Source organism: Abrus precatorius, unplaced genomic scaffold, assembly GCF_003935025.1.
Source record: "Abrus precatorius isolate BTA unplaced genomic scaffold, Abrus_2018 Scaffold9, whole genome shotgun sequence".
In the NCBI taxonomy this organism is placed as follows: Eukaryota; Viridiplantae; Streptophyta; class Magnoliopsida; order Fabales; family Fabaceae; genus Abrus; species Abrus precatorius.
Window position 1 is genome coordinate 26463897 of NW_020874439.1, and position 53065 is coordinate 26516961.

Consider the following 53065-nt stretch of genomic DNA (forward strand, 5'->3'; position numbering starts at 1 on the left):
TGATTTTTTTAATTTTTAATTATTTTTAAGCTTTTTTTTATACTCTAATGCCATAAAATTTTTTAGCTTGTATATTTAATCTTAGAGTGAAAGATAGTAATTGAATTTAAAGTTAAATAATATACTTGTTTGAAATATTTTAAGCAATTTAAATATTTAAAAGTAATATATTTTTTTATAAATATTTATTATATTATAATTATTAAAATATAATAAATATTTCTATTAAAAATATTATAATTATATTTATTTATTTATTATTTTTTATTCAATCTAATTTGATCTTATTTAAGTCGTGTATCTAGATGTAATAAATAAATTTATTACTGAAAATTTTTTATATACATAAAAATTTAAATCTAAAATCTTATTTAAATAATATTGAATTACTTATCATTTGGATCAATTTTTTTAATCTATGATTATATTTTTATAACTTAACAAAAAATCATGATGTATAATTCTGTATTATATATTTTTAAATACACGTAAATTTTAAAATGTTTACTTATAAAACTAAACAAAGTACGCACGAAATTAAACGCAAAGAAGTATGACAAAAGGTGACGACAGCAGGTTTATGGAAAATGACGCAACCGCATATTATTAGAATAATTTAAAGACATAGAAAGTGCCAATACCCATCTCTTTCATGAAAAAATAGATATAATATAAAAATAAAATTAATAATAAGTGAATGTTTTATCATCATAAATTTTATAATAAGGTTAAAGCTAAATTTTATTGTTATATTAATTATTAAAAATTTGAAAAAATTACAATGTAAAATAGTAATTGAACGATGTAATATTATAAAAAATTGAAATAAAAATATAGATATTTATTGAATATATAAATGGTGGGAGTTGAATATGAATATTTTAATAAATAGACACAGCACGCTGAGTGGTCCCCTGAGGAGGCAGCAATATATTTGATGGCTGGATGGTTACTATACGTTGGCATGTGTGATGTCAGAATCCAACACAAACCTTAGTACTTTGACATAATTGGCATTTCCAGACTGCCCAGACATGTCACAACCACTCCTCATTTCCTCGCACACACCACCACACATTATTCTCTACCAACGCTTTCTATGTTTATTCTAATATTATTTACAATTTTTTTAATATTTTATGTTATTAAATCATTAAATTCAGTAATATTATATATTTTTATAAAAAATATAATAATATAATTTTGTTTGTATATTTTTGTACAAATATTAAAAAACTGCATTATTTACTTATTTATTTAATATTTTTAATATAAAATTTATGCTATAAATTTAAGGCTTAATTATATTTTAATTTCTATAAATATAAGTTATTTTATAATAAATTTTTATAAAATTTTTTGTTGAGATTGAGTTCTAGGAGGAGAGGATGCTCGAAGGAAGTGTAGGAAAAGAGTGAGATTAGAGGAAAAGGAAGGAAGGGAGGAGGAGGAGAGTGGGGTGAAAGTTGTGGGATAGGGAGTAAGTGAGGGTAAGGGTGATGGTGGAGGTTAAAAGTTGGGAGAGGTGGAGCTACCAGATGGTTGATGGAGGAATAAAAAGACTTTATTTTAAATAATAAAATATTATAAAATAAATAATATGACATAACATACAATAATGTTAAGATGATTTTTTATTTGTCAAATCAGCACTTAAAATATGAGAGTTGACGATAGAAATTAAATTTAAAATTTTTAATGTTTCAAGGATTTAATTTTAACAAAATTTTATTTTATAAAAACTTATTACTTTATAAGTTATTTTGTGAGACTTAATCCTAACAAAAAAAAAATTTATAGAGACTTATCATAAAACAACTTAAGTCTAAATTTAATTATAAACTTTATTTATGTGAATGAATATTATTTTAATAAAATATATATAAAATATTTGTATAATTTTTTAAGTATAAATCATTTTATAAGTTATTAGTAAAATTTTTTAAATTTCTTACAATATTTAAACTTAAGTGAAGTTTATTTGAATTTATAAATTAACTTATGATGTTTACGATTTTTAAAAATTATTTTAATAGTTTTGTGTAATTTATTGAAATAGGACCCTTTAAGTTTATTTTACTAAATTTTATATTTAAATTTATGATATAAGTAGCACTTAAAATAATTTATAGAAATTTTATCAAAATAGGTTATGAATATTATAAATTTTTTAATTTTTGTAATATGTAGTGAAATATTTATTTTTAAATTATTTTAATAAAATTTATAATAAAATTTATTATTTAAGTCTTTGTGTCATAACAATTTAATGAATAAGTGTTAGTTAAATTATTTACTCGAATACACTAATAAAATCTTATGTAATAAAAGTGTTTTTTAATCAACCTTAATTAAGTTACAAAAATATTAATTTTAATCATTAGAGTTTAGAGATAAAACCAAGAAACTGTTAACGGTAAGAATTTTATTAAAATTAAATATTTTGAGTAATTTTTTTCCATTGCGTCAAATAACCAACGAGCACATAAATTAAGGAGTTTTTAATTCATGATTTCAAGATCAAATTCTAATAAATATAATTGTATTAAGTATTTGAAATTTTGATGTTGCTAATAATTTTAACCAGCTCTCAAATAAGATTACAGAAACTTGAAGATTAGAAGAAAAAAAACACATAATAAACATCTATATATAGTAAATTTTATTAAAAATCACTGAATTTTACATATAAATAAAATTAAATATATAACTTTTAATAAAAATTTACTATTTACTTTGACACACATTTAAAAACTTATTTCTTAATAAAAGTTTACTACGTCTGATTATTTAAAATCGACGATATATATGTTCGGTTTAATAAAAGTAATTAAATTATTTGATTTTGTTAACGTTAATTTTAAATTTAAATTTAAATTTAAGCCTTTAAAAGTTGTAAATTTTTTATTTTTTAAAAATAATTATTAAAAGTAATATTATCAATTTTATAATATAATTATAAATATATAAATAAAATTTTACATAAATTAAATATTATAGATATATAATCTAATATTAAAAAATTTAAACTATTTGAATTGAGAGTGAGTCGAAAGTTTTATTGTTAATGTTGAATATTAAAAATGATGTTTCATCCTCGTTTAATATTTAATATATACTTCATCACCTTCAACTGTTTAGGAATGAATGATATACCGTTTAAAATATAACTCTATTGGCTTACATATATACTAATGTATAAATTATATATAAAGTTATTCACGAGATCATGACAATATTATAGTAACCGATTGTTGTATTGATAAAATTCATTTTCTAACGACAATTTATTAGAGTTTTTATTATGCTATTTTTTTATAAATATTAAATTTTGTCAATTTAACTGTTAAATTAAATTATTTTCTAAATTAAATAGATTAAATTTATAAAATAATTATAAAAATTAAAATTTAATTGAATGTTTATCAAACAACTTTGTTTTAATTTTTAATATACTTTTTAAAAATAAGTAAATGTTGATGATATATCCACTAATGCATAATTTATTTAAAAATTGATATACATAATTAATATCAACATTATTATAATTTTACAATACCATATTTGACCTAACAAAGCTAAGTTTTTTTTTTTTTAATGGAACATGGAATCAAACAAAATTTTGATCATTCATGGTATTACTTAGTGTATGTCTTTGGAACTCCTCAAACAAAATTTACACATTTTTCAATATAAGTTGTCTGAAAATGAGATATTTTTTAATTACGTTGAAATAGAGGTTTGAGAGCTAACATAACACACTTTGTTGAATATTCTCTTCAACATTTCTTTTGTCATTTGTTAATTGTTTTAAAAATGTAAAATAATTTTTTAAAAATATGAATTTATGAGGTAAATACTTAAAAAATAAACAAATCTTATAAATTATATGTCGAAGACTATATTTAAAAAGTGTTTAATTAGAGATTTGATATTTTTTTAATCGGATTATATATATAAACCGTTGGTTAGATATTTGTTTGTGAATGTTTAAATCAATGTATAGTAGAGCAAACAACTAGCAAGTGTTTTTAAACGCAGGTAAAATATTAAGAAATAAATTAAATTAGACTTAAATATGATTTTAATTTTTTTATTTTTGTAAAATTTTGATTTTAGTCTTCAACTTTTCTAAATTGAATACTTTCAGTTTTTTTACTGGTGTAACACAAGAACAAAAAAATGTAACAAATTTTTAGTTAATTACATTAACGTTAAAGATTAAGTGTTAATTTTTTAAAATACATAAATTAAGTACTAAAAACCAAAATATCACAAAATATATTTAAGAAATTAAATTATTTAAAAATAAATAATAATTTTTTTTTTAAAGTAATGATGAAAACATAAAACCAAAATTGAATTGACTCTATTTTTTAGTTTTTCTTCTAAAAAACCTAACTAAAGGGTAATTTGGTGACAATGTTGATCAATCATAACTGTATGATTATATCTAGTCATTAATAATTAATAGTTCATTATATCTTTGCTACGTAGTCAAATTAATCGATAATTTTAAGTTTAAATATTTAATATGTAATTATACTAAATATTCAGAGAAAAATTACTATCTAAATTAAGTAGTCCAAGCTACCTTATTAGAGTAGGATTATATTATAACCTTTTTATTGGTTGTTTCCTTATGCTTTGTAACCCTTCTGTCAAAAATGTTATTCTTAGCTTCACAATCTAACACATGTATTTAATTTTTTCTTATTTTTTTTAATATATTTTGTTAACCTCAGCTTTTTGAGTTGACTTTAAATATTCATAAATAATTTTAAAAAATGTATTACTATATTAAAATTATAAAAGTATAAGAAATATTTTTTAATAAAAATTTATTATTATTTATTGTTTGTATTAATAAAATCCTGTGGGTTAGGACTAGCTCTTCAATAAAATTACTTTCCACAACAATATATATTTTTTCATTGAAAGCACTCATTAATGAACTCATTAAAGTACATTAAAGAAGATGAAAAGCACCAACATTGTAATAAAAAGAAACATAAAACCGTCTCTAAAATTATAGTGTGCGGACAACTGTGATAAGCGTCGTTTAATGTTTTGATTCTATTGTCGTTTTCAGGACCTTCTTCAACGATATGCATCTTTCTCATTCCTTCTTTCTGATCATGGTATTGGATTAAAGTAGTTTTTATTTATTTAAGCTGCATATAAATTTTTTGAAGAAATAGAAGTGTTAGACTATGTTAATTGTGTGTTATTCTGCTTAACATTTCTATCATAGTTGATGGTATATCTACGTGGTAATTTCACAATAATGACTTTTTGGTTAGAGGTGAGAAGAAACAACAAAGAAGTAATTAAAGAAAAATCAATTCTTTTACAAGTTGAAGAAAAAAAAGTGTTAGTTAATTTGGGTGTACTGGAACTTCAATAGTTCCTTTGAAGGTACTTGAAATGTGTATTTGAGATTTGGATAATTATGTATAGGACGAGAGTTTATAATTTTATTTAAAAAAGTTGTATGTAAGAAAATTTATAAATTTATAATTTTATTTAATAAATAATTACAAAATAATAAAATTACTTTAAGAATTTGTAAATGTTAAAAATAAGTGTAAAATTATTATATATATATATAATTTTGATTTTTTCCTTTTAATAAAAATATTTTGAAAAATAGAAAATGCAAAATACTCTCCCTTTTCCCTAATGCATGATTGTAAAATCTTAATCCTCCTTCTCTCATCACCTTAATTATATTTATATTTAGAAACATGGCTTCAAATTTCGATGCAAAATTGATTTTAAGCATAGTAAAGCATAATTTTTGGTATTCTTTTTTAAAACTAGACTGAAAATTAGAAAGTAAACTTTCTCTTATTAATGATATTGAGTGTAGATTATTTATTGTGCAAAAATATAAGGAAATGGAAAAAGAAATAGGGAAATAGGGTGTTTAAAGAAAGAAAGTGTACGAAAAAGAAAGGGTGCGTGAATGCACATAATGGTAATGATGACTTTTTGGGGCAAAGTGGCTGAGTTTTCGAGTTCTAATTGGTAAGTTAATGTACGGACGAAGTTGACGTGTTTCTAACATTTGTACCGTTTTCCTCTTTTTTATAAACAAATAACTGCTAATATATTGTATTACATATTTCAAAGTGTTTCAAACTGTGTAAAAATTTATTAAAAATGTTTATCTCAACCGTTATCTCTTGGTTTAAGAAAAAAATATAGTAATATTTTAGTTTTAAAAAATGTTTATCATACATTTATAATTTTAGTACAATTTTTATGTTTATTTTTTTTAGGGTTTTAAAAACTAAAATTAACAAAAATTTGATATTTATATACACATTTTTCACAATAATATTACACTAATCAATGGTTAGATTAATAAAATTTATTTTTGATGTGAAAGTTATTGAATGTATCATTCTATTAAGTTTAATATTTGATGTCATTTGATCTTTTCTCTTATTTAACATGTATTATATTAAAATATAATTTATTTATAATTTTTTTAATTTATTAAAACAATAAAAATATTTATGAAAATTAAATTTATTTTCATTAGACCAAATAATTTATTTTAAATGTTATGTATTTGTTACTTTTTTTTTATCTATCTACTTTAAAATATAACAGACAGATTTAGAAAAACCTAATTAATATATTTACTTACGTTAAAATTATTCCACATCCTAATATGATTTAAAATATTTTTTTAATTAGATAAAATTAATATTTGCATCTTTTAATTTTGGGTAAGTTTTAATTTTTCCTACAACTTTATTTTTATCTTTTAACTTTTGAAAATGCTTTAAATAAGTCTTTTTTTAAAACGTTAACTCTTGAAAATTTTATCTTTTTTTTTACAGCTATTTATTATCTTATTTATATCTATAATTTTTAACTTTTTCTTTCATCTTATCCTTTTTCATCTTCTTTTTATTCTTTTCTTTTTCTTCTTTTAAACTTCACATATTGGGAGGATAATGTCATCACTACTTAAAGAGAGAGACCAGGTCTTCTTATCCTTGTTGATGGCAATGGAAGTGTGAGATCTCTAATACGTACGTGGGTGAGTTCAATAGGTAATGCTTGGAGAGTTGGAATGGTTGGATGATGAGTTAGGAATGAAATTTGGAGACTTCTCAAAGGAGATGCCGCAAAGCGATGATAATGATTTTGTAGATAGTTAAGAGGAGTTTAAAATCAGAGAGATTGGTGATGAGTTGACAGGAAATGTTGTTGTCTCTTTCTGTGAATGACAACAGCATCATCTTTTTGTTGCGTGAGATTTTGAAGAGGAAGAAGAAAAAAATATAAAGAAAAAAAAAAGGAATAAGAAGTAGAATATACAAGAAAGAAAAAATGGTAGGAGAAAAAATTGAAATTGAAAATTTGAAATGGTAAAGAAAGATAATGTTTTAATAACATTAATATTTAAAAAATTATTTAAAGTGTTTTTAAAAGTTTGAAGATTAAAATGAATGAATAAAAAAAATGTGAAAAGATAAAACTAAAACTTATAAGTTGGATGATAAAAATATTAATTATATCTTTTAATTATGACGAATGTGTTAAATATTTAAAATGAAAAATAAATCAATATTCTAAGAGTGTTAATTCAAAAATTGTAGTTAAAACATTTTTATTAAAACAATATTAATGTATTTTTATGATAACTTCTACTGAAATCTTAACCTTTTATTTTTATTTTTATTAATTCTTTAACCGATATCTTCACATTCTTAACAATACTTAAAAAAAAAAACTAAAATTAAAGTACAATTAAAACATTAAGTATTGATATTATTTTAAAATTCTAATTAGATAACCAAATAAATAAGTTTCTTTAAAAAGTAGATAAATAATAATAAAAATCAAAGTTAATAAAAACGAAAAGGACCTAAAAAGAATGAAAAAGACCAACAAAGCAATTCAAACCTTGCAATGGGGAGAGATGATTTGGCAAAGATAATATAATTTTATATAATCAAAGTTCCTACTTCAATTGAGACTTCCCTGTCGTCCTTTTAATAAATATTATTTTCACATGTACTTTTATAGAAAAAAATTGCAGCATCATTTTCATAATTTTCATTGCCTGCTGTAGAAATTTCTTTTTTGGGGCAATAGGCATCTTGTTTTACCAAAACAAGCAAGGGATGAGGTTTCAATTTTCTAATATAATAATAATTCTTTTGTTTCTTAATATGGTGTGGGGCATAGAGAGAATTCGTGAGGATAACAAGGTGGATGAATAAGGAAAGCTGGGTCTGTGTCTGTGCTTCCTCTCTTAGCTAAAGATAGGTCAAATCCAACACTTTCTTCAACATTACCTCAATTATATAGCAACCCTTTCTTTTTCTTGCTATTTCTCTGCAGTGTGTGTGTTCTCTCTCTTTTGGGGTGCTTCCTCCTTTCTTTCTCTTTATTCCTCACCTTTCTCATTCTCTCTCTTTCTTCTTTTCCTTTTCTATGCGCAAGCCTTTATTATTCCTCCCTTGGTTTATTAGAATTTCCCTTGTTTTTTCCAATTCGGTGTAAATCTTCTTCTTTTGGTAAATTGGCCTTTCTCCTTTGCTTACTAAGGGAACTACTTGAAATTGAAGTTGCTTTTGTTGCTGGTAATTTTCGATCAATCAGATACCAAAAAAAAAAAAAAAATTTCTTTTCGGGGGTTTTAGTTTAGATCCTTTGTTGGGTAGCAACTTGACCATGCTTTCAACAATTAGGTCTCTTTCTTCCCACTGAGATCACTTTCAGTATATATATAGGGACTCTGGATTTTGTTTTCTTATGCCTGTTCACTAACTTCCCGTTTGTTTGTAACCTTCATATATTTCACACGTTTAACTTTTCTCTTTGGGGGGGTTTCAATGGGTGGGTCCTTTGATTTGTAGTGTTTCTAATCTGTTGCATTTTTGTATTTGCTGTATATGAAGCCTTCTGTGTCTTCAAGTATTGCTTGGAAGGTCAGATTTGCTGCAAATCTCTTCACTTCCCTATCATCAGCAGGTTTAATTTCTGGGTTTAGCTTTTAGCTACTTGGTGAGGATTCTCTTCTGATAAAAAAATCATGCTTCTAAGTTCCTTTATAATATGCTTCTAAGTTCCTTGCTCTTTTGGGGTGCTGATGATTGATTCAGCAGAGAGAAGAAAAGATGGTGAGAGGAAAGACACAGATGAAGCGTATAGAGAACGCCACAAGCCGGCAAGTAACATTCTCAAAGCGCCGTAATGGGTTGCTGAAGAAGGCCTTTGAGCTATCAGTTCTGTGTGATGCTGAGGTTGCTCTTATTATCTTCTCTCCAAGAGGGAAGCTTTATGAATTTGCTAGCTCCAGGTGCGGGTTCTATATATCTCACCATTCTCTTCCTTTAATTTTCCATTTTTCTTGTTCATAAATTGTATGATTGCATTAGCTTCCCCTAATTTTAGTATTAATACACCAAGAGTTTCTTGAAATTATAGCTCGTAAATTTCATGCAGACTTGTATGTAATATACATGTCGTTACTTTTACACCATACATATATATAGTCAAGTAGTTTTCATAAACACTAAAACACAATTCTAATTTTATTTTATCAACTTTTTTTTTGAATATTTTTTTTGGGTGCACTAGGAACTAAGCAGTTGAGTACTCTTTTGAGTGCTGGTGATTTGATGGAACTTGAATATTTCATGACATCGATAGGAATAATTGATTATTTCAACAATGTTTTAAATCTGCAGTGAACCTAATCAATCTTTTCTATCCTTGTCTAGGACTAAACAAATTCTTACATTAATGGGAGGGATATAATTAAGAGTCTGTAATTTCATGGCTTCTAATAGGCTGCAGGCTTTTTACAAGTTAGAATCGAATCAAAGATTAGATTACACATATCTTAGTGAATAATTTATACATAATTAATTAAACAATAGCCATTTCTTTAACCAAACATTAAGAAAGGGTGAGATGATTAAAGGTACCTTGTTCCCTCAGTAACGGGTATAATAAAGAGCTTGTACATGTAGGTTAGTGATGTATCATATGTACTAAACACTGACATATACAATGTTCATGAGATGGAAAGAGAGATAAAGAGCACAAGTATTCTTATAACACCACATTACGATGATTTGATTCCTCCTGTAATATCTCCTGATCAATAAAATATTTTATTAAGTAGGGTCGGACTCTATACTTTCTTTAACATCGAATAATTTGAGTAAAACTTTAACAGAGTGATATGGTGTTTCTAAATAAATATGGAAAATGTAACTATCTGCGAGGAGCTTGTGATGTTCCATGAAATAATGTGCATTGTGATCACCATAGCTTTTAGTATAACAAGAGGTCACACACTAACCTCATTCCAAGGTTGTTTATATTTTTATTGTCACTATGATTATTAAGGTTATGTTAAATTAAAGAATTAATATATAAAAATATTATTCAAAATAACGATAAGATTACATCATAAAAATAAATAATATTATTTATAAAACTTATTACTTTTATTTTTAAAATCTGAAAACACAGGTTAACATTCTCCTTATTATTGTTATTGGATCTTATGCTTCTCTATATATAGTCATAACAGCAAATGTTCAAGATAAGGTGTAAACTATTTAAGAATCAAGTTCTGTCGATAGTAGCTGAGAGTCAAATGTGAGAGTGGTATAGCTTTTCATTATGTACAAAAACCTTGAAGTGACAGTGTTTTGAGCATATAATAACTCTTAATTGATATCGAATTTTACTAGTTTTCCTTTAGCATTGAAAGACAAAGTAGATTTTCTAGCTGTAAATTGTAATTCGAACTTGGAGCTTCTCCTTGTAGAAGAAGCACTTGAAACCACCGTTTGTGCTTTTTGTTTTCGACTAATATGATTTCCGGTATAGTTCAAAATTTTTCTTAATAAGCTTAAGCGTGTATGATGAAAAGCGTAATGAAATATTGCATAAAATAATTTATAAGCAAACTGACTTTGAAGAAAGTGTCAAAAAAGCGAAAGGAAAGAACTTAAATATGAATATTAACATTTTGTTATGCTTGACCATATGTATTGTGTAGTCATGCAGCCTTGTGGGGTGTGGTGATTTTCTCCCTTAACCCGTTTTCAAACCTTAACAAATTTAAACAAAATAATGTCCTTCTGTTCCTTTATACAGGAATGAGAAATCTTAATCGAAATTGGCAATTTTTGCCTTAAAAATGTATACGTGTTCATATCATTTATAATGTTATTATTGAACACAATTTTTCCCTTGTAGTTGCAAGTCATCAGTCATGATTCATAAACCTTTTAATTATCATGGTGATGGTAACTATTCTAAATAAAAGCTTCTATTAACATTTTGTAATGCATTTTTTGTGCAAATGAAAGCCAAAAAATTATATAATGAGTTTCATGATCATACAGTATTACAGCTGTTTTCTTTAACAGATATATACTATTAAACTGTATAAGGGGTATCCAAATCCATAAAAAAAAAAAAGCATTCAAGTCTAATCTCTGCTTTAAGCAGACAAGGGACAAGGGTTTACAACATAACTGGTTGATGAGTTTTTATCTCCACAATTTTGGAGAATTTTAGTTTTTGTTAGAAAGATGTTAATCTTCGTCTGTTACATATACAGTTATCACTCTTAATTTCTCTAATGTAAAAAACTAATTAATGAGCATAATTTAAACTCTATTTAGGTGACATGTTCTGGTCTGCTAAACTTTGTTTAATTTGATGGAATAATTTTACTCTTTGCCGAGTAAAAAACTCAACCAGATTCATTTGGGACTAAAACAGAATAATTCTTTTACAAGTTAATATCATTAGAAAAGTCTAACTGAAATGGTAAAGAATTGTGTGTCTGAAGGATGATCTCAGTCATATGATTGGACGCATCACGATATTATTTTGCTTTATGTTGCAATGCTTTCAGGTAACCATTTGCTTGCTTAAAGCTTATTTTCATGAAGGAAAAAACTGTTTTGCATGTAATTCCTGTTCCGACTTGAAATCCTTTATTTTTCTGTCTAATAATGTTAACATTTTAAAATTTTTCATCTGTTTCTGTCGTCTTTTCTACATTACAAAACGTGTTTTTTTTTTTTCCAAAATTTCGACAGTAAAATGTGGCAAAATGTCCTGATAAGTTGCTGTTGTGTGTGCCAGTCTCGCTTTCTCTCTTTTTCTAATATTCAGTTTGTTCTTGTTGACTCATACTACTGGTAAATCAACTTCCTTTTGTACTCAAGTTATAATGAGCATAATGATAATTATTATTAAATAAATAAAACTAAAACATAAGGTCTCTCTTGAATATTATATGAAGACTACGGTTTCTATTAACTCATAAGAATATAAGGGGTTCAATACATTTTCATTTCTTATTTTATTTTGATTAATGGGTTTAATGAATATTTAACCAATAGAATAACATTTTTCGCTGAAGAAAAGATAAAATTTTCAATGTACGAAGATTTTAACACTATTTAATAGGTTTTATATTTTGATTGGAGCAGTCTGCTGTTAGAAATAAATAATTAAAAAATATAATAGGTTGTATATTTGCTAGTCATTATTATGGAATTATGAGCCGCTTCTCTGATTTTGTTAATGGTCATGAATTTTTCTTTTGATTTTCTTAAAGTAAAGCACTTAGCATTGAGTATTACAGTGGAGCAATTATGTTCGATAGACTGAAAGTCATCGTAACTTCAATTTATAAATAGCGATCATATTCTTGAACTAATTAGCGATCAAAAGTAATGAAAATTCTCTTCTTCTATAAGTCCAATAATGGTACTAATTAAGAGCCATTGATATGATTAGTGAGCAAAAGTAATAGTTGATTGGCTTGAATGAGTATTAGAATACAATAGAATAATTAAGGATGAGTTTATGTGAGAATTTTTGTGTAAAAAATCTTTTCTAACGATGAGCTGGAGGAGGGGGACACACGATATGAAAGGGTTGAATAAAAGGAAAGTTTTCATTTGAGAGAGAGCATAAGAGATGGATGGTCTCACCCGTAGGAGAAATTGTTTCAATGACAGGTACATGGAATAAATTTTACTGAGAATAGATAAGTTGAGCAATATATAAATGATCAAGACAAATTGTACCTCCTAATGCCTTCAAATACCTTGAAATAGCGGTGTCTAGTTTATTTGTATTTGATTTTCTCTTGATACATAGTGGATGATGTTCTTGATATTTCAACTCTTTTTAACCCAACACCTGCTAAATTTAAGAATTTGGTTTCAACAAATGGCCATAAAAATGTTACCTTACATTTGCTATTTTATGTACAAAATCTTTGAAGAAAGAATAAGACAACTGTGAGGAAATATAGTAGTAAGCGAAAAATTTTCATCACCTGATGGAGGCCAACACCTTAACGAGGTATGCAAGGTAGAAAGGGGCGTCACTGTTATGGTTATGGTTGAAACAAAAGAGAAAGGTTTTAGTTATCCTTTCTGCTACTGGTTTAATAATCATGCATATTTGAGGTTCATTTGACTTTAGTAAGGTAGGTGTATTAAACCTGAAAATTTTATGTCTCTATTAAATTTGGGGCTCAATCATACTTGATTTAGTTCATTAAGTCTAATTTAAACCTAAAATAAAACATAACCTAATTAATTTATACTTCACCATATATATGGCTATGTATGCGAGTATTTAGTTACATTGGAAGAAATATAAACAAAATTGAGTTCTAATACAAAAATAGCAGCTGATAGCTGCACATTTCTTGGCTGCTTCTGTTGCAAAGTGCAGCACATTCCAGGAAATTACAAGAATTATAAAGGCAATAATACTAGAAGCTTCAACTGAATGAAGTAGAATATTATAAAAAAATATTCTTTTAAAAGTCAAGTAACTTGGTCATTAATAAATAGCCATGTTCTGTAACTTTTATATTAGCAAAATAATTTTTAAATAATATGTAAAGCTTGAAACTATGAAGTTGATTTTAATTGATCCAGATTATGACACGTGATCTCTTTGAAGACATATTATGAACTATGATTTGAAGGGGTTTAGCTTTACATATATTCGAAGACATGTTATGAACCATGTTTTAAAGGGGTTTAGTATTGCATATTAACCTTGGATAGGATTTTGGTTTATGATACGACCCTAGAATGACTTCTATGAAGTACTTCAACCATCCTTGATCGGACTAGGGTTTTTGGTTGTAATGAAGATTAGTAACAAACAGAATTCAATGTGTCATTATAATTGTGTTCTTAACCTTTACCACTTACTTTTTCTCTTTTTATATTCTAGTAATTTGCACCTAAGGATCAGAATTTTTTTTTTTTAATTTTCTAGTTCGAAGTTGGATTTTACTCACGTTGAACATATTAGCCAAACTTTGTTTCATGCTTCAATTTGGATTCAACTCAATGTCGTCGGAATCTATGTATTTGTGTTTGGTTTCAATATAAACTTGAATTATGACACAGTTTAACAAATGTGTAAGTAAATATATAATAGTTATTAGTCTGAATCAAGTGTATAAATGTTTGTTTCTAATAATAATACATCACTCTTAATGAGATAACTCAGTCAAAATTAGCTGAATTGTACTTCATTGAATCAAGTGAATCTTAACAGATAACTTGATTTTAATGCGACTCCACCTCTACCAATAACATACTAGCGCATCTACCCTAGGTCTGTTTTTCAGATTATTGTATTCCTACTGGAACCAAAGTACATTAATTAAGTTCCTGTGGATCCAGTATTGAATATTAAAACAATAGAATATACAAACAAATTAAATCAAACGTCAATTCAGGGGCAAGAAATATCCTAAACTTTAAACTTGACTGTCATTAAACTGACAAGTGACCTGCAAGAAAGTTGATGTCCATTGGAATCCTCTCTTTTCTTTTTTATTATTATCTACAAATTTTTAAAGATAACATAATTGTTAGTAAACATGTATACTATGTTTATACTCAAAGTTTAGTTACTTTGCCAAGTAAATCAAGCTTTGTCTTGGTTAATTTAAATAACAATTGTTTGTAATAATAATAATTCTTTATCTAGGATTTGGCTTGTTTGATTCATTAAATGAATTAGCTTTAAAAATGGTAAAAGTTATGGAAGCTCATTAATGTCGAATCCTTTTGTCTCCCTCGCATACAAGCACAAATTTACAACCAAACAAAACAAATAAAAGAAGCTAAGGAAATGGCAGATTAATGTATCTTAGGATCTCAATTATGTACTACATTGTTATGATTGCACCATCTTAATTGTGATGGTAGTTTCAACCGCATCATAAAGTAATTACATATTTCATTAGTCCAATTACTGAACCATAATGGCTGCAATATTCCCATTTATCTATCTATTATATAACATATTCAACTTTTGATGTGAAATATGATAAAATCTAGTTTATGATTATTCTTTTTTCTTCTCATAGTTCATATTCATATTCGAATTATGTTACTCTATTAAAATTAAAACATCATCATCAATAATTTTATCTCATATAATAATAAGCACTATTATCTTTTCACGTTTTTAAATATTTATAACTGCTCTTTCTTGATTCCTTGCTTTCGTTGATTCTTTCCATTTTTAGTCCCACATGTAAACTGTCCATCCTTTTTTAGTAGCAAAAGAAAATATATAATATAAAATAAAGCAAGAGGGCGCCCCTACCCTTCTACATCAAGATGAAATTTGACACCTAAAAATTGCCAATGATTCAAACATAACAAATGATTTTTTTTATCCAATCTGAAACAAAACATAGGACCATCATATTTTGCCCTAATCCATGACCAGTAGCTAATCCAAATGAACTCCATAAGCTTATTTGCATAAATGAATTGTTATCTGAATATAATTTCAATTCTTTGAATCCGTCTTTCTATTTATGAGATCTACAATAATGATTTTACTTTTAGTTCTAAGTTTGTTTAATGTAAAAGCTCTTTTTGAGAATATAACTATGGTTACTCCTTTGTTTTCTCTTCCCTTACTCATTTTCACTTTTTTCATACAAAATTATTTTCAAATAGTATTTTTCTAATTTTTAAATTCATTAACCATAAAATTCCTTACTTCTCTTATTCTTATTATTTTTTTGCACAATTATTCTTAATAATCAAATTCAAAATTTTGTTAGGGTTTTGAAGCTGAGGTTAATGCTATTCTGCATGCTAGCTCTAATGTTCTGTTCAGAATATACTTTCTCAAATGTTATCATTGAAAGTAATTCTTTTATAGCTATGCGGGGTGGGTCAATAATGAATGTTTTAGGCCTCGGAATTTAAATATTTCAATAGAATTATATGTTGTGGATAATTGTTAATGGAATAGCTATGACTCAAGTTGTTATAGAACAAAATTACTTTTATTAATTTTTGGCCAAGTTTCGGTGTTTTTGCATTGAACAATTTATGGTGCATTTGTTGATATGGATCTTGTATTTTACCCTACTTTATAGCCCACTTGAGAGGGATGTTCTCAAGTTTATTACTTAATAATAAAATATAATTTTTCTTAACAAAAACTAATTAAGTCATGATAAAATTTAGGTATAGTATTTTAATATATTTTTGGTTCTGTTTTTTAATTAAAATTGAAGATTTATTTTGATAATTTTCATAATAACAAAGATCAATATTAAAAGTCAATATGAGTTGAGGTAAAACTTTAATTTTAACTTTACAATATTACTTAAATACCTATAACATTATACTTAAGTTTTGTAATTTAAGATAAATCAATTACGAACGAACATTAATAATACTAAATCAATTATTGACACCTTGTGAAGCAATAAATAAATAAATTTCTCATAATAAAGCCACTCTAGATATGTTTTTAACAGGCACACATACATTTATTTTTACTATTATAATACGATTATCTTCATGTGTGCTTAATAAAACATTAAAAAAAATTAGATATAAATTTTTAATGAAGATTACATGATTTAATTCATTAATAATACTAAATATACTTTTTAATAAAATTTACGATATATTAATACTTTTTGTGTGTCTTTAAACATAAATTAGAAAAATTGATTATAATAAATAAGTTTTTTTAATGTGTTTTTATGAGAATATATGATGTTGAAATATTGTAAAGTACTGAAAAGAAGTGTTAAATGACTTTGTCTTATCAATATAGTAATTTTTTTTTAGTTTTTGTCATTTTATCATGTTTCATATATACGCATTAAAAGATCTCAATGAATTTTATTTACATAAAAAGATTACACTGTCATTCAATTTTAATTGTCATGTCAGTAAAAGTTATTGACTTTAATAATATTAATTTAAAAGTTATATTCATAGTATATTTTAATTCATTAACGATGTAAAATTTTTACATTAATAATATGTCAAAATTAACTCTAATAACTTGATGACCTAAAATTTTAATTTTAAACACTTTTATTCTTTCATCCATGTGATAAGATTGTAATAGTGTGTGGAGTATAGTTGGTGGACGGTTGGGGATTTAAACTTTGAGATACTGTAAGGGATTTATTAAATAAGATTATGAAAATTTAGATCTTATTTAAGATTAAAAAAATTGGTTAAAAGAAGATTCTAACTCAGCATTCTTCCATTCCACCATCAATAAGTGAATATCCAGAAGGTAAGTGAGTTGAACATCTATGTTTCTTTTAAGCAGCAAAAAATAATTAGCACAAGGGTACCAAAATCATATACAAAGTTCAAATCAATTACAAATTTTAAGGCACATAAATGGTTCTTTAAACCATTTCAAACAAAAGAAAAAAAAATCCCTAGAAGTTGAATTTAAGCTTGTCCATTATATAACACTGAATTAGAAAGAAGATGTGAGAGCGGTTTTGTTTTAAATTAGAAAGTGTGTAGAACTGTTCTAAAATTTCACACTATTCAATGTGTTGCATCTAAACAACCGCTCTCAAGTATAAACCATAAATTTAATGTAAAATTAGAGAGTAGTTCTACCTAGAACTTGTTCTTATAAAGTGGATGTCACTTGGAAAGCGATTCATTCTCTAAAGTATAAACCATAAATTTAAAATTTGAAATTTATTTTTTTGAGTTTTCTATTACAAACTAAAATTAATTTATTGTTATGTTTAAATTTTAATTTTTAAGCTTGATATTTGAAATTTCTTTATTTTTATTACAAATCAAAATTAAATCTTAATTTTATGTGTTAACTAAATAGTCCATATCTACATGAACTAAACACAAGTAAGTAGAAGAAAAAAAATAAATTAGTAGAATGATTCACCGTTAATAAAGAGAAAAAAAAGAAAAAAAAAACGAATGATTCACCGTTAATAAAAAAGAATAAGAAAGAAAAAGATAATAAAAAAACCTGTGAAAAAATTAATTTGTTAGTGCATAGAAGATGAAGAGAACCTACAGACGTGAAAGAAACTAAAGACACCAACTTTGTTAATGCAGATGAGACAAAGAGAACTAAAAGAGGTAAAAAAGACTAACTTTGTTAGTAAGACGAATAGATTTATGAGTTGAGTGTATTTTATTTATTAAAGTTAAAGACTTTAGTGAACAGTTCTCTGTTAACCGTTCTCCAAGAGTGACTATAGAGAACGATTTTTTATTAAACGCTCTCCAATATGTGACTTTAGAGAACTGTTCTTGATTAACTGCTTTTCAATGTGTAACTTTAGAGAGTGATCAATAGAGAACTGCTCTCCAAGAGTGACTTTAGAGAGCATTTCTTGATTAACCGCTCTCCAATGTGACTTTAGAGAAAAGTTCTTGATTAACTGCTATCTAATATCTGACTTTAGAAAACAATCAATACAGAACCACTCTTAGATATATACTTCTGAGAGCGGTTCAACATTAATTGGTCTCTAAATGTATTGGTATAAAGCGGTTCAATACTTTAGAAAGTAGTTAGCATTGAATCGCTCTCAGAAGTATAGATCTAAAAACGGTTTAACATTAACTGGTCTTTAAATGTATTGTTACAAAGCGGTTTAATGCTAACAGTTCTCTAAATGTATTGTTCCAAAGTAGTTTCTAATAACTGCTGTCTAAGTTAGCGCTCTAAAAATTCATTTTTAGCGTAGTATAATTTAACTAACTCTATGACAAACATTTCTATGATTTCACAAAGACCATACAATGACAAACCACACATAGTAGTCCACTATGTTATATGAAGTTCATCTTGTGTTTTTAGTAAAGGACTACTTTGGAAACCCAACCACTTGAAACATTCCATCCAAATATAATAGAAAAACTTACAAGCAAAAAGAGGAGCACCTCTATTTCTTCCTCACAGCCACATAAAACATTTAATGTTGCTGTTTTGGATTACAATTCCTCTTATTTTCAAATTTTATTTTGTTGAACAAGTTTAGACTCTTACTTTCACTTTTGGTCGCGTGCAATTTAAACTTTGACTTTTGAAAGTGTAAGACGAAGTCCCATACTTACCAACATGTGCAAAGAAGCACTTTCATTCTGAGATGTCCAAACTCTCTATTCTTTGGACAAAAATACCCCAAAATTCTTAATCTCTCATCTCTTTGCAGCATCATGAGATTCTTGGTCAACACCAACATAAGCGGCGTCCTTATCATTGCCACCATCACACAATTAATTGGGAATATTTCTTTACATGAGGTAAAAAATGAGCTTCTGCAAAAAGTAGAGGAAGTACACTCTCCACGTAGCTTAATATATTATCAAAATAGTAGACATAGGTCGGAGATGCTAAAAATTTGGATGAGTGCAAATAATGTGGAACAAATTGTGCAAATAATATCTTTTAGCTCTAAGCTTTTTTTAACAAAATTGGGCATTACACTTTGAAACTCGACTCGTAACTCAAAGTATTGTTAAAATAGTAAATATAGATCGGAGACGCTTAAAATTCAAGTAGATGCAGCCGTTTTGGAACAAATTGCACAACCAATATCTTTTAGCTCTGAGTCCCGTTTCAGTAAGATTAGACATATAACTGATTAGGACTTTTCTAGAGTTGGCTTTAGTATTTATTTTAATTAATGGAAGCCTAACTAAGAAATTTAAACTAAGCAAGGGACTAAGAGATGGTGATCTAATTGCACCTTTTCTCTTCTTATTGGTGGCTAAAGGACTAGGAAGATTGATGAGAAAGGTATTGAAATGAAACAATAGGCACATGCACTTTTTGCCTTGAGGTTTTGGGTTGTATTGTGGTGTCCAACTTGTTGAGGCTCCCCTTTTCTTACTCTCCTCCCCAACATACATATGTTAAAGTGAGAATGAATTATGATGCCTATTAGGAGATGCTAAGAATAACAATATTAAGGTCATTGAAATTATCCTAAGATGCTTTGAACTATGTTATGGACTGCAGATGAATTTTCACTAAAGCATCGTAATGAGAATTTATGTTATAGATTTTATTGATAACTGCTTCGTTGATATCCTGAATTGTAAAGTGGGATGCATTCCCTCTTCTTGAGAATTTTGGTTGAAGCTAATCTAAAAAACTAATCTAGTTGTAAAACAATTTATTATTGACAAGATACTTGATAAATATCCTTGTGGATGAGAAAACATCTCTACTTCGAAGGTCAAGTGTGCCTCATTAATTTTGTTTTCTCTTCCCTTCTACTTTTTTCCCTTTTCAAAATACCTACTTTTGTCATCAAATCCATTGTCAAAATTCAAAGATACAACTTAGAAGAAGGGTGTGAGGTTAAGGGTGCAAATTGGTGGGGTTAGATGAGAAATGTTTGGAGACCTAGAGAGGAAGTGGGTTTAGAAATTAAAAATGTTGAGGCTTTTAACATTGCTTTGTTGGAAATATGAAGGTTAGGTTGTCAATAAAAAAAGACAGATGTGGTGCAGGGGGGTAGAGAGACAATTTAAGAATAAGATCTTATTAATGGAGGAATTTAGGGAAAATAAGTGAACTACAAAGATGGAGTGGTTGGTGTGTGTTGAGATCTCAATCAATTATAGATATGATAAAAGTAAAACTTACAAAAGTTTAGATAATTCTCATTTCACGAGCTAAGCTGGCTTTAAAGTTGAGTCAGGCCTAAATCGAATTCAATATAGTATTAGAACCTGTTAAAGATTCAATATTAGGTTATTTTCAATTATCCAAAAATAAACTTGGTATCATAAATTTTCCAGTACAATTAACGGAATCTCATGGATTTCTTGGTGCAATCTTGCTATCCTCGTGGCTTTTACAATGTACCTGATCTTGCGACTTTCTAGATGCAATAAGATTCAAATGTTCAATCTTGAGCAAGAGATGATGCGTTGAGATAATAAAGTTGATATACGCTTGGACTATCTTCACCTCACTAACTAACTTTTAGGATTAAGTTAAAGACAACTCAAATTGAAGAAGAGTTTAAAGGGGCATTAGAAGATGTCTTAGGGAAGGCGCTAAAGCAAGGTTTTCGGATGATATTTGGATAGTAGACTAGAAATCGAATCAAATTTTCAATAGGATTAAAAAATGACACGTTATATGATATGAGGGTATGGTATTTGGGATTAGAGATTATGTTGGAGGAGTTAATTTATGGAGATGGAGGAGTGATCCCACAGAAAATTATTCAGTCCAAAATGCTTACTATTTGTTACAACAATGGAGTGAAGAATTTCAATTTGTGCTTGGAGAGCTCTAGTTGACAGGCTACCAACAAAAGCTAATCTAGTTCAAAGAGGAATTCTGCTGAATGAAATTGAAAGCCACTTCACTCTTTGCAATACGGTTTTTGAAATAAGCCTTCATTTGTTCTTTAGGTGGTGTATCTTATGATATTTGGAGGAGTTATGCTTAGATGGGACTGCAAATGGCTTTACTAAGTGATGGTAAATCACATTTTCTAAAACGCACCATCATGAAAACAAAGCATAAGCCAAAAAATACTTTATTATCAATATGCATTGTTGTTCTATGGTCTGTATGGGTCCAAAAGAATGCCATCATTTTCCAACAAGAGGCTTTCAATGATGACAAGGTGATGGATTTCATCATGGTTAAGTATTGGACATGTATTAAAGCTTCTTTTTTGGAAACCCTTTAAGCTCGTCTCGTTTGATAAACTTGTCATTTTCAAAATATCACTCTTTTTGTAGAAGGGTTGTGGTTTCACTTGCTTTCTTTTTTTAAAATAAACTATGTTTATTTTGCATGTAAAATAAAACACACAGGTAGACACATAAAATGTGTACTTGTAACTAATATTGTAGGATCTTACATAAAATACAAAATATTACACACACATAAATATATATTTTAAACTTTCATTTAAAGTATCCAAATCGAGTTATTCTAATTGTCCAAATCTAAATTTTCAATGTTAAATGAATTTTCATTATTACTCAGTTCAATGGTTATATAAAAAAAATGTTATATTTTAATATATTTTCTAGCTTTCTTCTAAGCAAATCTTTTGGCCATCACACTGGCTATCACCAGTATATGATTTATTATTTTTTTAGAGTATTTTCTACTGTATATGTAGACTTTGAAAAAAAAAATCAAAAGCCATTAACATATAGCATATAATAGGCATTATAAAAATGCAAATGAAGTTGATATTTTGATATCTTTCACCAATATGATATTCCATTTAATCATATAACTAAAGACTAAAAAAATATTTAATTTTTAAATAAAGAATAAAAAATTTAATTTAAGTAACGTTAATAATTTTTCTTCTTTTAACACATTAGACACTTTGTTTTGCTTCCTTTAGCTTGGTCTAGATCCTTATAAATGAAGCACTTTGTTTGAATTTGGACCATAAGTGCCCTCTATGATAGTTAATCCTGATTGAGCTAAGAATATTGTTTGTATGGTAGAGATTGACTCTCTCAAGAAAGCTCTTTTCATACACAAGACTTGAGTTTTAAACCTTATTTTTTAAGAAAATCAAACGTGTATCACTTCATCCAATCGCTTGTTGGTTTGAAATGAAGCACTTTGATTAGAGGATAAGTATTCTTTAGCAAAGTACAATATTTTCCAGATTCGCTGTCTACAAGCACACTGAAAAAAATATTTTTTAACATATTTTTAATAATTAATTAAAATTTATTAAAAATTATAAAAATATAAGTAAAAAATTTTAAATTAAGAGTGCAACACAATTAATTCTTGTATTTTGTATGAATTTTTTAACTTTGTAAATCTTTTGTATCGTCTGACATATGTCCATTCAACAGGCAACACAGAGAGTTAAAAAGGGATGTGATCTATTTGACTTGTAAATATTTACATAAAGCAATAAAAGAACTAATTCACAAAATAATAGAATTAGATTTTTGCTACATATAAGAACTTCAAAAGAAAAGTCTTATATGTTTGAACAACATTTTGCTCTCCAGTCTTCTTTACCAAAGATTCTAGGAACTCAAATTGTTTTTCTTCAAATTTCACAAATTGAGAAGCATTCACGCTCATGAGAAACATAGTTTCATGTGGATAATTTACCAAGAAGTTGATATTTTATTCTTTTTAGAAAATAGTACACTTTACCTATTTAGGTTTAGTTATATGCAATTTAGATCTTAACTTTCAAAAAAAAAATTTGTTATTAAGATGTCTAATTTTTTTGTTTCTTGAACTAAAATACTCTTAAATTTTTAATCTTTCCTCTTTTTGCAGCGATAGACAACATTATTTTTTTGTCCAAGAAAATGAAATTTGATATTTTAGTAATAGAGGGACTTCTTCACACATATTGATAAATATAAAATATTGTGTTACGCACTTTCAAAAGTTAGAGTCTAAATTACACATAATCAAACATGTTGGAAAGTAAAGCAGACTTTTTCCTCCTTTTTATTGCAATGTAGGGGTTAATATTTAAATCCATAAATAATCTAGGGTTTTCCCTTTTCGCCAGGTCCAATTATAATTCTACTTCTGTTATGGTAAACCTTGAAATTAGACTTGAATTTGTTAGAGACAGGATTTTGTTTTTCTGAAGCCTAGCTGTCTTTTTTATTAATTCATTTCAATGAGTTTACAAGAGTGTTTATACCTCTTAATAACAAGTTTTTATTAATGACATTACCAATTATAATGCTGTTGTTTTCTCTTACAAGCAATTCTTGTACCCTTACTCAACTCCAGTCGTTTAATGGTATTTGAGAAGATTTTATAACTTGCAAATGTTATTCTTATGGCTTTGATCCTTCTTCATAAATTGTTCCATTCTGTTTTCTCTCATTGCCTCGTCAAATTTTAGTGGTTGACTATCCATAAATGGTAGTAACAGATCATTTGCAACATTTTCATAACTCTTTGATGGGAACCATTTTCAAGTGGGTTTGGAAAGATCTATTGATGGATTGGAGACAGTTATCAATAGGAGTATATGTGATAGAAAACAATTGATCTTGTATTAATATTTCTGTATTAAAAACTGCATGATGCCAACTATTCATAAAAAATAACTAATGGCAATTATGAATTAGTATTATATCTGATACTAGGTGTGTAGTTAGGCAAGTGTGTTGTAATTTGCAGCTTATGGACTTAATATTTTGTAGGGGACTGTCTTTGCGACAAGTGTATTACTGTATTGTTTGCAATTTGTGCTCAGTATTATAATTTATTAGCTTATCAATTGGTGTTTTATCATGTTTTGGTCCAATTTGCTGGATAATAAGAAGAAAAGGAGATTTGTTGAGGCCAACAAGTTGATCATTTAACAATGGCTAGGGTTTTTGATCATGTAGATTCATTGGAGGACAAGTGGTAGGACTGTGAAATGATGTTTGTACAGGTGGATGAGAGGGTAGAACACATGGTAGAGAGAAGTTTATCTAGAGAGGTAGAGGCTGTTTGGGAAGAAAGCAATGGAAGAAAATGATAATTCCAATCATAAGGAAAGGACTTGTGCCAATCAAGGCCAGATTCACATTTTCAAGGTTTGGAGAAGTTAAGTGGAACTGCTAGGATTTAATGGAGAACACATCCTACGGGATGGATCACTAGGGTAGAAACATGCTTTGAAGGGCAAAATATTTCAAAAAATTAAGTGAAGATAACATTGTGGAGGGAAATTGAAAATAATCTCATTTAGCAGAAATTAGAAAGGGCTATGATTGCAAAGTCTAGAAGGAAAAAGTTTGAAAATTCATATAAAGAATTAACAAACTTAAAGCAGTTGGATTCCACAGAGTATATTGAGAAATTTGAAATCCTATTTTCATAAGCATATAGGTTGTTTGAAGCGCAACATTAGAGGTATTTTATGAGAGGACTTCAACTGAATATCATGTGTACCAACTATACTTTTAACTTAAGTCCTGTCTTCAGGCCATGCAATTAGTTAGAAATATTGAAACAAAAATGATTGAAATTCATCCTAAGTTTGGCAGTTACACTTGGTAGTCTAAGAATTGGCAACAAAATAGCATTGCACAACCTTCACTGTTTGAAGTAGGAATGCAAAATTTGGAGCAAATTTCTAAATATTGCAACCAAGTAGCATAGCAATTGGAATGGGAGAAACGACATGAATTCTGGTTTAGTGGCTTCAATTTTTTCACAATATTGAAACCTCACTTCTTCGATATCAACAGGGAGAAGGAGGAAGAATGAAGGGGATAAAAGGCAATTTGTGAAAACAAAAAGTAAAAGGTTATAACATTTAACTTATAGGAACATATAGAGAGAAAAAGATTTATGTTTTCAGTGTGGAGAGAAAATTCCACCTTTACACCAATGCAAGGAGAACTAGTTCAGGTTAGTGCTTTGGGGAAATAATGTACCCAAATGAAAGACAAAAAATTTCTACTGAAATGGATGAAGAGAATGAGAAAAAAAAAATTTCTTACTTTAACAGCCTTTGGGATATTAAGTTTCTTCAAAAATAACTTTGACAAGAGTTATTCTCTTTAATAACTATTTCTAAACATTAAATTTTGTCAATTGATAAATTAGTTCTTAAATAGATCACGTTTAAAAAAATTAATTAATAATTCATTAAATAAATTTATTTGAATATCTAATATACATTTTTAAAATACAAATAAATATTAATTATAAAATTACATATATATAAATTTCTAATTTATTTGATATTTGATATACATAATCAATGTATGATCTTATCAAGTAGAATAACTCGTCTCAGAGATACTTACAATAACTTGATCTCCGCTTTATATATATAATATCCTAATTATTTTCTAGGAATAATTCTGATTATGCCATTTCTAATGCATAGCCAATATAAAAATATTGATAGCAGATAAAGATTTACTAAAAAGAGTACAAGGAGTACCTCAACCTCAATACAAAATTGAAACAAATTAAGAACTCAGCTAGCACTTGCACTAATACATTCACAAGGATTATTCAACCATTGAGTGAATAAAATAGAGTTATCTGACTTGTAAGACAGCCAAGACCATGATATGATTCTAATCAACTCCATCACTTTAGAAGCACTTATTGTCCCTTGAAAAGCACCTCGTTCCAATGGAGCCAAATAAACCATACTACTACCGACCAAGTTAGCTACCAAACCTGTCAGTTTTCTTCTTTCACTGTATCTACATGTTTTGCAAAATGAGAGAATCAGTAACAATTTAAAAATTGGATCTGAAACTGAAGAAACAAGTGATTCAACATTGGAACTCTTAAGTTTAGACTAGGCCAAAGTTAGCTTGTGAAGTCAGGATTGCATTAACTTTTATAAAGTTTATTTTGTTCATATTTGTAGTCAATGTGAAATTTCAACACACCACACACTCAAGATTAGGCATTTGAAGCGTGAAAATTATAAAATCAAATTCTTTTTTTTATAATTGTAGTTGGAAAGTTATGATATCACGTAGACTGCACTGGGAAAGCTGCAAGCCAAGTTAAAATACACTGAAAAATTTACGGGGCTAGATTGATTACGACAATAATAACAAGTTTTATGTTACTATGTGAAATTAGTTACATGAATCATACACGCTATTGAGTTTGGTCAGAAACTGAATTTTTCAGAAATATGATTAATAAAAAAAGTCTTTCAATAATTTTATCTGTTTTTTTGTCTCCCTCGATCCTTTTTTTACTAGACCCCTCTTCTGTCGTATTTCTAGCTCTGAATATCCTTTTCATTGTATCTAAAACTAACAGAATTTAGTAAGAACTCTATATCTGATGCTAGCTCCTGATCTCACTCAACAGGAGACCGATGCCATCTCAAATTCAAATTCCAGTTGCTATTAGTCCTTATTTGCAAATCAGCAACCAAGGCTTCTTTATTTTCACAAACTGAAAGAAGCATATTATATATGTGATAATTTTTCAGCAAGTAATAATGATGGGAACCGAGATTCAAGTGAGTTAGGAAGGATCCAATAAGGGATTAGAGGCAATTATTATTAGGAGCATATGTGATATAAAATAACTTATACTGTATCAACGTTTCTACATTAGTCCAGTAGTTTAGAAGGCACGATGACAATTATTCCTAGAGCATAATTAGGATTATATCTGATAATAGGATGTGAAACTAGGCAAGTATGTTCTTATTTGCAGTTGGTAGATAGAAAATACTATTTATGGGAGACTTTTGTCTTTGAGACAAGTGTATTGCTATATTGTGTGTGATATGTGTGTGACAATTCGTGAATGAGTTACTAGTTAATTAATACATTTCTAGAAAATTCTAAATTAACTATTAACAGTATTTATGCATTCCATGTGGAATTGTACAGATAATTAGTAATTGTATGGTAGATAATATCACTTATATTCTAATTATCATATGAGTTCTTATGCTAATTGCATTGCTTCCTCGTTGTCATATAACTTGTCTGATAAGAGTTATAGAAAAAAAGTTGTTGAGGGAGACATGAAGATTAGAGCTATATATTGTTGGGAAAGCCAAAGACGTGGGAGGAATGAAAGTGACAGATTAACCTTGAAATCACTGTTATAATCTTTCCAAAAATTATTAAAAGAATTAGAGCATTCATTATTTGAATTCTTTCTAAATTATAGAAAATTCCATTGACTGAAGTCCTATATCAATGAAAGGCAATGGACGAATTTGTGACTTTTCTATTTTCTCTTCATTTCATTTCTCCTATTTATATTACATTTAAATTAAAACTAAAATAAAATTTATTTTTTCCTTCCCATTTTCAATTTCTCAATTTGTTGTCAAGACATAAATAACTCTTGGAAGACATTGATCATGTCCTTGTGTATTTTATTATTTTCTAAGCCGGTGCTTGTTTGCTTAGTATTCTGGCCATGGATCAGTTGACCTGAGTTTTGTAATATTGGCTTTAATGATACAGCATGCAGGGGTCAATTGAGCGATACCGCAGGCACACCAAGGATAACAATCCAGCTACACTTAGATCAATAGAACAAAATATGCAGGTTAGTTTTAGTTTGTGATATGGTTACTCTCATGCTGATGAAAATGCATGTGCTTTTTCCTTTCCTCATTGTTTTCCTTTTTCTTTTTCTTTTTTTTTTGGGGGGGGGGGGTTGGGGTGGGAGTAGGTTGCCTAAAACAAAAATGTGTGGGACAAAAACATAGATATAGTATTTTAAGTGTATTGAGTACTATTCTGCAATCAAAATTGTAGTTTTACTCTAAAAATCAATGCCGACCTTTATTAAGCTGGTTGCTGAGGTAAATTTTTAATTTTGATTGGAGAGTAGTATTAGAAACACCTAAATACTGCATCTAAGTATTGTTACCAAAATAAATAATTGTTTTTCCTCTTGCTTGCCTGATTTCTTTTGACTCTGACATTGGTTTACAAATAATATTCAGCTTCCCAATTAGTGAAAAATGGGTCGTTGACAAAATAAATACCTCTTTCTTCAACTATACATAATGCACGTAGTATGCAGATCTAGTTTGCAACACTTTTGTTTTTGGCATTGTTAGGCAGCTACTTTTGATGACAAGTAGTTTTGGTTAGATGGTGCAAATTGGGCGTCTTTTACCAAAATGACATTTCTAACGTTTAGCTAGGATAAAAAAAGCAAAAGATTTGTGGCAGTTGAAGCTGAGTGAGCTCATTTTCAAGGGTGTTTCTTTGCCCTTACAAACGATACAGAAATGTGTGTGGTGTTTATTGTTTGTATTTGTTGGAATTTCGGCCTATCAACATGGTTAGGAGGACTTAATGCCAGATGCCAAGATCTACATGTGAATAATAACTGTGAAGCATATGTCATGATAACCAATTAGCACATTAATTAGTAAAGAGGTTTTTGCAGAAATACTTATAAATTATAGTGCTTGAAACGCCTTGCCCTCGCGCTTGAAACATTATTTTTGGTTTGCTATGGTTTGGGTCAATACAGTTGCATAGGAACTGCATTATATTTAAAGATGAAGAGTTTAATTTGAATTTGTGGGGGAAATGATACAGATAAGGTCCTGGTTTTGGCTTAAAGGAAAGGTGAAGGGATTTGGTTTTTTTCTTCTATGAATATATAAAGGAGTCTTTGATATGTATGAATCTTCTGTAAGCATTTTTGTTTTGTAAACGATGTATATAGGTTTGGATACCCCCTGCACTCCTTTAATTTATATGTTTTATTAGCTGATAAAGAAAACCAGTGCTTTATTATTAGAATACGGTGGGCAGAAAAATTTGAGGAAACCTTTTACCTAAATTATATTCTAGTCTGTCTTAATATATCAAGATCCATACAGCACCTATCATTTTATAGTGGAATTGGATATAGTGAATTACAAAGACTAGAAAGTTACGATTCACAAGAATTAATTTAATTACAAAATTCTAGCCTCTAAATTCATGCCTCCATTTCTAAATTAATTTTGCATATAATATTTTTGCAAGTATTAACAAACTTTAAGCTGATCTTCAATATTCCATTATTGTCTCTCTAAAAATAATTTAGACCTTTTGTCATCAATAAGTTTTGAGTTTTAACAATTTCATCTTCATCTTTCCTTGTAAATATAAACATTTTAGAAGTTATTAAAAGAGGGAATTGGTTAATTGGATTTCAGTTAATTTCTGCTTATTTACTGTATTAGCTTATCATAGACACTTGTTCAACTTAGAGTCCTATAGTGTGAATAAACTGATTAATACGTGGGCAGTATTTGAAGCAAGAAGCAGCAAACATGATGAAGAAGATTGACCTTCTTGAAGCTTCAAAAAGGTAAAAAAAAAAATTGAATTTCCATTCATATTGACAAATTATTTACTTTCTAAGTTTAATTTCACCAACAAGCGGTGAATGAAAACGGTGCATTTGTAATTCCATTCCCTCAGAAAACTCATGGGAGAAGGTTTGGGATCTTGCTCTATTGATGAACTGCAGCGGATGGAACAACAATTGGAGAGGAGTTTAAGCAATGTTAGAGCAAGAAAGGTTAGAATGATTTATCAAGCACATATCATTTTACTTTTAAAATTTCGAAGTGTATAGATATTTGAATCTCAACTTCTATTGTTTTCAGACTCAGTTTTTCAGGGAACAAGTTGAGCAACTAAAAGAAAAGGTAAAATATTTGCATGAATCTGATATTGTATTTTATTTTGTGTAGTCCAACTTACACATAGGTCATATCCTAAGTGGGTTCCACTTCATGGTTGGTTTGTATTTCATCAAAATTGTTATAACCATTTTGGTCAAATTCAGACACCTAATACAGTTGTGACCAATTGTTAACCTTGTGTTGTTGGTTGTTACTATCATTTCATTCTTTGGCTAAGAGTTTGTAATTGGTTTGAAACACATCGAAGGAGATGAAAAAGGAGGAGGAATTATAGGAGGGTTAATAAGAGATCCCTCAAACTAAGAATTTAAAAACATGAGCTTAAGAGGGTTTTGGGAGGTTTGTAAAACCTCCCTCTTTCATCTAGGAGTTTGTGATTGGTCAATTCTTTGCATGATACTTGCCAAACCAAAAAATATACTTCAAGGTTCATTTCCTTGCCCATCAGTTCTCTAACATTTCCCAGCAAGCATTTCATTAAAAAAAAAAAAAAAAAACCTGACTAATGTGTTTCTAATGCAATTCAGGAAAAAGCCCTAGTTGATGAAAATGCCAGGCTCTCTGAGAAGGTGAAGTTACTGTTGTTTGAAGTTTATATTGTGACCTATAGCTCTTTTAAAGAATATTTTAAAGCCTAATTGATTTAAGAATATGTTTTGATTTTTCATAAATAATCACAAAAATGTCATTATTTTCATTTTATTTTCAATTTTCTTAGACTAGTACATGAAAAAATGAAAAACAAATCCTTGAAAATAAAAGGTAAGGAATGCTTTTGTCATCACTAGTGAAATATTTTGTCAAGCTAAATAGAATATTAGTCATCCTAATGGAAATCTTGAAGTTCAACTTTTGATATCAAACATGAAACAATCTCAGTTTGCTTATTATTGGATAATTGTTTTACAAATCATTCAGTTAGAATGCAAATTGAAAACGAAAATTCTCTGCAGTGTGGTATGCAATCACAGCCAGCAACACGGGGAGAAAATCAACCCCAATCCTATACAGAAAGTTCTCCAAGTTCAGATGTGGAGACAGAATTGTTCATTGGACTTCCAGATACAAGAACAAAGCGCATCCCTACTCAGGCCTAGTTGAAGATTAATCCCTGGCTGTGAAAAAATAAAATAATGTAAGCCAAACTGCATAAAAAATGTATATTAGATATGTATCCTGATGCTCTCATGAAGATAAATAACAGTAGTTCTAAATCCCCCTAAAATATCTTCTTAATAATGCTTTTAAATATTTTTATGTTTTTCAAGTGTCAAATATTTATACTTTCTATGATAGTACTCTTAATAATAATGATTGTATGAGTGATTTGTTGTGTTTGATAATATCCTGAAAACCTTTGTATTTGTAGTTGTATTTCAGACTCAGTATTCAGCACTTTCACTTTCACTTCAGTTGTATGGTTCATGCCATCAGTGTAGGAGTTTAACACATGACTCCTGAGCTTTCTTAGTTATGGTTGTTTTGGTGTGGCATGTGATGTGTAAAATTAACAACAGAGTCAGTTATATAAGGACAAAGAAAATTGTACCTTGAGTTGATTAATTACACACATCATGCCATTTTACACTTTTTTGGATGCACGAGTTTGTGCATTCTGTAAGGATGACTTTGGCGAGGTCTCTGTGAGGGTGACTTTGGAAAGGTACTTTTTTCAGTTTTCACATGTCTCTCTCCATTCTTTCTTTCTTATTTTCTCTGTATTAATAATGAAACTTCTAAATACTTTTTTTTTTTTTTTTCTGTTTATCAATGTTTAGCTCATTTAAATGCAAATTATTTGATTAATACAACATATAAACTCAAATTTTAACAAAATAAATAATCAATTTTGATCTGTGATAAAAAATGTTTAATTAAAAAAATTTTAAATTTTATACTTACAAACTCTCAAGTTTAAACTTAATTATAAATCAATTTTGATTTATAAAAGAAAAGTTTTTAATTTTAAATTTGTAACTCTCTAAAGATATTCACTTTGAATAATAATATATTTTAAGAGTATTTCCAACCCACTTTCTAAAACGATATAGAACTGTCTTCCAACATCTTTTCTGCTGCAGTTACATTGGATTCATAATTTTCAATAAATTTGTATCTAACACTTTCCAATCTTACCTCAAAAAATATAGAAATCCAGACAATAAAACACCATTAAGTTAGTAGAGAGATTTTTGTTCATGGATGAAACCTTCCAATTGCAAAGCTTCTCTACCAAGGATCGTAGCCTTGAGTAACTTGGGTTACCACTTATTTCAAAAATAAGAGCTGCAATTCACTCAATCCAAAGGCACTTAGTTTCTAAATGTAAGACTATAAACATAACATGACAAAGGCAAGGCTAGATTGCTGAGTTGTATTACAAGGTCCGTTTATAATCTTTACAAAGTCAACTAAGCTATCAAATTGATGATGTGAAAATATGGCACATGAAAGTATGAATCTTTGAAATATATTGTGAAAAAGAAAATCTTAGAGTAAATTTTATTGGCTGTGAAGAAATTATATATATCCAATTGAAAATATATACTTTGTTTCAATGTATGTGACTAATTTCGACATTTCTGCTAAGTAACCAAAATTCAAGATATAATTTTGAGTCTCTGACAGGCAAAATATGGTACGAGCACTCAAATTAACAATAATATGTGAAGGTATATTTAGAAACACGTGTATTTTTTCTTATGAAGATACAAGTGGACATAGTTTATTTATTGTTTTGAGTGTCATTAATGCGTAATAAAACTCGAAACCCAGTGCTAATATTTCTTGGGAATTTCACCTGCCAATACGAACTATGTTTGACTATAATATTTTTTAAAATAAATAAAAAAGAGATATTCTGATAAATTATAGTTATAATTTTATTGAAATGAAATGAGGCTCATAAATTATTTTTATAAACTCTTCCCAATATCTTAATATTTGTTTTCTATCTTTTTCATCTACTAAAATAAATTTATTGAAAGGGAATATAAGGGATATTCCAACTTTTTTTATTCCTATACTTAACTTACACGTTGAGGCATATGCATTAGTATTTTGTTCCTTTTTTTTTCTTTTTTTCTGTGATGATATATATACTTACTTGCGTTTGAAGGAACCTGAAATAATGAAATCTATGTATAGATAAAAAAATAAAAAATAAAAACCTAAAATAAGAATCAATCATTGGGTTTATAAATCAATTGGCACCGATCTAAAAGCTAAAGTAAAATTGCTTTTGCTTTTTCTCTAGAAAATGAAAATATATATATGTAATATTTATATTCGATTGAAATTATTATACTAAATTTTTAAACAAACTTTTAATATTATTTATATTCCCTTTAATTCAAATCAAATTTGTAAAATAAAAATTATCTACAAAAGCACTCCATACACAAACGAAATCTTTTGAGAAAACTCACAGCTCATTACTGATTATTGGTAAATGAAAACAGAACTAAAAATATAAAACTAATAAATTAGACAGATCCATATACATTCTCAGCAACTAATGCTGTTTAAACTTAAGCAATTTAGTTTGGAATGAATTTGCCTATAGAAGGCTTATTTTCTTTAGTTCAGCAATTAATATGTCCAATAATTAAAACGAAAACTTTCATACAAAAAATTATTAATGGGGGAAAACATGAGTAGTGCCTAAAAAGTTTATGCATAACATGCAAAGAATTAGTGTTCACACCAAATACAAATAATGCAGGTGGCAGACCCTATATATTAGCAGTTTAACTACCCTGGAATCTAGATTGAAGTCATTTTACACAAAATTACAGTTATAGAGAAAAGGAGGCCATGGGTCCATATCATCTTTGAGGTCTTATGTCAGATCAATCTTCTTCTTCAGTTAGAAATGATAAATAATACAATTTTAAACTCAAATTTTATTTTATTTTTTTATCATCAAGTGAATTTTATGAGTTTCCTTAAACAAATAATGAATTTGAATCATTTAATAAATTCAGGTAAAACTCAGTTAACAAGGAAGAATGTCTTTCAAAGGACCCTTTCTTTTGAAGTAATTTTGTCATTTGCCTTAAAATCTGATCACCTCAACCACACATATGGCTTAAATAAAGTTTATAATAACTAAGACAATGCTAATCTTATGTGTTAACTTTTAAAGTTGAATTAAACTTAAGTTTAAATTTAAGAAAATAAACAATTACTATTGTAATCTTATTTTTAAAATTTTAATTTTTTTTTTCTTTTTTAATGTCCATTTCGTCTTTCAAGGATTAAAATTATTACAATATAATTTTTTTTTAATTCTTATGGCTTTCCAAATTTTTAATGGATAGTATTTTTTCCATCTTTGGAGATCTTAACTAACTTGTACCTTCCAATTTCTAAGAATGTCCCAAGATCACAAAGACACAAACCAGGAGCAAGAATAAGAAGATCAAAAGTTAAATAAAGAAAGAACCTGTTTTACAATAAATAATTAAATAAATAAATGAAGATCTAAACATTATGACAAACCTCAATGAAAAAAAAAACATGGGAATTTTAACAGAGAAAAATCTCCTCAGTCCAGATTGTTGGTTATAGAAAGTAGAAACTGACAGACAGAGGGAACGATTTAGTGAAGAGCTCTAAGAATTGTAACTGTGGAACCCAACAAGCAAATACTTAAACACAGTCATTAAAACAACTAAGCATGTGAAGAAACTCAAGAAAATCACATATTTTTTAATAAAAAATAAAAACCTAAAAAATGGAGACTAGTGGGCCTAGAAACACAGTAGAAGGAATAGAAACTAAAGACTTGTACCAAATTCAGAATAGAACCTCATTTGTTTCATACAACTTAGTCAGTAATCAAAACTAGCATAACAAGGGCAACCAAAGAAATAAAAAATATGTCCAAAGAGAAAAACCAATTTAAAAAACAAAAAAATCCACCTGATTAACACATGCCAAATAATTAACAATAAAAATTTATGGGCATAAATGAAATCAAAGAAAAGATCTAGAAAGCATACCAAAAGAGGAACTTGTAGCAAACAGTTTGAAGGGTCACAATAAGAGGAAAAGCACCCTTCAAGACTTTGCAGAAGATCACAATGTCCGAAACTCAAAATCTTGAAAATTTATCTCAACTTGTTGATCTGTAGGAGCCACACTTAGTTACCATCAGTAACAAACATGAGTAACTTGACAAAACACACGCAGACACACACTTTCGTTTTGAAGTTCCTTATATGGCTCAACATATTATAATGCAGGAATCAAGGCGAATTAATGTAGAAAATGTAGCGCACAGTTCTTGAAATGTGTTAGGTGAGTTTGTTAGATGGAATAATGAAAGGGTGTTTTATGGAAATGAAGATGGTGATGGGATCCATTTCAATGGGAAGAAACTCAGTACAAACAAAGCAGGGAGTAGCAGAGTCCAGCTCTATGACGTGAAGTTGAGAAACCAAAAATCAAACCAAGTACGCTAAAGTTTTCATGTGTCAGAAGTGCATAGATATTCGGGTCTTTTTTTCTTTTGACATACTTTAATAATTATTAACGGCGAGAGCTAATCTTTTTTTTTTATTAAGGATAATGCTGTTGCCATTTAATTTTTTATTCACAGATTTTATGATAAAAGAGAAGAATAAAATATAAAATATAATTTTTTTAAATATTTATATATAAAAAATTTTAATTTTAAGAAAATTTTATTGTTTATTATTTATTATTCTATATTTTTAAATACACATAGGAAAAGTCAAATAAAACTAATAATGTAAAAAATATAAAATTATGCTGTAAACAATTTAAGTGATGATAATATTATTCTTCTATTATAAAATTGTGTTGGAAATTGAATTTTTTTTCTTCATTTAAACTTATTTCGCCCCATTCTCCTTTATTCATCTTTCATTTATTTATTATTTTAATCAAACAATACTTAAACCAACTTAACATGCATCATCGTCAAAGATTAAATTGAGAGTTACTAAAGTTAAGCATTGTATTTGCTTTTTGTAATATAACAAATTGTTACATTAAATTGTTATATTGAATTGTTACATTAAATTGTTATATTGAATTTTCTTTTCTTAACCTTATCTTTCTTAAATTAATTACTTTTAACATTTTTATATTATTTTTCTCAAATACGAATTGCTGATACTCTTATATTTATTTATTTTTCATCTTAAAAATATGTTATTTTCCTCCTAAATTCAAGCCTCTTATGTTTGTTTGTGTGTTTGTTTTATAATTAATTGAGCATTTTTTAATGATTTGAAACATGAAGAATTGTATTTTTAAAATTTTTTAAAATAAAAGGGAGCGATGTAATAAAAAAAATATTCATATAATATTAACTATAGATGAAACATTTGCCAATTTGTTTGGGTGGATGTTTCGGTCGCTCAATTGAAGTACGATTTGGTTGACGCAAAAAAAAAGGTACGATTTTACACGTAATTTGCCTCCTTATATTTGTTATATTTGGCTATTTCTGTAATTGGCAAATCTCCTTTGGACCCTCACCCTAGTTAGAACTTAGAATCCAAATCAATAGCAAATTTTCTGATTCAAAACCAGGTTTGATACATATTTGATTTTTCAAAATATTACTTTTTACGACCTAAATAAACATGAATAGAGAAACATCAACTCTTGGTAATTGTCTAATTTTTTATATATACACGCTAATTACTTTGCTTTAATTATCAGCATAAAGAATTCGCGTAAAATTCAGTTCATAAAATTCAGAATAGTTTTGTTTGTGTTCTCCAAAAGTACTTTTTCACTCATTTTTTTAAAAAAATTTATTATAATTAAATATTTCATAAAAATATAACAATTTTTTAAATATTAAATTGACATGCAAAAAATTAAAAAAGTATATTACAAAAAACATTCTATAAAAAAAATGATCAGACAATACTTTGTTAAAAAAAAACACTAATTGATATCTTATAATTGCTGATTAACGTGATCCATGGCAATTAGGAAGTATTTAATTTGGTTGGAGAAGTTAGCATAAATGAAAATAAAAGGCAACAAAATGTTTTAAGTAAAATTTACTTGTTTCGAAGGTTTAATAAAATAAGTTGGAAAAAGGAATCCTCATACATATTCTCAAAATCCTTCATTTTTACAAGTATTTAATTTTTGTTTTTTAAATTTTGAGAACGTTAAAAGATTTTTAACATCCAAATGATAAAGAAAATTAATGAAACTCTCTTAGCAACTCTATCCTATTTTTTTCATTATCCTTCTGCAAAATGGTCGCCAAACATATATAGAGAGAGAATGATTTTTCTGGGGAGGTAGGGATATAGATACACATCTACATATATAGGTTCAAACTTCGAAGTTCAAAACAATAACATTGCTTTAAAATATAGTAAACCGTTGTCTGTACTTGTATCCAATTACAGAAAATGCTATATAAGTCTGCAACTTTGCTGGTCACAAAGGTACATTTAAGTTGATACCAACCAAAACACAAATCTAAAAGGCATATAGACAATAAGGTAAATCATATACTTTATTAATTAAGATTGATCAAAGGATCCATCCTTGCATGAAGTTAGTCTCACAAGCCATGCTCTTAGGAACATTAGATGCCTCGGCTTGAACATATTGATGGTACCTGTTCAAAATAAGAGGTTAATTTAGAATTTCTGACCTTTGAAAATCAATGATTTAGATTGATTCAGTTTCGGGATGTTACCTACACTAATTTGACTCTTGACATGGCATAAAGTTGACCCAAAAACTATCAAGAAATTTATCTTTCACATTTTTATATTTTACTATAAACTTATATATGCTCATACTTCAAATCAGTCTCTTTTTTTGTTGCAAAAGTTTGTTTGTGGGTTTGAAGAGTGAGAGTTGAATGTTGGACAATAGCCCAAGACCATCATCTGATCTTGAAATGTTCATTTTATTTAACATTACCTTAGGTCAGAATTTATGAACACTACGAGACCATAAATCCTAATTAATTTAATATTTGGTGTAATAATCATTTGCATAAAAGAATTTCACGTACCCTATTTGCAAAAAGGGTTCTGCCTGGTAATCCATAGGGTTGGTTTGAGCTGGTTGAAAGGGAAAGCTGCTATTTCCAGCAGCTGAAGTAGAGCTCCATAAGCTTTCCATAGCCTTAAGATTAAATCCTTCTGCTTCAAGCTGGAAACAAGTTTTGAAAGAAAGAATTGATACAGAAAACAGAATGTATTAGTTAATTGAGAAAAATATAACAAGACATTGTAAAACCTTGAGTCTAAGTTGCTTATTCATGTCTCCAAGGTGGCGTTCCTGCAAGAGGATGAAAATACCAAATTGAGAAATGTAAAACCTTGAGTCAAATTATTGGTTCCAAAGATTTCTAAAGTTTTAGAGCGAATGAATATTGATCCGAAACGTAAATCTATGTTTTCAAATAGGCTTACAAATTAAATACATAATTGCACGATTGACCTGTTTAGAAATAAATTTGACTATAGATGACAAAAATAAAATATATGTTTAAAATAATTGTGGATGTAACATTTCTTACCCTTCTGCGAAGCTCTTCCATTTGTTCAATCATAATTTGTGTCTGCAATTGAGAATAAATTTTAAGTAAAGTCAGCAAAAAATCAAAGTTTCTTTGTAAGGTCATGAGCTGGGTGGAAAAACTTATATTGTGTAATGTATTATACAGACTGAAACCAGCTTTTTATGAGACATAGAATCTTTTACTATGATTTTTTTTTTTTTTTTGTAGTTTCCATTTAAAGCTTCAAACGGTAAGTTTGTTTAGACATTTGGTCATTGCTTCCCTTTTAGTTAATGCTATCGATATCGTTTCTCAAGTCTCAAAATTAGCAATTTGGCACAAGTAAATCAAAGAAGATTGTTTTAAAATAAGACAAATAATTAATATGAAGTACAAGAGTTATGTCCGTAGAAAACTAAGAGAATATTCGATCATACAGAACCCTAACACATAAATTTACTTTTCTCCATTGAATGTTACATTAATTTATTATAGAAGATCAAATTAGTGCTTTGACGAGAAAACAATAAAAAAAAAGAAAGCTTTACATATGTTTTAACAGGAAAACTTTTATATATATATATATAGATTGAAAGATTTAAGAGTACATAGATGTATAATCTAGTTAAACTGCTGAAAAGACTAGTCTTGTAAATATAGATAGACATCTTTTACAACCAAAAGCAAGCGCTAAACAAAAATCCAAAGAGCAGTTAAGAGAGATTCTAGATATATGTGCACACCTTCCTTTGCCTAGCTTGTGCTAAAGCTCCTTCAAGCTGTTTCTCAAGATTCTGCAGTTCCTTTATGCTCAGTGGTCCAAGATCTTCCCCAAGCAAATGCCTGAAATAGCACACTGGTAAGCAAATGTTTACATGCTATAATTTTAACTACTTTTTGTTTGTGATTATCATGCATTTGCATGTGACTGTTCAGGATAATATATCATCAGTCGTGAAGGTAAATTAAAATTCTATGCCTAGAAGGGGGATTACCTTTGAGTCCTTTGAAGAGACTCATACTTTGCCTTTAGCTTTGACACCTCTTGGTACCAGCTCTAATTGCCAAAACAGAAATTCATAATAAATAATTCACACACACATTAATGTTAATGTATATCTACTTATTTTTTAGAATAAATATGTTAACAAATTATAACTTTCGTTTTCTTAAAAATACACTTAATTTGCTAAAAATGTTCTTTCTAAAAAGTAAGTAGATGTAAATTAACAAGTTTCAATACCAATAAATCAATCTATCTATATATGAGGATAACTTATAATTTATACTTTACAATAGGGTGAACTTCTTATTTTCCCCTTCTAAGGAAAAAGTATTCCTAGTTAATGGATGGAAAGAAGTCCTTAATTTCAAAATAACATGCCGGGACAAGAAAAAAGGAATTTGTTTGAGCTAATGTTGTCTTGTGATTTTGCATTACAATTAAGATTTAGGTGTCATTCACAATGAAAAATGTTAAGGAGGCCATTAAACGCAATCGAATTGAATAGGAGACAATGACTTTACAAAGTGAGAAAACACTAGGCACAATTTTTAACTTGTATTGTTGAATACATAAGTACCTTAGAAATTGCAAGTGCTCTTCAGGTGGAAAATGAGGGCAGAAAGAGTTGGTGAATACATACCTGAGTTTCACATTCAACATGGTCATCTTGAGGAGTAAAAGAGCAACGTTGGTATCGCTCAATAGTTTTGGTAATGCTGCGAATTAAAGGAAACTGCTCTGTCAGTATTAGTTCAAGGCAAATTTTGTTAGTCAGGAATATGTAATATGAACTATAGATGTAAACCTTTAACACTCGAAGTTTTACATGAGGGAAATAATGTCTAGTTAATTAAGGAGACAAATAATAAAGAAAAGGGCGATGGAGAGCATTTTTAAACTTAATCATTTTAATTTTAAATCCTCCTCTGTGCTTACCAATTCTTATAATTATTAAATAAATAAATAAATTATTAAATACTTTTTATATTTTTAAGATAATAAATGTACAAACTTTTTCACTTAATATTTACATTATAAAATAGAAGATTATTACAAAAATATGTAAAAGTATACAGAAAAGCACATGTATAAACAAAACATGGTAAGTTTACGGGTCTCAAATTTTGTTCTTTTGCTGAAGGGCTGGAGCACACCTTATGCTCACTTTAATCATTTTTTAGAATTTTTCCATTTTGCACTTGATAATGCATTACTTAACAGAATGTGTCATGACTCAAAATAATTTTGGTTTTAATTGATATTTATAAAATTTATTTTGACATTCATTCTGTGTAAAATGGATTTTGAGCTTTATTAACCGAGTTATTTTCTTTAATAAAAATGAATAAGTAATGTCAACAAAACATAACTATTTTTTTCACACAAAAAATATTTAAACGACTCATTCTTACATATTAAAAAAAAAATTCCTTAGAAGTTACTATTTCATATATAAGTGTTTCATCATAAATTGTACCCAAAACTGATTTTAGACTAATTATTCAAATATGCTGGTTTGTAGACGTGTCATATACCAAATATCCATAAAAAATCATTTATAATACCCACTAATATATTATTTTTTCTCAAATATTTTACGTAATTTAGCTTTCCTTTTCACGAATCATATCCTCTCATTCTTATCGTTTTTTTTTCCCTAATTAACATATAATATTTTTATCTTTGTAATTGCATAAACATATATAAATAAAAGGTAAATACTGTCAAAGTGGACAAGGAAGACTGAGATCTTGTATTCTGAAAAAAAAACGAGGAAATTATGGTATCTTAAATCAAGTATTGTATATACTTCGTTCCTAAATCATGTTTAACTTTATAAAATAGCCGAGTAAATCTTATTCCATTCATGACAAGTAAATTTAAAATTATAGAATGATCTTGAAAAATTGAAACGATTGAAGCCTAGATGTTTCTCTTTGGAAACAAATTATACATAATATATTATGTTATTTCTATTCAAGGAAGGGGTGGGAGTTGAAACCAAAGGTGCGCTGAAAATAAATCAGAACGTGGGCATGATTTCTCAGGGATTATAATTCTTACTTGGACATGGACATCTCGAAGAAAACCTAGATTTGTTTTCGGAGAATAGTAAATGATAGAGAAAATAACACACAATCGGAAAAACAGTAAAACAAGGACAGTTTGTCAATCCTAATAAAAATGACCATAAACTTTCAAACACTTCAGCTACACATGCGAAATTTTGCCATGGATGTCCTCGGATTCACACTGTTGATATGTTACAAATTGTAATGTTAGGTTAATTCCAAAAACAAGTGAGCAACTTATTTACTCTTTTTACCATTTTTCCTCCCTGTACCCTTTCCATATTTTACACCGGCCATGCCTTGACCAGACTCAGGTATACCTATTAGGGCTAGCAAGCAAAGGAAGGGGGAAAAAAACTGTTTCACGTTTTTAATTTTGACCGATTATTGGTAAATCATCATTATTTATCATCATGCAATATGAAATAATAATAATAATAAAAACCTAATTAACCTAACTGCTGTTCTGGATAAGCCATCATTCCTCGATAATCATGAAAAATGCACACATAATAGTGCAGGCTAATTATGTAGACTCCCTCAGAGAGAGAGAGAGAGAGAGAGAGAGAATCAATTGATCATCTAAAAGACCTAAGAATAAAAGACAAAAGAGAAGCGGTACCTATCTCTCTGATTGCAAGGTCCAAACCCAGCTACACCCCATGATCGATCCCTTTGAGATATAGAGTAGGTAATTGTTTTTGGGACACTTATATGATAGAGCATAATTCTCTGAGAAGATACAGTGATAGAACCGATAGACCAAACGATTAAAAGGAATATGAACAAAGGTGAAGAACTTGTTTCGAGTGTTAAAAAGTTTAAGGCTTTGAGCTTTAATAATTTTTTATTGTGAATATAATATATTGTTCCCACATAGGGGAAGATGTTGGGAAAGCCCTAGATCTTGCCCAACGGTACAAGAGAGTGATCAACATCCTTGGACTTTACCTTACCACGTTCATTTAATTACACACTATGTTACAAAACTGGGTACATATGATTGCTTTCTTCCTTTTCCGTTTTTCTTGTTTCTTCTTTTACTTCTGAGAAAGAGGAAATTAGATTGTACTGTTCCATCAGTAGATCAGAGTGCAAAGCTGAAACCTTTATCTCACAATAAAGAGATAACAGGTAGAAGGACGATGAAACGTGTCGATCTGTGATTGGAAGCAAAACCTATGATTTCTTTCCCCTTCCCTAACCCAAGCCATGAAAATTCTAATAGAACCCCGCAATTGCAAGAAAATAAAAGGAGAAATATATCATAGAGGGCACAAGATGCACTGATCCAGAAAGGGAGCAACGATGAGAGAGAGAGAAGAAGAAGAAGAAGAAGAAGCCAGGAGAGTGTCAGGTGCATGTGTTACAGAAGAAACTAACCAAGAACGGTGACTAAGAGAAAGAACAAGAAAACAAAGGAAAAAAAAAAGAAATTTGAAAATAAATAAATAAATAATGAGTGAAAAATATATCAAAGTGGTGTTTTGTTAAATCTTTAAAGCATCAAACTCAGTCGTGGCAAAATAAAGGAAGCCAGAAGCAGAAATCAGTGGCCATTTTGGTGAAAGAAGCTGATGCAAAGAAGAAAGTGTGTTTGCTCAGAGAAAAGAAGAAGGTATCTTTCTCAGCACCACAACACACAAATCAGAAAACCCAATATCTAAAATTTTAATACCTATTGGGATTTGCACCTAACAAAAATGGACATCAAACTTTCAATAAAATAAAAATATGTGCATCAATTAAATAACTGCAAAGTTGAGATTTTTTGCAATTCAAAGAGAGAGAGACAGAGAGAGAATACCCAACACTTCCAAATTCATAGAGCTTTCCACGGCTTGAAAAAATGATGAGGGCAACCTCAGCATCACAGAGAACTGAGAGCTCATAGGCTTTCTTGAGCAAACCGTTCCTTCTTTTTGAGAAAGTAACTTGGCGGTTGATTTTGTTCTCTATCCTCTTCAGCTCAACCCTCCCTCTGCCCATTTTCTCTCTCTCTCTCTCTCTCTTTTTCTGTGTGTCTCGAAACAATAACTCAAAGTTTATAAATTTTATTAGAAATATTGAGTTTCTCTGATCAGCCCTTGATATAGAAGAGAGAGTGGGATTTAGTGCAATATAGAAAAAAGGGGAGAGAGAGAGAAGGCAAAGTAAGTAATAGTAGTTGTGAGATAATGGTGTGTTTCAGAGAAGTGGAAGTTAGTGTGCTATATAGAAATAGACAATGAACACAGAAAGGGGCACACTTGATCTTCTTTTACAAAAAAATGGAAACCCCAGTTATTCTTATTTTTATCTCATTCTCTTTTCCAATTTAATTTTAGTAAATATGGTCCCTTTCCTTCTCTCTCTCCATTCTCTTGCTGCATAGTTTTAATTTTGCTGCAGTTTAGGGCAAGTGAAGCAAGTTCCACTTTCACGCGCCCGTGCTTGCCACGCTCCCATGTGAAGCCTCTTCACACTTTACAACTGATAGAAGCATTTGTGGAAATGCACTAACCACTGGCTGCTAACTCTGTTTAGCCCGAAACTGGTTAGCATAGTGATATGATGATGAAAGCTTTGCAGGTTGACCAATTACTTGTACAAGAAAAAAAAATATCAGTGGGATATGACAGTGATCATGGTTTTGAGTCCATCATATATTGAAATAATTAAATTCAAATTCACTAAAGTATTTCTTTGTTCAGATTTAAATTATATGAATGTGTCTCTTCCTCCCTAAACATGATTGTGTAAATTTGTGTTGTATTATGAAGAGAGAAAAGAAAAAGGACACGGGTATTATACTTTCCCTTTCCAATGAAAGCTCTCTCTTGTACATTATTGGTTTGATTTAAGTCCAACTTTTAACCTATTTATGTTACTTGTCATCATTTAAAAATTATTTAGCTTAGGATGATTAATAGTTATGTTTTCGTATTAATATATTTAACGGAATAATTAATTTCTCATTCTCAAATATGAGAAATAACCCGGACCATTAAGTTCTTCAATTCAACACTGTAGGTCTTCTGATGAAAATGATGCCCCACCCCTTTTTTTTTTCCTGATGCTATTGTTTAATGTAAGTTTGATATTGTTGGTGTATTTAAGAAGATAAAAACTGTTCTGAGAGCAAATTTTTAAAAAGTTTAGAAAAAGTCGTGGAAGAAAAAAAAAATGTACTTGGGTCCATATGATAAAGAGCCATGATGTTGATCAATGTCATTATATGTTGTTGCTAGAACACAAATACCATTATTAATAAGTTTGTGCATGTTTCTTAGAATAAATTAATCAAAAGTCTGTCTTTTCCACTTTTAGATACATGGACATGACCATCTACCGTAGACCAATATATAGTGGTTACTAGAAAATCAATCGATTATAACATTTGAAGAGTAGAGACAACGGAAATTCTTTGGTAATTGGTACGTGCACTATAAATGTAATAAATGTTATAATATTTAACGCACATAATATATATATATATATATATATATATATATATATATAAAAGATATTCTTATTAGATATAAATTAAATAAAAAATTCAGATTAAATGTAAAAAATTTTAAATTTATACCGGTGGAAGAAAATCTTTCTCGTATATACACACGTTTACATATAGTTTGAATGTACGTCAATGCCTTATGTAATATTCATTTTATTAGATGAGTTTTGTTTCCTAATTGAAGACTTGATTTGAATTTTTTAGGGTCTAATGTAACTTTAAAATACCAAGAGTTTAAGACCAAAAAGTATAGAACCTGCCTTTTTCTTCTTCTTTTTGTCAACCTCAGATATAGAACATGTTTATGAATCCGTTCAAGCTTTGAGGATCGATTTATGCAAAATTTAAGGGAAAAAATCACTTTCATCCAAATTACTTCTTAAAATGTGTATATTTATAGTTGGCGTTGATTTTGTCAGCAAATCGATTCTCTCACTCCAAACAATAAAACAAACAGACCAATTATACATTTTAACGCAAAAAATTCTTAATTCATTAAAATAATATTTAAACACCTCTGGCTTGGATTGATTTTAAAGAGATGATGGCTTTATGCTTAGACGAAAATTGAGAGAATCGCTTGAAACATGCTAAAGTAATTAATTAAGAAGGAAAAAAAAGGTATAATGATTAATAAAGAAAAGCTAAAACGTATCCCAAATTTCTATAGACAAAAAGAAAAGTAGAGCATAGAGATATCTGTAGAAACTGTTTCTAGCATAATAGCAAAATCAATGTGAGTATGTGTCTAGTTATAAGCATATGACACATACCTGCTGGTAATCACAATATATAAGTATCTCAGTTAGCTAGGGTAGTATTTGTACTTTGGCTAAAATTGCAAGTAAAATGTTACTCAACACAGATAAAACAAAACGCGTTATGCAAGTAGCGACTACGTCTCTTTCAGACATAGACAAGGGAATTTGTTGGTTTCGTTGACAGTAATCACTTCAACCCCACCAAACCCTTACATCAAGGCATTGAAAGCAATTTGTAAGATGTTCATTTGGCTTCAAAAGCATTACTCTATACCGCTACTCATATATAGCCCTATCCCCGAATTGACAACACCTTAGCATTCATAATGTGTGTGAGTGTGTGTGACTTCTCAGGAATCTCATGTGCATTGAACCCTATTTAAGGCCACACTTCCTTCTGCCTCTATCCTTGAGAATCACCTTGTCCTTGTGTGCATTCCTCTTAATGTTCACCTAATGCCTTATGGTACACCAGCTATCACCCCTTAAAAAAATTTAAGGGTTAGATTAATGTGAATATTCATTTATACATTGACTGGTATTATTGTTGTTAACAATCTCTTGTTAGACTTGTGTTAGTTGGTGTAGGCCTTGTTAAATAAAAAATTAAATTACTTGTAAAGATATTGTCAGTCTGTATTAATTATAATGTAATCCATCAGTACACCATATTATTAATATAATACATTTATTATTATAAATATCCATAATATTATATTTAGAATTTAATATTTGTTATAAAATTACTAATCGAGATTTTTTTTAGGGTGATGAGTAGAGACTAATGACAACAAGTGTTGATAAATGCCCTTTTTTATATATAACGTTATTACCTTTTCTCCGCGGATATAAAAGTACATATGGGTAGAAGGGGTATTCATTTTGAATAATCAATTTTAAGAAAGTGAAAAGGATAAATGAGTGTGAAAACTGAAAGTGGTGTGCATCTTCGGATTGGGAAAAGAGGTACACATATACAGAGAGATCTTTGGCAAATCACCAGGCAAACATACAGGTAGAATGTTAAGTAAGAAGTCCCATATCGGTGGGAACTTCAAAAGTATGACCCCTTCTTTGTCTATATAAGGGCTAGGGGTATACCAATTCAAATGATTCCAAAATCTTCTCTCCCTCTCATGTTTGTATTACACTGAGATCTTGTACTCGGTAGTAATAGTCTCTTATTTTGAGGAGTAAATTTTAGAGTGAGGAATAGTGTAATTTTTTTCTTCTATGATAATTTTAGTATTATCTTTATTAATTCTTATTTTTCATCTCTTATTTTAAGTTGTGTGTTATTATACTGGTACTCTGGTCCTAACAGTGGTATCAGAGATTCTAGGTTGTTTATATTATTCCGCTGTAGTGTACATTGGTATAGTGCTAGAGGAAATTCTTAGTATGCTTTGTGGTTGCAGTATTGTCTGATCTGCTACATCAGAAAAGAATTATTCTTGTTACTGAGTATACAATTTTTTAGTAGTGTAAAAGTGCATATATAGTGTGTACTTATTCACAGTCTACCATTATTATTGTTCCAGTAGGTAGTACTATTCACAGTGAAAGTTACATAAGTCGGTATAATTAAGAGAGAAATTATGGCAGCAAAATATGAGATAGAGAAATTTCATGGGAGTAATTTCTCCTTGTGGAAATTGAAGATAAGAGCAATTTTGAGAAAAGACAATTGTCTTGATGCAATTGAAGGAAGACCTACAGATATTTCAAAAGAAAAATGGAGAGAAATGGATAACAATGCTGTTGCCAATTTGCACTTAGCATTGGCTGATTCAGTGTTATCCAGTATTGCAGAGAAGAAGACTACAAAGGAGATTTGGGACACACTGATCAAGTTGTACGAGGTCAAGTCACTTCACACCAGAATATTCTTGAAGAGAAAACTCTACACTCTTCGAATGAGTGAGTCCACATCAGTAACGGACCACATCAACAATCTGAATACGTTGTTTGCTCAGCTTACAGCCGCAGATTTCAACATAGTAGAAAATGAACGTGCGGAGCTTCTACTCCAGAGTTTACCAGATTTATATGATCAACTCATCATCAATATAACAAACAACAACATTATCGGTCATCTATCCTTTGATGATGTTGTTGGAGCAGTTCTTGAAGAAGAATCCAGGAGAAAGAATAAGGAAGATAGACTGAAAAATTCTAAACAGGCAGAAGCATTGACGATGATGAGAGGAAGATCAATGGAACGTGGTTCCAGTGGGAGCCAGAATCATGGTAGATCAAAATCTCAGAGAAGGAAGAACCTCAAATGCTACAACTGTGGCAAGAGAGGGCACGTGAAGAAAGATTGTTGGAACAAGAAGAGTGGAGGAGGGAAGAATATTGAAGCATCAATCTCTCAAGGTTGTGTTGCAAGTACCTCAGATGATGGTGAAATCTTATATAGTGAAGCAGTAAAATCTAGAGGTGGAAGACAACTTCATGAATGTTGGATAGTGGATTCAGGTGCAACCTGGCACATGACTCCATGTCGAGACTGGTTTTACAATTATGAACCTATCTCGGGAGGATCCGTGTTCATGGGAAATGATCATGCCCTAGAAATTGCTGAAATTGGTACTGTCAAATTGAAAATGCATTATGGTACTGTTCGAACAATTCAAAGGGTACGACATGTGAAGGGCTTGAAAAAGAATTTATTGTCCGTTGGGCAATTGGATGACCTCAATTGCAAGATCCACATTGAAGGTGGAATCTTGAAAGTGGTTAAAGGCAACTTGGTGGTGATGAAAGCAGAAAAGATCACAACTAATTTATACATGCTTTTGGGAGATACGTTGCAAGAAGCAGATGCATCAGTTGCAATTAGTCAAGAAGAAGAAACAATGATGTGGCATCGTAGACTTGGTCATATGTCAGAACGAGGCCTGAAAATTCTAGCAGAACGTAATCTCTTACCCGGGCTCAAAATGGTAACCTTACCATTTTGTGAGCATTGTGTGACAAGTAAGCAGCATAGATTGAAGTTTGGCAACGTGACTACAAGAAGCAGACACATACTGGACTTGATTCATTCTGATGTATGGGAATCACCAGAAGTATCTATTGGAGGAGCAAAATATTTTGTATCATTCATTGATGATCACTCCAGGAGATTGTGGGTGTACCCAATCAAGAAGAAGTCATATGTGTTTCCAGTATTCAAGGAATTCAAAGCACTAGTAGAACTTGAAACTGGGAAAAGAATTAAGTGCTTAAGGACAGACAATGGAGGAGAATATGTAGATGGTGTTTTTCTAGCATTTTGCAAGCAAGAGGGTATTTCAAGGCAATTCACAGTGCCTTATACACCTCAGCAAAATGGTGTAGCAGAGTGGATGAACAGAACTCTTCTAGAAAGAACAAGAGCTATGTTAAGAACAGCAGGAGTGGCTAAATTTTTCTGGGCAGAAGCAGTGAAAACTGCCTGTTATGTAATAAACCGATCACCATCAACAACAATTGTTACTATTATGGTAGTAACAAACATTATGTCAGTAGTAGTAATAACTTGATAATGATGATGATAATTATGGTAACATAAATAATGATATCATAAAAATAATAATAATATCAGTAATGATAATTATAATAGTGATGATAGTATGGTATTCATAATAACAACAATCATAGTGATAACAACGAGGATAATTTATTTGATGAAGGTAGTAGCACTGTTGATGGTGGTTGTAGTTATAGTTATGGTGAGGCAACAGTTGACTAGTAGTGATAATGATAATTATAACTGTGATAATAATAATAATAATAATAATAATAATGTGTATTTTAAAAAGTATTGCAAATTTTTAACTCTCAATTAATTTTTAACTTACAAATAAGTGTATATGTCAATTATAATAAAAGGAAGTAATTTAAATCTTTTTAACATGAGTAATGCTAGCAACATTTTATTTAATACATACTCTATTATTGGCTAAAATTATGTGAGTTTCACTCTATCTCACTTCTAAATTAATTATTTTTGTAATTTTTAATAAATTTTAGCAGTATGTGTTAGAGAATATATCATTATTATTACTCTTCTAGTATTGATCCCATGAAGATTGTGTTTGCAAGCACGTATTACTATTATTTCTTCGATGTTAAATAAATTCAAAAGCTAACAATATTTGAATTGAAAATGATAAAAATTAAATAAATTTATAAGAAAGCAAAAAGTGAAGAAGTCACTAAATTAATTCAATATGGATGATAGTTTGGGGCTTATGATTACTATGTACATTAGTTCAAATGCATTAAAATAATTACTAATTATTTAATAGATTATTACTATTACCTAATGATTAAAGAATAATGACAGTCTTTTTTATTTATAAAATAATAAGATAAATAAAAATATTAAATTTGTTAAACTCAGTTAATTAATTGAAAACTTAAGTAATAAATTAATCATCTTAACTATTAAATTTAAATTACATTTTAATTCTACTAACTTATTAATTGTACAATTGTCCATTAATTAATTAACTAAGATTAACTCATAAATAGTTAATTTAAGAATAACAATAATAACACAATAATAATTATAATTAACAAATAATAATATCATAAAATTAAACTAGAATTCTAAAAAGGTTATATCATAAAAATTCATCTTAGTCTCAAGAGACAAGAAGTATTTAGTAACTTATATTCATAAAAATAAAAGTAAAAGAAACTAAATATAAAATATTTATAATCACAAATAATAGGGGGAAAAATGTTCACGTTCCATATCTATTCTGACATAAACACAACTTTGTAATGAAAAATATCACCTCTTAAAATTTGTATAGAGATAACTAACTAAATAGAAGAGAAGAAAGGTGTGGATGTGAAAGGTGGGAGAGTTTTTATTAGAAGACTTAAGGTTTGAATATTGAGAAGATAGGAAAGAGTTGAAGTAGTGAAAAATAATTAAAAGAAAGAAGATCCTCCCATTACTAAAGTCAAGTATAGTTGTGCTTCCCTTAAACATGCCTTAGACAAAGAAATCCTCATGTTTGAGCACAGAACTTGTTCCTACTTAGCACGCCCTAAACAACAAGGTTAGTTGTTCAACACAGGGCACACTGCAGCATGGGACGTGCTGTTGTTAAGCATATCCTTTCTAAAGAGTTTGTCCAATTAGCATATGGTGTGTGGTTGTTAGCATGAGCATGTTTGTGTAATTTTTTTTACCAATTTCACCCATTTGTTGTTCTTTTTTTAAACATTTCAATTTCACCAAATTGCATTTTTATCATTTTTTAAAACAAAATTAAGAAAAATTTAGTCATATCAAAAAATAAAACATCAATTATAATAATAAATAGACTTGATTCTAATGATAAAGTAACAAAATAATAGTTTATAAAAAAATAAGAGTTGAATAATTTATTTTACAAAACAAAAATTGAAACTACATTTTTGTTTGATAATTGAGATAAAATTATTTTAAAATTAAATTAAAAATTAATTTTACTTCATTTTAATATTTAAAAAATTAAAAACTCAAATCAGTTGTTAACAAACCCTTAATTTTTGTTGAAAAAATAAACCATTCAACTTTTGTCACTCCAAGACACATAACTATATATCATTACTTCCCCTACTTCATGGTTATTATCCCCCCAATAATTAACTTCTACTACCACCATAATCATATACTAACACAATTAACTAATTACCAATTGTCACTATCATCTTTATTATCATTATACAGGACAATTGTCATCGTCATCATCATTGTTATATTATTATAATAATTATCATAACAATTATTATCAATATAAATAGTAAATTTTATTGTTACTGCTAATATTATTACAATATTTTTTTATTGTTACATCTTCAATAATTTTTTTTCTTGTGCAAATAAAAAAATTATTTATATTATTTAAATTTAAAATTTAGTATTAAAATTTGATTACAAAATTTGAAATTACTAATTATAAAAACTAAAAACTTGTTTTATTTTTTAAAATTATAAAATTTAACACTAAGAACAGCCATATTGTGCAAGTCAAAATTAATTGCATTATACGAAGCAATGTTAGGAGCTCTTTAATACATATTTTTTTTACATGTTATTATTAAATGAATTTTAAGTGATCTTCACTTTAAAACATGGACAACCTATCTTTGCACTTAAGATTATATGGCTTACAAAAACCATGGAATTTTGACTCGCCCCACCATCAATGCATATATACATAAGGACTAAATTAAAAATTGATATCACGTATAGAGATTAAAAAATATTTAATCCCTATATTAAATAACTAATCTTTCAGATGTGTTGTTTAAGTATAAAGATTATTGGATAATGTTGAAATTTCAATAGATTTGGTTGAACATGTTATAATATTCCTTAATTAATAACAACAACTAAAGCAAAAAATAATTTTTTTAAATAAATCTATTATATATATATGGGACAAAAATTTTTATACTAGTATAAATCTAAAAACTCTTATATCAAATCTAAACTTTTCATTTAACTTATATCTAATATGTTATAATTTATCACTTTATTAACCGTTAAATGAAAAGTTAAGATTAAGTGTAAAAATTTTTAAACTTAGGTATAAAAATGTTATATATATATATATAAACCAAACAAGATGGAAAGACCACCCAGCTAGTCGGCTAGTGTGATAATATAAGCGTGTCAAAGGCATATTCCTACCATTCCAATATTGTCTTTGAAGCATTTAATTAGGCTTTATATACAG

At 28.5% G+C, this 53065-nt stretch overlaps 2 protein-coding genes across 2 annotated transcripts; one reads left to right on the plus strand and one right to left on the minus strand.

The window, feature by feature from the left end:
- The first annotated feature begins 8359 nt into the window (after window positions 1-8359).
- LOC113849243 (MADS-box protein SOC1) lies at window positions 8360-32147 on the plus strand. Its single transcript, XM_027478999.1, has 10 exons — window positions 8360-8391; window positions 8928-9033; window positions 9135-9328; window positions 28278-28362; window positions 30074-30135; window positions 30249-30348; window positions 30437-30478; window positions 31003-31044; window positions 31429-31610; window positions 31845-32147. Exons 3-9 carry the CDS (start codon window positions 9147-9149, stop codon window positions 31570-31572), a joined length of 657 nt encoding a protein of 218 aa, XP_027334800.1. The 5' UTR covers window positions 8360-8391; window positions 8928-9033; window positions 9135-9146; the 3' UTR covers window positions 31573-31610; window positions 31845-32147.
- Window positions 32148-38011: 5864 nt separating this feature from the next.
- LOC113849444 (agamous-like MADS-box protein AGL6) lies at window positions 38012-44063 on the minus strand. The gene is made up of 8 exons (XM_027479359.1): window positions 43882-44063; window positions 40643-40718; window positions 39992-40053; window positions 39740-39839; window positions 39015-39056; window positions 38732-38773; window positions 38505-38644; window positions 38012-38099 (listed from the first exon to the last, which is right to left on the minus strand). Exons 1-8 carry the CDS (start codon window positions 44061-44063, stop codon window positions 38012-38014), a joined length of 732 nt encoding a protein of 243 aa, XP_027335160.1.
- Window positions 44064-53065: the final 9002 nt, after the last annotated feature.

Bases quoted from the DNA above. Each gene is read 5' to 3' on its own strand.
- LOC113849444 (XM_027479359.1), bottom strand. From the start codon at position 44,063: ATGGGCAGAGGGAGGGTTGAGCTGAAGAGGATAGAGAACAAAATCAAC. The intron at 39,840-39,991 runs GTAATCCCCCTT...GTGCTATTTCAG, and splicing joins TCTCTTCAAAGGACTCAAAG to GCATTTGCTTGGGGAAGATC. The intron at 38,645-38,731 runs GTTTTACAATGT...ACTTGTTTCCAG, and splicing joins ATAAGCAACTTAGACTCAAG to CTTGAAGCAGAAGGATTTAA.
- LOC113849243 (XM_027478999.1), top strand. From the start codon at position 9,147: ATGGTGAGAGGAAAGACACAGATGAAGCGTATAGAGAACGCCACAAGC. The intron at 30,349-30,436 runs GTTAGAATGATT...TATTGTTTTCAG, and splicing joins GCAATGTTAGAGCAAGAAAG to ACTCAGTTTTTCAGGGAACA. The intron at 31,045-31,428 runs GTGAAGTTACTG...AATTCTCTGCAG, and splicing joins ATGCCAGGCTCTCTGAGAAG to TGTGGTATGCAATCACAGCC.